Genomic DNA, 72,089 nt, shown 5'->3' on the forward strand with positions numbered 1-72,089 from the left:
AGGCAACCATTGAGGAGCCATTGAGTCCTATGAGAGAATCCTATGATAAGGACCCAAATTTTGTTGATGTTTGGATTATACTGATAGTAGACAACAATTGGAACCCTATTGGTGATTATTCATGCCATGATGGTTATCTTTTCTTCCAAAAGAGATTGTGTATTACACAACCTTTCAAATGATTAATATTGGAGGAAATGCATCAGCCACCATATATGGGTCATTGATGTGTTTCAACTACTCTACAATTAATCTCTAGAGAATTCTTTTGGTCTTATCTTAAACAAGATGTAACAAAATTTGTGGCTAAATTTTTTTTGTCAAAAAATTAAAAGCTACAAAGGTAAGATCCAAGGACTTCTTACTCCTCTACCAATCCCTAATGATACTTGGGATCAAATATATATGGACTTCATTACAGGTTTGCCTGCCACATCGATTCATAATGATATGGTTTGGACTATAGTTAACCGTTTAAGTAATCAAGCATATTTCTTACCTTGTAAGAAAACTTTAACTTCTCCAACAAGCCGCAATTATGTTTATCAAACAAATCTTTGTACATCACGGGTTGCCAAAAGTCATTGTTTCTAATAGGGACTCAAGATTTTGTAGTAACTTTTGGATTACTCTTTTCTTCAACTTAGGCACTCAGGAAGATTTTTCCATAGCTTTCCGTCCGGAAACAAATGGACAAACTAAGGTTACTAATAGTACTAACTTAGATCTACTCATAGCCTATGTTGCCCAACAACCTAATTCATGGGATAAGTACATTCATCCTCTCTTGTTTTCTTACAATAATACTCCTCATGGTCAAGCACCTTTCAAAATTGTGTATGGAAAACCTTTGCCTATTCCAGCAACTAGACTTTTCCACAAAATCGAAGCTGCTGATCACATATTTTAAGCCCTCTAAAAAATATTACCATGCCCTCTTAGATAATTTGGGGAGGCTTGGATTATCTTTGCATCAAGCCAAATCATGTTAATATCATAGGTGATGCCATTATAAATATTAATACGTTTGGTGGATATTAATGTATGTTTGGGGTCTCCAATGTTTGTTTCAGTTGGTTTGTATGGAAGGGTGATTGTTGGGTTACTTACGCCTAGAAAACATGTGTGTGGTTATGGTTTGTATACTTATGGAATATTTGTTTACCAATTTATTGGTGGTTATTTTATAAGTGAAGAGGATTCCAAAGATTAAGGAGAATTCACACATATTTATTACTTGGCACACCATTTTTGTAAACAAGCTTTGTATATACATGTGCCAACTTGTGCACATTTTGATTTATTTAGAAATATTTCGAGAATAGACTTGAACTTTGATATTTTGTAAAGTGTGATATGCTTTAAACCCTACCCATAGATTATGGGCACTCTATTTTGAGCATAAGAGAGTGTAGTGCAAGAAAAGCACCTATGGCCTAATTTGGAATAAAAGATCTCGTAAATACTCATGTGTGGAGAGAGGCCACACAGCAGATTATAGCACAAGTTCATGGCATTAAAGCGCAACAGAGGCAGAGCGTCCTCACCTTGTTACCCTCGCCATAGCTCAAAGCTTGCTCTACTCCATTATCAGTAAAATAACCACAGTAAGAATAAGCAGAGCATCCTCGCTTTGTTCGTGCAAGGCTTAGCCAACCGGAGATCTAAGGCAGGGCATTGTTTTCACATCGCCAGCACACACAAAACGGTACGCTATCTCTTTTGTTCTTTTTAATCTCGTTTCAGATCACAGGGCTCCGCCACAAGTGTAGCACAGGCACTTTCTCTCAGTAGCGTAGAGCTACAACACCCACCTCCATTCAACTACAAACACGAGCAACATGCATCCCAGCTGCGCAAGTGTCCCCAACGCAACACCTTGTAGCAGGTTTGTGCAGGCACTGTAGCGCACACCTCTCCTCGTTTCACCTCAGTAGCAAGACTCAAGGAGGGAAAGCCGACAGCAAACCTCAGCGCCTCTCCAAAGAGACGAGTGCATCACAAGTTGCTATTATTGGAATATTAATTTTTTTTTTTAAAAGTTGGGCGTTAGGAAGCGGGTTTAGTACCCATGGGACCCCCCTTATCCCACAAAGCAGGGGCAAGCTTCAAGGGTGAGACATCAATCAGGGTAGCCAGCAGGGTTCGAACCCATGACCTGGGTTTTGACAACGAAGCACCTTAACAACTGAGCTACAGCCCGATGATATTATTGGAATATTAATGGTTTAATAGCTTTAGGTATATCTTTAACCTTTGTGCGTGTAAAAGCACTAGATAAGCTAGTCAAAATTAGGAGTCTAGATGGCAAGGGAGTCACAGGGCATAGGTCACGTGGGCATCCTATTTGAGGAGAGCTTGGAGGTGGCCTTAGATTCTCTTAAGGGGCATAGTACATCATAGATGATGTCATTCAGTTAGGCACCTCTTCCCCTCATCCCTATATAATGGGAGGTCACAAAGAGCTCCATGTAACCATTTTATAACTCTAGTATTCGCACATGAATAAAAGGAATGACAAGGACAAGGAAAAGGAAAAGGCCAACATGGTCATTGTTGACTCAGACTATGCTTTCTAGCAAAGGGTTGAGTAACATTGTAAATATTTTTAGCCAGTGGGAATTTTGTGTTTGTGTGTGTTTTTCAAGAACTTGAACTTGGTGAGATCTTACCTAGCATAGTGAAGCTAAACCAAGAGGGAGTATTGGAATTAATGGTTTAGCTTTAGGTATATCTTTAACCTTTGTGGTGGGTACTTTTACAAGGTGTAAAAGGACTAGATAAGCTATCAAATTAGGAGTCTAGGTGGCAAGGGAGTCACAGGGCATGGGTTAAGTGGGCATCCTATTTGAGAAGAGCTTAGTGGTGGCCTTAGATGCTCTTAAGGTGCATAGTACATCATAGATGATGTCATTCAGTTAGGCGCCCTCCTCTTCCCCTCATCCCTATATAATGGGAGGTCACAAAGAGCTCCATGTAACCTTTGTATAACTCTTGTATTAGCACTTGAATAAAAAGGTTATGTGCCTAGTATTTTGTGGACTACATCTTATGTATTCTTTGAGGTTGCTTAACATGCTTATGAAGTGCTTGTAGATTTGAGGTCAATCTCCAATAGCTATCTAGCATAAGGCACCGATGCTCATCACCTTGTTTTGCTTTTCGTGTATGTGCAAGCAACGACTGGATGTGCAGTCGAAAGAGGAGGCACAAACTCATGGAAATGGTTTAACAAACTCTTTTTTTTTTAAGAGGAGAATGTAGTGTTCACAACTAGCCTAAGTGTTGTATCCATTTAGCTCTCGTCCATCATTGCCTTCTTTAGGCTTAGGTGCATCATGTGCAACTACAGCACCAAAACTGGTAGCTCTATGTTAACAGTACCAATTTTCTACATAGCTCACAACTCGGCAACCACTCATCCCAAACACCTTGTGTATCATGGCAATAATACCTCAAGTAAGTTTCCATCCACTTGTTCACCCTCACGGTTTGTCCATCGGTTTCGGGGTGATAGGCAGTGCTAGGTGTCAAAACAGTCCCCGTGTTCTCAAACAATGTCCTCCAAAATGAACTCGTAAACTTCACATCTTGGTCACTAACAATTTGTTGTGGCACTACTCCATGCAACTTGAACACATGATCCACAAAATGTTTTGCAACCATAGATGTTGAAAATTTGAGCTTTTGTCAAGTGGTCTACCACCACATATATACTATCCCATCCCCTCCTTTTATTAAGAAGCCCCGTGATGAAATCCATAGATATGTGTGTCCATTTGCCATCAGAAATAGGAAAAGGCTGAAGCAAACCACCGGGCTTATGTGTGGGATCCTTGTTTTATTGACAAGGTAAGCAACATGTCACAAAAGTATACACATCTTTCCACACATTCCTTTCTAATAAGAACTCTTCCACACCTTCTCAAAGGTCTTAAACAGCCCCATGCGTCCCGATAATGAAGAAGAATGCATCTCTTCTAACACCCTCTTCTTGAAGCTTGATGTAGCCATAAGGTATACTTTGCCTTTGTAGTAAATGAGTCCATTATGAAATTCAGAATGTAGCAAATCATCAAGAGACCCTTGCTGTAAGTTTTGGCACATTGGTACCACTTCCTCATCCAATAGGTACTCTTCTTGGATATCCAAAATCTTTATGTACCTCCAAAATTGCCATACATCTACATGCCCATATATGTGACAACCGTCACAACATTCTTTTTCCCTTTCATGTAAGAGATTTCAAAATCATAATTTTGCAATGTAGCCACCCATCTTCTTTTCTTGTCAGAGAGTAGGTTGAGATGATCACTCTTCACAAAGAAATAACTCCCATACAAGTAATGATGCCACTTCTTTATTGCATGAAGTATTGTCAACATCTCTTGATCATAGACATGCATAACCATTTCTTTCTCATCAAGCTTTAGGCTCTCAAATGCAATCACTCCATGTTCTTGGAACAAAACAACCCCAATGGCTCTTCCACATACATCGGCTTGAACCACAAATGGCATTATGAAGTTGGGACGTACAAGTATAGGGGATAATGTGAGTATTTAGTTGAGCTCTTGAAAGCTCTTATCGGCTATAGCATCCCAAAAGAAAGCTTCTTTCTTAATCTTGTCGATAAGTGGAGTGGTAATATAAGCATATCTCTTAATGAACCTCTTATAAAATGATGACAAGTCCAAGAATCCTCTTAATTGAGTGGTATTTGTAGAGGTGGGTCAATTCTTAACACATTCAACTTTATTAGGATCCACCATAATGCCTTCTTTGCTCACTATATGTCCAAGATACTCAACCTTTTGTGCCATAAATGTATATTTTCTCTCCTTTGCATACAAGTTGTTGGCTGTTAAAGTATCCAAAACAGCCCTTACATGCATTAAGTGTTCCTTCTCCCCTTTGCTATATATCAAGATATCATCAAAGAATACAAGTACCCATTTGTAGAGGACAGGTCCAAGCACCTCATTCATTAAGGCTTGAAATGTTACCGATGCATTGCATAACCCAAACGACATAGCCAAATAATGGTAGAGACCCCTCTTCATCCGAAATGCCATGTTGTACTCATCACCTTCCTTGATTCTTAATTGGTGATAGCTCGATCTCAAATCAATCTTGGAGAAGAAACATGCACCTTTCAACTAATCAAACAAGTCACCAATTCATGGAATAGGGAATCTATTCTTGATTATAGATTAATTCAAATCACTATAGTCCACACACATGCAAAAAGTGCCATCCTTCTTCTTGACCAAGAGTATGGGTGGTGATGCAAAAGGTGATTGGCTAGGAGTAACCCATCCCATGTCCTTAAGCTCTTGTACTTGCTTTGCCACTTCATCTTTCTCCACTTTTGATAATCTATAAGGTGGTTTGTTAATAGGCTTGGTATGCAGCTCAAGATTTATTCCATGATCCACCTCTCTTTTTTTGCAGCGGCAAAGCACTTTGGCATTTGGAACACATCTTCATACTCCTTTAACAATTCCTTCATACCTTTATACATAGCCTCACCCTTTTCCTCATTGCTATCTACTTTGCAAAGCTGTAAAACATATATGCATCCCATTTTCTTTAGCTCCCTCTTGAGTTGTGTTGCAATGATCATCTTGATACTTGGCACACGAGTTCCGGTCAATGTAACCTCATAGTTTCCATGCATGAAACTCATATACCCTTGCTGTAAATTCATGTGAAACAACCTAAGATTGCCAACCAATCGTATCCCAAAACAATGTCAATGGGATCCATATCCAATACAAGTAAATTAGCCTTGCAAGTATAATCATTTGTGAGAATCAACCTCACATCTTTGCATACCATTGTGCAATCCATTTTTGCTCCATTAGCCACTTAAACCTCATGCCACAAAGATAAAGTTACGGGCTATAATTTGAGACTGCACATGGATTTGGTGTTGATAAAGCTATGTGTTCTTTTACTATCAATCAAAACATGTGCCACCCTTCCATTAATGCATGCCTTCAACCTTAATGTATTTTCCCCTTTGCAACCAGCATAGGCATCAGTTGAGATATTAAATAGGGTATCCATATTGTCCTTGTCTCATGATAAGCACACATAGGCAATGGTAACCCATCATCACAGTCAACATCTCCCTTATTTGATCCACCCAGGACAAAAGAGAATTCACCATAGTTTTCTACATCTTCAACTTCATTGTTGGCATCTTCAAAATACTCCTCATATTAATCCACATCCTCCTTGATGTCTTCATGGCAGCAAGGTTTGGTGAGAATCATACTTAGCGTCATCTTGTTGGCCTTACAAAGCTTCCAAATCCTTGTTCCATTTGTCACCACACTTGAAGCACAAACCTTTGACCTTCAAATCATTAATATGATCTTCCCCAATAATCTTACTCTTGTTAGATGCTTTTGCATCAACTTGCTTCCCATCAATATTTGGAGGTTGGGGAAAAGAGTTACCAAATCTGAAATTTCCTCTTCCACCTCTTTCATGGATGGTTGGGAATCTAGGAGGACCCATATGATAAGCAACTCCACTTAAATATTTTCACAAAGTTGAAGTGCCAATAGCATGCCTAAACCCATGCCTTGCTCCACTAGCATGTGTATACTTTGTCTCATAGATCTCTGCAACAAGCAACATGGCCTTCTTGATGGTTTTGGGTCTTTGAGCATCCACATCAACCTTGATGTTATTTTTTAGCCCTTTGATAAACTTCCTCAATTTGTACTCCTCACACAAACCTTCCACATGAAGTGGGAACTTCATGAACTTGTACACATAATCCTTAACATTACCCGCTTGAGTGAGATCATCCCATTTCTCCACCATCCTTGATCTATTAAGGGTTGAAACAAAGGTTCTCCTCATCTCATTCTGGAAATATTCCCAAGCCATGATCAAATAGCCATGAGCATTCAAGTGCTGCCACCATGCATGAGCATAACCTTCTAGATGCAAAGTAGCAAACAAAACCTTGGCCCTATGACTACGATGGCTAAGTTCAAAGTAAAGCTCCATCTTATCAATCCATTCTTCAAACTCCTCATTGGTTGAGTCTTCACCCTTGAATTTAGTAAAAGTAAACTTGTCCGTCTCACTCCCTCAAACTCATCTTCATCACACCACCTTGATGATGAACATGCGGTCTATGCTCAATTGGTCTAACATGATTGCCCCCCAAACTCATTGAGAGAAGAGAGAGTAATTAATGATTATCAAAAGGTACCCCAAGTATGGTCTTTTTGACATATATACATGACCACCCCTTTTCACACTATCATAAGTGTTGTCTAGGGGCATGGTCCATTGGCCTTGGGCCCATTATTTATATGAGACCATTTTCACTTTGTTACAAAGAATCTGACTTATTCCCTAAAGAAGAGATTAATAAGGTGTTCAAAGTAGGTTTCGTTTACCCCATTGATAAAGCCCCCAAGAAAAATGGAAAGTTAAGGGTATGTGTGGATTATAGGAAGCTGAATACAGCCGCTATCACACATCCCTTTCCATTACCCTTCATGAATTCTCTTTTGGATGTTGGTCATAAAATGTATTCATTTTTGGATGGGTTCAATGGTTATAATCAAGTGTAGATAGCACATGATGATGACAAAGAAAAGACAACTTTCATTATTGGGGGGTGTTATTGCCTGTAATATTATGAAATTTGAATTAAAGAATACATTGCAATGGTTCAGAAAATCTTTTATGAATTTCTCATAAAATTCATGAGGGTATTCATGTGGATGATTTCAGTGTGTTTGGAAAGCATTCAGAGCATCTTCATCGTTTGACATCGTGTCTAGAGAGGTGAGGAGAAACCTGATTGAGCCTCAATTTACAAAATGTGCTTTTGCAGTTATAGCAGAAATGAAGTGTTGCTCAAACATGTAGTTTCAGAGGAAGGATTAGAAGTGGATCCGATTGTCATAGTCAAGCTCCGTGCACAACAACATCAAAGAATTGGGCAGGCTTCTTGGTCAAATTAAATGGCACACGAGGTTCCTTCATTATCCATTGTACATACTCAGAAAGAAGAATGCTCACAATATATATGGAATGATAAATGTGAGCAGGCATTCTGATATCTCAAAATGATGTTAGCAACAATGCCAATATATATGGAATGATAAATGTGAGCAGGCATTCTGATATCTCAAAATGATGTTAGCAACAATGCCAATAGTGCAACCTCTGAATTGGGAGAGGTTATTTCATGTTTTTGTGGATGCATCGAATGTTGCAATTGGAAGTACATTAATGTAGCAAACCAAAGGAGGATGGTTTCGCTCAACTTATTATGTAAGATGGATGCTATCTGCTATAAAAATTAATTGCTCCACAATAGAGAAAGAAGCATTGTGCATGATTTATTCAGTTAATAAGCTCACACAGTATCCATGTTAATCTCACCAAGCATTAGTTTATTTGGTAGAGCAAGCCTAATATCACCAGTAAGCTGGTAAGATGGATGCTGTTATTATGGGAGTTCAAGTTTACCATATAACACATGCCTGGAAGTGAGCATGTAGTTACAAATTTCCTATCTCGAATAGAGTCTTGAGAACCACTCAATGTACCAGATTAATTTTTGGATAAAAAGCTTTTTGTTCTAGATGTTTCACCAAACATGTGGTATGATGAAGTGCTGATGTTCTTGGAAAATGGAGCGTTTCATGAGGGAATGAGAGGGGAATGACCAGAGATCACCCCGGAAGAGGCTCGCACTCTGTAGCATATTTTTTATAGTTATAGTAGGCTAGCTGTACAAAATGGGGGTGGATCATATTTTAAGATGATGCGTTCAAGAGCATGAGAAAGTTGCAGCGATTATAGAAGCACATCAAGGTGTTACTTTTCCAGAGAAATTATAGGCCGAAAGATATTTTAAGCAGGATTATGGTGGTCCACAGTGTTAAAAAATGCCTCATAGTTTACCAAAGCCTATGACTTCTACAGTGGTTAGGACAACCGAATACTATAAAATAGAATGCCACATAATCCGATATTGCCATTGGAAGCATTTCAAAAATGGGGACTAGCCTTTATAGGACCTTTCAAGCCCCTACTCAAAGAACCGATAATAATTACATTCTGGTGGCTACTAATTACTACACAAAGTGGGTTGAAGCCAAAGATCTTAGAGATAACAAGGCTACATCAATACCAAAAATCTCAGAGATAACAAGGCTACATCAATACCAAAATTCTTGCATGCAATGATAATGACCAAATTTGGCTATCCAATTGAACTAGTCTAGTGATCAAGGTGGACATTTCTTGAATGAGGTCATTAAGTGTCTCATAGAGTATCATATGATAATTCACAAAAAATCCATAGTTCATTATCCACATCTAGCTTAATCCACAAACCAAGTGTTACATAAAATCTTGAAAAAGATAGTCAATCAAAATTGGATAGATTAGGACCAAAAGTTATATTCGGCACTATGGGCATTTTATAAAGTGGCAACATGTCACACTTCTTTTTCATTAGTGTATAATATGGAAGCAGTTGTGCCAATGGAATTCATCATTTCCAGTTTTCGAGTAGCAGTGAGGACTCACAAACTGAATCAATCACACATTACCTAGAGTAGTTACTTTGGCATTGAGAAAGAAGAGACTTCATAGTAACTAGAATGCTAATATAATCTAGAGGTGTCCAAAGCTCTTTGTGGACCAGAATACAGAGTTCAAGATTTTTGATATCAATGATCCAATTTTATTATTCAATTCTAGAATGGGTCCACATCTGGGTAAGCTCAAGATGAGGTGGATTAAACCTTACCAAATATGTGTAAAATTTGCTAAAACAGGCATATTTGAGCTGAAATCATCACTAAATGGTGTGAAACTACTAAAGCCAGCTCAAAGCCAGTTAATGGAATTAGACTAAAACCATATTTGGTAAATTCCAGAATGGGTCCACATCCGGGTAAGCTCAAGCTAAGGTAGATTAAACATTCTAGATATCTATAAACTTAGCTAACGGGAACATTTGAGCTGACATCATTAGCTGTAAAATTAGCTAACGGGCACATTTGAGCTGACATCGTCACTAAATGTTGTTAAACTGCTGAAGCCAGTAATGGGTTTAGATTGAAACCATATTTTGGTAAATTATCAGAACCGGTGTCTATGTACACTATTTTTGGCACACACCTGCATGACACGTGTTTGAAGCCACGTAATGTGCTTGCGTTGGGTAATGTTCAAAGCCGTTGGGTCATTAGTATTACATCATGGGGGTGGCATGCGCTCTATTTCTCTTAGCCCCCATATCACCTTGATTTGTAAACTCCTTGAGTCCATGATTCATGAATCCGTACCTCGATGTTTTGCCCGTTGTCATGACTTTTCTTAGGGACAAGGCCACTTATGTAAACATATTTCTCATTCTCACCAAAGTGCTTTCACAAAGTTCTTAGTTTTCTTGCTGTATACTTTCTCTTACACATAGCTCTCAGAACTTGCAAGCTCTTTTTCTACAACCATGATGGAATTTGCGAAGTTGATAACAATTCTAGATGTAACCACCAGCTTCAATCATACTAAGCTAGATAAGGTAGGGTTTTTGTAGTTTGATTTCCTTCCTTGGAACCCTCCAACCATTAGCTCGAATGTGCAAGAGTAGTTGCACAAAGTGTAGATCAATGAGGTGGTGAAGACTGTCACACAAGGTTTTTTATATTTATCTTTGAAGGGAGCAGTGGATGTTCTATCAAAGAAGATATGGAATATACTTCGGCTCCAAAGGGTCTGGCAAGGAGTAAAAGCTTAATAATCACAAAGAAGCTCAAGTCAAATTGCATTTCAGGTCCTCGTAGAAATGGTCATCCTCAACCACAAGCTCACTTACATGTTGAAGAGGACAATAGGTTTATATTCGTATGCATCTGCTCAAAGCCTAGGGAATGCTCACGTATCTTGTTTAATCAATTGTTGCAGTTGTTGGCAAGCAGAGCTTAAGAGTGTAGGCTCTCACTCAAAGACAAAGATTGGGCAATATTTACACTTTCTTCATTAAGGGATCCCCACCATTGTATAGACCCATGTTACATCTACCTTAGGAGCACACGGAGCACCCTACTTTCAAAATAAAGTGAAGCTCAAAGACAAAGAGATGGGGGAGGGGTCCCATAAGGAAATAGCCAAAGAAAAAACTTCAAAAAAAGAGCTGGATATAGAAGTGAGGCACAGGTAGAGGCACTCAGGGAATTCATAACTAGTACAAGTGACTCTAGAGATTCATGATGTAGTAAGAAGTTCCATTCCTTTAAATTTTCCAAATCAGGTGGCAGGGGTAGATACAGTTTTATTATAGGCTACCTCGATATATCTCTAGTTGTGCAACAAAAGAAAAAATTGCATTTGCATCATTGACAACTCAAAACCATGCTCTGTAGAATGCTTTAAACTTATCCAAAGTTTGAATTGGTAAAAATCTTCGCAATTTAAAACAAGGTGGCAACTGAATAGACCACCGTACAGTAGACTTTAGAGGCACTCAATGAAGATGTAGCATAGTCCAATGCAGATAAGGTAGGCTGTAAGATGAAATTGTGGAATTCAAATAAAAATATACAAGTTTAGAATTAAAATGTTAAAATTTGATGACCCAACATTTATTTGCAATGAATCAACATGAAGCATCTAAAGTTGATCGAGCACAAGACTCTAGATCTTACAAATTTGGATTGATGCAATGGATGTTGCTGACGATCTAGAGATCTATGAGCTCACAACAAGTGATGTAAAAATATGTGAAGCTCAGATCAAGAAGCTTATGGAAGATTTATACGCTGGTGCTTCCAGCAAAATAAGATGTTCCATGTTAGATTGAGCATGAACTAGCAACACAACTGGATAACCCCCGAGGAGTGCTAAAATAAGCTTGAATTTGAAAAATGGAAGATGTCTAAAAGACCTAAGGACGAAGACCCACAAAATATGGTCACTTTGACATGATCAACCAAACGCCACAAATAGGTGAGCAAAACCAACTATCATACTTGGTCTATCTACACTTAGTTATTTCTTGAAGGATCCAGTGTGTGGATGTCCATCTCCACACCTCAATTGGTGGACCCTGCTTTGAGAAGCATATTGGATGGTCGGGCCCATGTTATCATCATCCATTGCATGAATCCATCTTTATAGGCATAATTTATCTCTAGTCGGAGTAATGCTCTCATCAGATGTGGACAGAGATCCAGAGGAGGTATGGGAGAGTTTTGACAGTGAATATTGCCAAACTGGAGTCAAATCCGGAGAAGCTTACAATCAATGAGTCTGATAGCATGGTTGAGAAGATTGGAAAGTTCACCCATGTCAAGTTGCAGCTTGAGGAGTATAGGAGCACAATCAACAATCCTATCCATAAACTTCTTGGTAAATTGCCTGCTTCCTTTGATTCTTTTAAGTATCATATTTACTTTCATGATCCTCTTCCCCCTTTTGAGGAAGTCGTGAGTTATCTCCACGACAAGTGCATGCTTCATGAAAAAGGCAAGTCGGAGTATTCTTTTGTTGCCTCTGACAAGGGCAAAGGTAAAGGTGGAAAAGGAAACAACAACAACAACAACAACAAAAAGGCAAACGCAAGGGTAAACATGATTGAAAGGACTCCAAGGACAAAATCAATGAATGTGATTATTGTGGTAGGATAGGTCATACTAAGGCTCGCTACTTTGCTCATCGAACAACCAAAGCCAAGTATAAATCCTAGGATGCTTCCAAAGAATTTGAAAAGGGCAACACCAAAGACAAGGGCAAGGACAAAGTTTTAGAGGAGGGATCTGCCAAAGTTTCATACATGGTACATATTCATCCATTTCTTCCTAGGATTCACTCCTAGTGATCATAGAGATGACTTCTCTAGAGAGGTCAATGACACACCTAAAGTGGTAGAATGGGTTGGTGTGATAGTGGTGCTTCTACCCACATGAGAGAGATAGAAGAGGGGTATGTGCATGTCCATGCCGATGGTCTTTCCAGAATTCCAAATGGAGAACCCCCTCTAGGATGTGAATATGATCTTCCCAATGCTCCACTCTTCCACATTGATCACGTATTTTGCCAGGACACGACTACTCATCGTAAGGTTTCCAAGGTCGCGGACTATGCAGACTGTGGTGGCCTCCTACACTCTTTAGGGACACAGAGCTCTAAACTTGTTCGCTCTGCAATGAATGCAGTTCACCATAGTCTAATAGAAAGACCGAATGCCCCTAACCCTTGTAATTTTGGAACAACCATTAAAAAAATGAGATTTAGACTTCGTGGGTCCCATTATCCCATCCATCCCACTATTAAGGGAACCCAGGTGCATTTCATCATCGTTGCCATGGACTACTTCCCAAAATGGGCTAAGGCCAAAGCTACATAGAAAGATAATGTGAGATCCGCCACCAAGTTCCTCTATGAGAATGTGTTTACTCGTTTCAGTTACCCACTAGAAATAGTGAGCGATGCGATACACGTTTTATAAACAAAGTGGTGGAGTTCTTGCTCAAAAAGTTCCTTGGAACAAATTGATACCTTACTATCCACAAGTGAACATCCAAGCTAAAGCACAAACAATACATTGTGCATTATTCTCATCAAGATGTTGTGCAATATTATCACCAAGACGTTGTGCACAATTATCACCAAGATGGTAGAGGCGCCAAGGAGTGATTGAAGCATAATATGGGCCGTCGCAAGGCATATAAGGTGACTATCAACAACACACCTTTTTAGCTCACACTCAATCTTGATGTAGGCATGCCAATGGAACACTTGGTCCCAAGCCTCTGAATTGCAGCCAAACATAACCTCAAGGGAAACCCTCCCATGAAGAGGTTAGTTGCCTTAGAGCAACTTAGTAAAGCAAAGATTGTGATTTGATAGTTGAAAAACTACAACGCAAGCAGTGATTCAACAACCAACTCAGAGGAGAGGGCACTTTGCATAGAGTTGGAGCCCCCATAGAGTGATAAAATAGACGTGAAAGGAGTGGAGGAAGGAGCTCTCCACATGTGAGACTGGCACCCCTTCAACTCAGCTTATCGACCAATGCCCCATGACACTACGGGATTTGAGAAAGAGAGCAAGCCTCTAACATGGTACTGTTGTCGGGGATGGTTTGTAAGCTTCCTTTTCTTTTCTCTTTCATTCCATTTCTTTTTTGGAGTCTTTCATAGCCCGAGGGTGAAGAACTCTCGGTTGTGTGTGTTTTTCATGTGTAGAAGATGTGTAGAAACACTTTGTTTCCATTCTTGTTTGATCTAAAAAATACTTGTAGGTTGTTGGTTTCATATACTTTCAGAATATTGTTAAATCATTGTGGAAACTAGTTTAAAGCATTTAGAATGCATAAATGCAACAAAATGAAAAAGATTTTGGTCAATTTTTGCATTGTTAAAGAATTTAGACATAAACTACATAATACAAAGCATTTAGAAAGCATAATGCAACAAAATGAAAAAGATTTTGGTCAATTTTTACATTGTTAGAGCATTTAGACATCAACTACATAATACAACGTAACCATCCAAACTACATAATAATCATAATTATCAAGAGGGGGCTTGATTGTTTTGCTGAGCTTCTTCTCTGGAAGACGTGTGCCTGCCTTGGTTTCCTTCTGTGAAAACTCATTAAGGTCATCCTCCTCATGGCTTTGGAAAAAAAAGTCCTCTTGTGCCTTATACATGGAGTCTATGTCCTATGTGAAAGCTACATGGATGGTATGAATAGTGGTTTAGGTGGGGGCTTATTCAAGGTAGGAATAGAATATAGGATATAGTTGGAGGATGATGTGGGTCATATTGATTATTGAGCATGTTACAAAGCTAGTGGAAAGTAGACTTCCATTCTTGATTAACAAGTGTCTTTATGGCTATCATGGCCATGTGAAGTGAGTTTGCATGGGTGGGGAAGTTGAGATTGAGTGGTGTTGTAAGGTTGAGGAAACGATCTTCCTTGTAGAATTCACAAACAAGTGAAACCAAGTGGCCATGTTAGACACAATCGAATGGGATTCGATGGGGTATAAGAGTGTGGTATCCAAGAATGAGATGGCTTGGTCAAAGAAGAAAAGGGTGGCAAGGTTTAGGTTGCTCCACGGTGTTGATACGGGCTAAAATGGTGTGAAAGGTGGGAGTTGAAATGGGGTCTAATAAAACGATATTAAATGGAAGCAAATAAATGGCCAGGGTTTTGTTGATGAGGGTAAGTAAAGTGTCGACTTTGGAAGCCCATAAGAGAAGCATGTCTAGCTTCCTTTGGCCATGGCCTTCCAACGAGGTATCATTCGAGGTAAGGGTATCATATGAGGCAAGGGTTTCCATTTCATAAATTCTACATGTGCCTGGGTGTGATAAGGACTTGTTTATGGTGGAGGAGATCTTGGGATCTCTTGGTAGGTTGCTTCCTGAGCAACCACTTTTCTCGGGAACTAGTGAGAGCTTTGATTGCGAACAAGGGCACTCATTTGCAAATTGATGAGCCACATAAACCACTTGAGCCTATTTGGCTTTAGCTTGCTTGAGTTTATCTAAGAGTTGGTCTCATTGGGCTACATGTGCCTAGGTGCCACAATCTTGGTGGTCTCGTTGGGCTACATGTGCCTAGGTGCCACAATCTTGGTAGTCTCTAGGGCTTGATATTGAAGTTGGAGGGCATCCATGTTCTGCTTGTGAGTGTGGGCTAGCTTCTTCTGAATGGCTTCGGCCTACCACACATGAGCTCCTTCTGAAGCCTTCTGAAGATCATTGATTTCACATGTGGCTTTCTTGAGCTCAACTTTGAGCTTAGCATTCTTCTCATGGTCAGATTGAAAAGATTATTGGGAATGGTTAGGCTTCTGGCCATCTTCCCTGATGTAAACATCTCAGTTCTTGAGCTCTTATTGTTGTCGGAGGATATGGAGCTTAGAATATTGGCTACAAGCTTGACCCACCTAAATACACCTCTTTGTAGTATGAATTTGTGGGTAAAATCCAGCAAAGTATAGAAAGTTGGATAGAGGGGCAAGAAGGAAATAAGATGGAAGGGAGCGAGAAAATAACACACAAGCTCCTTTTTGAAAAAGAGGAGTCATGCAATTCCTCAACCATCCAAACCACTTCTTGATATTTTATTCATCTTTTAAAAAATATGACATCTTATTGCTTTCCTAAGGTTAATTTGAGGCTTTGTTTCTCCTAGTTGACTAAGCTTCCTACCAACCAAAAAAAAGAAGCAAATGTGTATGACATTTATAAGTTTATGGACCCTCTAAAAATGATGTCACTTACAAAGTCCTAAAAAGATATAGCAATAAAATTTTACAAAGGCATAAATTCCAACAAAGTTTGATAAAATAAATATTTTTGTTGATGTGGTACGACTTTGTTGATGTTATTTTGGTACCAAAATTGGGTGGCATCATTTCTCCCACACTTAGCTTGAGAGGTGTCGCCATGAGCAAAATGTTGAAATATATCTTCCATTATGAACATAAAAGACACTAACACATAACTTTATCTCAACTTCTTCAACTCTAAACTCATCACCACTCTTTAATTCAATCTTCTCAAAATCACAAACTCCTTCTAAAACTTTAAATCTCCTACTACACCATGACTAACCCTTCAAAAAGATAAGGAGAAAACCACTCAAGACTTTCCCCTCAAGAACAACCCAACCCGCATCATGAAAAGAGAAAATCAACTCCTTTTTAAGGCACAAAAGCATGCCCTCCATTTTTTGTTGTCAACGTCTCATTTTTTCTTTTTTTTTAATGGATTCAAGAGAGCATCTCTTGGGTGAGAGGTTCATAGTAGCACTTCAGCTTTCTACCATTAAAGTATCCTTCTATCTCAACCTCATCTAGGCTATCTACCTTTACTGTGCATTGAGGGGCAATTTGTATGACTCAATACGAACCTTGGTCTCTATACTTAAGTTTTTGTTTAGTGTTCTTGTTGACACTATACATAAGTACCATATCTCCTACTTCCCAAGCACTTATCCTTGCTCACACACAAGCACACTAGTATGGATTACAAAAGTGATTAGCAAGAGGGTTGCAAGAGCAAAGCTCAAATTGCCAAATAAGAGGATCCCCTATATTATGATAGAAATTGGTATATATACAAGGTCATGACTATCCACACTCACTTAAAGTGTGTCCACCGTGGGTGCCTACCATGACATACTTTTTGCCTCATTCATAGTCTCATATAAGTACAATGAGGGTTCTCATCTCTTCTCTATATTATCTTAAAGAAGAGTTTCACAAAGCTGCCATGTGGCACGAGTTTGGACATTTGGGAAGAGAAGGAGAGGTTCAAGGAGGTTGGGGTAGAATTTGAATTTTGGAGGTTTAAGAAGAGGTTTCTCTCCTTGCCACGTGGTAGCTTTAGGGAGGGCCCTTGGCGCCCATGAATCCACACCATTTTTTTACTTTAATATTTTAAATGTTTTGTTTAACCATACTAATAAAGTACCTAATGTTTTTTTGTGAAACTACAAGCTGGTCGTGTAAAAACGGTGCATAGAGGGAGAGGGAGAGAGGGCACATGAGAGAAATAGATAGATAGATAGATAGATAGATAGATAGAGAGAGAGAGAGAGAGAGAGAGAGAGAGAGAGAGAGAGAGAGAGAGAGAGAGAGAGAGAGAGAGAGAGAGAGAGAGAATGACAAGGGTTTTGGTTTTTTTTATTTACTATTTTTAATGTACTAATAAAGTAACTAATGTTTTTTTAAATTGTAGGTTGGCCTGCAAAAACGGCAAACAGAGAGGGAGAGAGAGAGGGTGGAAGAGAGCGAGAGAGAGAGAGAGAGAGAGAGAGAGAGAGGTTTTGGTTTTTTTTTGAATTTACTGATTTTTAATGTTTTATTTAACCTTACTAAATATTTTTTTATTGGAAACTGCACGGTTGCAAAAAAAAGGGTGGGGGAGAGAGAGAGAGAGAGAGAGAGAGAGAGAGAGAGAGAGAGAGAGAGAGAGAGAGGGCAGGAGATAGAGTAAGAGAAAGAGTAGGGGGGAGAGAGAGAGAGAGAGGACGACATGGGTTTTGGTTTTTTTTATTTACTATTTTTTAATGTTTTATTCAACCTTACTACCGTTTCTTTTTTTTGGAAGCTGAAGGGTTACAAAAACAGCAAAAAGAAAGAGAGAGAGAGAGAGGGGGGAGAAGAGAGAGAGAGAGAACACGACAAGGCGACACAAGTTTTTAAGTTTTATTTAACCTTAGTAAAGTACATAATGTTTTTTTTAGTGAAATTACGAAAACGGCAGAGAGAGAAGGGGAATTGCAAGGCGGTAACCAGTTTTGGTTTTTCAATTTTAATATTTTATTTAACCTTAGTAAAGTATCTAATGTCTTTTTTTGAAACTGTAGGGTTGCAAAAACAACGGAGAGAGAGAGGGGGCGGGAGAGAGATAGGGGGCAATTTTTACCTTGGTGGGTAGCGTAAGATGCTTGCACAAAAGCAAGCATCAAAACCACGTGGCATGCTTAATAAAGCTAAACGCACTTAATAAAGCCCAAGGTAAACATGACGCTGGCATTTTTTTACTTCCATTATATTTCTTTCTCTTTTTTTTTGCATGGAAGCAACTGGAGCTTTTGTGAGTTTTCTAGTCGGGAGAGAAACCACGCGGAGGACAGAGAGTCCTTATCTTTCAGGTTTTGTTTTTTGCTCATCTCTCTTCGGCCATCACCAAATTTCGTCTGTCGTTGAATTTCGTTGTCAAATATTTGCCCATCGAACTGCTTCATCAGTCTGTCGATGCTGGGAATTCTCAATCGTCGTTCGTTCGCAGCAATGCCATTCGTCAATCTCCATCATCACTTGTGCATCTCACTTACTTATCTCTGCACAAAGTCTTGGGTGGTGGCTAGTCCAACCACAAAGCACCTTGGTGATTCTATATGAACAATCGGACCCCTCTCTTCTCCACTCAAAAGCAAGACCATTACCCTGGAGATGGAGAGTTATGACACTATCGACAACGTCAAGGCAAAGATCCAGGATAAGGAGGGTGTTAGATACCTGTAACGCCGCTCTACAGGTGCTACCACAAGAGGGGACGGCCTCTGGCTCACCACCCAGCCATATAGGAAGAATGAGGATTGCCCCTCATCCCCCAGGCTATATAGTGTGTGGCCTGCCGTCCACACTAGCTTGGCCGCCCATGACTCCGCATGGGCATCCTCTCCCATTGAACCCCGGACATGGCCATCCGGTCTGCCGCCGCCGTCGGTCATCACAGGCGTTATAGCCTACGTGACATTACCCCCCCCTTAAGAAGAGTTTTCATCCTCGAAAACAAACTAGGGAAACCTTTTGGAAATTGCACTATGGCGTTCCCAGGTAGCTACCTCCTCATCCCTATCTATCCATTTAACAAGTACCTCCTAGTACACTTTATGTCGGGTTTGTCTGTCATGATACTGTAGAATCTTTTCAGGTTCATGTGGTATCTTTGGTGGCTCTATCAAGTTTACCAAAATCTCTGGAGAAACTGCGTTCTCTAACCCGTGAACTGATTTCTTCAGTTTACTGACATGGAAGACAGGATGGACTTGAGAACTCTCCGGTAACTCAAGTTTATATGCTACATCCCCAACCTTATTAAGGATTTTAAAAGGACCACAATATCTCGGAGAAAGTTTATTACACTTTCCCGTTTTCATGGTTTCTGACTGCGCAGGAACCTTGAGGAATACAAAGTCACCTTCTGCAAAGGCCACCTTTCTACGTCCTTTATCCGCATAAGTTTAAGCGCGATCCTGAGTGCTATGAATGCTCTCACGTGCGGCTCTGAGCATATCATTCATATCTTCAAGGAAATCCTTGACAGATTGAATCTTCTCCTTTTCTAGGCCTACAGCCACCATCAGAGATCTCGGCTAGAATCCATACATTAACATGAATGGTGTAAATCCAGTCTCGCTGAGTGTTTGGAGTTGTTATAGGCAAACTCCAATAAGGGCAAGTACTCTTCCCAATTAGATTGCTTCTTACTAACATAAGAACGCAACATATCCTCTAGAATTTGGTTAACTCTTTCAGTTTGACCATCATACTCCGGATGATCAGCCGTACTCATACTCAGAGTAGTATCCAACTTTTTGAAGACTTCCCTCCAAAAATGACTGTTGAACTTTCTATCTCTATTCGACACTATATCTGCGGGCAGGCCATATAGCTTGTAGAGATGTTCAATAAAGAGTTTTGCCAACTCTGGCGTTTTTACAGTTTTCTTCATGGCAATAAACTTTGCCATTTTAGTTAACCTATCCACTACCACCCACACCGAGTCATTCCCTTGACTCGTCTTGGGTAAACCGGTAATGAAATCCATGGAAATGCTTTCCCATTTCCCTTGAGGAATCTCCAGCGGATGGAGTAGTCCTCCAACCGTAAGACGTTCATGTTTATTGACTTGGCACTTACTGCATTTCAGCACATAAGTTTGGACGTCCTTAAACAAACTAGGCCAATAAAACTGTCTTTTTACTAGTGCATAGGTCTTCTGAATCCCAGGATGACCATCCAGAAGGAATCCACTCTCCATCTTGTGCTCTGCCTGCGTGGAGATATGTAGATCTTTGTGAAAATCTTGATCGGAAAGACCATAACCCTGGAGGTTGGAGAGCTCTGAAACCATCAACAATGAGAAGGCCAAGATCCAAGACAAGAAAGGGATGGTCGAAGCCTTGTTGATTACAACATCCAAAAGGATCCACGCTCCACCTCGTCCTTTGCCTGTGTGGAGGTCAGTGAGGACTACTACCATTTCTAAGAGCCAAGGTATCTCGTTCGCACTGATAGGGGTTATAGCTCTACATTAATCAGCAAATCGTGAAACAATATCACATGAGACTCATCGCATCATCGACTTCAATATCGCAGGCTGACAAAGGTATTCATATTTTTCTTTCTTTTATATTTGAACAAACTAATGGCCACTTTCAACACTGAAGATGTATCTTCAGTCCACTTTCAATACCGAGAGTGTTATTTGGGAAACAGGGGAAGGGCACATTCCCTTATGTTTATACAATTTTTAGGAAGGACTGTACCAACTCCCCGCCATACTGTATGTATGGTTTTTTTTCACTCGCACAAATAAGCACAAAATTCGTATGATTTGAACAACGACATGTAACTCAAATTCAAATGTACTAACCAACTTGCAATTATCATTTTTGCGAGGTACTTCAAGATCTCCATTGATCATAAGCGTAGCGTGCAGTTTATTGATAGCGGACATGCCTCTAGTACCCTTTGCAAGTATGTTTACAGATTCATGTTCGCTTGATCACTTTACAGATTCATGTTCGCTTGATCACTTTAAGATATTTATAAGTAAAACTACACGGCTATATGTTTGTTAATTTTGAACTTTTACTTCGAGATATTCCAATCAAAACCACAAAAATTTTTGCACAATAGGTAACATGGCAAATCGAAACTTGGGAAACACACGCCTAAAAAGAAGATGTGTTTTAGAAATTAGGATTTCAAGGAAAAGAAAATAATTGCCAATGCCAAATGCTTCCACATGGAGAAATTATATGAGCGATGGTGTTCTAAGTGTGATATTGTTGCTGGCAACATTGCACTATGTTTTAGATGCAGCGTGTGTTCATTTCTGACAAAGCGGCATCGTACTGAAAGTAAAAGCTGCACTACTAATGTTAAGCTGGCAAGTGCACTATTACTGGATGCTGTAAACAAATATGGTGTTAAAGCACACTGGTGTGCTTGTTACAAGTGCAAAAAGAATATGACTAGGCAAGCAAGTATAGTGCCCCTACGTCTAGATTACATTCTTCAGCTCTGCTAACAGGCAACTAGCTACATACCCAACTTCTTAGCATCTTAGATGTGTCAATGAGTGTCACTTCAATGCCATCGCAAGAGGCATTCTGGAGAGAAGATCTATACTAGACAAGCTCCTAATCTGTTGGTCGACTGATTTCGCGATGGGGCTCGAATATCAAAAGACCTAGCCTCTGATCCAGTTGCAAGCATACTTGCATACAATATAGTGAACAATCCAATTATAAAAAAGTATAAGACACTCCGGGTCTCAGTCAACCCCAACTTCTTGACTAACGAGTAGTTGAAGAAGTTGTGGCTAGCTCGATCATCAATAAAAACTATGACTCTACGGCCACCTATGGTGCCATACATGCGCACCATGTCATGCGAACCTACAGTAGGCTGCCACATCGCTGGTGTCACTGAACAAGCGTGATGCTCATCACAATGACACACTGTCACCTCTCTGAACTCTGCGGAACTGAGAGGGAGTCTTTGCACTGTATGTAACTGCCTAGAAGACTTACCATCTTTTTTGGGCTCGTTGCCACTCGTGCTGGCTTTAGGCTTTGGACACTCAGCCTTCGTGTGCCCTACCTCATTGCAATTAGAGCAGCAATTTTCCTTTCGCGCTTTAATATACTGCTCTTCCTTTTGGATTTCGTTGTCTCTTTTCTTCCTGGATGGTCGCGGTTTTTTAGACCAATGACCAGCCTGTCCTTCCTGGTCCGTCCTATCCCCTTGTTTATCACTGCGGAACCCTTTTCTTTTAAGGCCTGACCTTCTCTTTTCACTACCCTCGGCCCTGCTAGAACCACCACGCGCACTACGGTGCTTGATGTCATCAAATATCTGCGCATATTTAATTGCCTCTGCTAAGTCTTTAGGCTGTAAGGGCTCTACGTACTCAAGGTAATTATCTTTGAGGCCTCTCTTAAAGCCTCGCAATGTCTGGAATGCATCGATTCCCTTTAGCTTGAGTACTATCTCCCTATAGTCTAAGATGTACTGAGTTAGGGATTTGTTCTCCATCGAGCACTTGTCCCATAACTCCCAGCTTCTCTCTGCCTCATTAACAGGCAAAAATTCTTTTCGAAACATTGTTTCAAACTCCGTCCAAGTGGTAGGACGAGTTATCAAACTCATCCAGCAGTTGTACGCTTTGCTGGTTAATGAGAGGCTAGCCTCTCTACGGGCTGTATCCGGCTAGGCTGCTGTCGCAGCGCATGCAAATCTAACCACTTCGCTAGAAACATATTGACCGAGTCTTTCTTTCTCTCCTTCTCCTCGCCACCAAAACTAGGCGGCTTTAAGTCTTTTAATAACAACGAAGCTGTCTCTACGAACGGCCCTGCAGGCGCATCGGCCTATACTCCTGCAACCACTGGCGAGGCTACGCTCACCCGTGCCGCAGGAGCTCGGCTACCACGAGGAGTACTAGCCGAGGGGCGGCTGTCAGTGCATCTAACCGTGTGGAGATGCTCTGTAGCATCGTGACTAAATCAGCCTGGACTTTACCCATATTGTTTAGTTTGGCATTAACATATTTAAACAGTCCACTAGAGAGCTCCGTCTCTGTCAGGACATCAGCAGGGTTCAATAGGTCATAATCGTCGTCGTCATAATCCAAGAGGTCCTCCTCGGTCCCCTCGGCGACGTCGGTGTTCATGTCCTCTGGCTCGTCGGCCAGAAAGGGGTCATCTGCCATGCGGCCGCTGCGGGCTCACTGGGTCCTAAGGCGAGGTCAATAGACGAGGAGGGCACTAGCGGATCACGCGTGATCGACGAGCGCACTCCGGACCGGACAACGGTCGGGCGTGTACAGCCTGATAATTCGGTCGGGGCCAAACCCGCGAGACCGAGGACAAGAGACTTGAAAAACCTAGAGAAGTAGAAGGCGGTGGGGACACACTACGCCTAGCAGACATCTTTAATTCTTGCAAAAAACAATGCGAGAACTCAGAAATTACTAAAAAAAAACGCTAATAAAATGAGCAGTGGTGGAGAGAGAATAGTCACCCCCCTTTACGGTCGCCTGTCGATTTGTGTTGCGTTGCGAGCCTCCAAACAGCGCCGCTTCTCCAGGATGCTCCGATCCAAGAGAAAAAAAATGCCTGCAACTCATAAGAAAAATAAATTTTCTCGGGAGGCTGTGCCTGAAACAGTCGGTCATGCCTTGCCGGGATTATTCCTCCCCAGCCGAGAGAGAGAGGATCCGTTTGGATTTAGTTTCATTTTTAATTTTATGAAAAATGAATAAGTAAAATATAAAAAAATAAAAAAATAAAGGATTTTTTTTCTTTTTGGTGGCCGCCTACTGCGCTGGTTGGCTGGCCTGGCTGGCCGTGCTGGTTGCGCTAGCCGCCCGCCGCCTGGCCTCGCTGGCCGTGCTGGTTGCGCTGGCCGCCGTCGCCGCTGCCTGGTTGGCCACGCTGGCTGCCACCCGGCTGGCCGCTGCCTGGCTGGCCGCCGTTGCCCCGCCTGGCTGGCCGCGCACGCCGTCGCCGCCTGGCTGGCCTGGCTGGCCAGGTATGGCCTAGCCGTCGCCGCAGGCTCTTCGCCCCCCTCCTCAAACGACGCTTGCACTGCTCCAGCAGGTCGTGGGACTGGTGTCCGCCCCCCCAAACGACGCTTGCGTTGTTCCAGCAGGTCATGGGGCTAGTGTTCGCCCCCCCCACACACAGTAGAGAGATGTTTCACTAGGCGACTTCTCTCTCTACCAAACGAAGGAGGCAAGCTTCGCAGAAAAAAAAACGAGATGCTTACCTGCAATTCGCTTTGTTGTGTGTGACGGGGGGAGAGAGAGAGAGAGAGAGAGAGAGAGAGTTCTTCCCTTTCAATTCTGGCCGCTTCCCTCCACACACTCCATTGTGGAGATAAGGATGAGAAGATGAATGGTTGAAAACCATTGAGTGGGCTCCGGTCCCCCGGTCACGCGCGGACTCTGACGACCCAATCGAACCGACGCTCTGATACCAGTGTTAGATACCTGTAACGCCGCTCTACGGGCGCTACCACAGGAGGGGACGGCCTCTGGCTCACCACCCAGCCATATAGGAAGAATGAGGATTTCCCCTCATCCCCCAGGCTATATAGTGTGTGGCCTGTCGTCCACACTAGCCTGGCCGCCCATGACTCCGCATGGGCATCCTCTCCCACTGAACCTCGGACATGGCCATCCGGTCTGCCGGGTTGGCCAGGCGTTACAGCCTACGTGAAAGAGGGCATTCCACCTGACCAGTGGCGTCTCATCTTTGTTGGAAAGCAGTTGGCGGATGGCCGCACCCTTGTTGATTATAGCATCCAGAAGGAATCCACTCTCCATCTTGTGCTTTGCCTGCATGGAGATATGTAGATCTTTGCAAAAATCCTGATCGGAAAGACCATAACCCTGGAGGTTGGAGAGCTCTGAAACCATCAACAATGAGAAGGCCAAGATCCAAGACAAGAAAGGGATTCCTCCCGACCAGCGAAAGCTAATTTTTGTTGGTAAGTAAATTGAAGATGGTCGAAGCCTTGTTGATTCCAACATCCAAAAGGATCCACGCTCCACCTCGTCCTTTGCCTGTGTGGAGGTCAGTGAGGACTACTACCATTTCTAAGAGCCAAGGTATCTCGTTCGCACTGATAGGGGTTATAGCTCTACATTAATCAGCAAATCGTGAAACAATATCACATGAGATTCATCGCATCATCGACTTCAATATCGCAGGCTGACAAAGGTATTCATATTTTTCTTTCTTTTATATTTGAACAAACTAATGGCCACTTTCAACACTGAAGATGTATCTTCAGTCCACTTTCAATACCGAGAGTGTTATTTGGGAAACGGGGGAAGGGCACATTCCCTTATGTTTATACAATTTTTAGGAAGGACTGTACCAACTCCTCGCCATACTGTATGTATGGTTTTTTTTCACTCGCACAAATAAGCACAAAATTCGTATGATTTGAACAACGACATGTAACTCAAATTCAAATGTACTAACCAATTTGCAATTATCCTTTTTGCGAGGTACTTCAAGATCTCCATTGATCATAAGCGTAGCGTGGTTTATTGATAGCGAACGTGCCTCTAGTACCCTTTGCAAGTATGTTTACAGATTCATGTTCGCTTGATCACTTTACAGATTCATGTTCGCTTGATCACTTTAAGATATTTATAAGTAAAACTACACGGCTATATGTTTGTTAATTTTGAACTTTTACTTCGAGATATGCCAATCAAAACCACAAAAACTTTTGCACAATAGGTAACATGGCAAATCGAAACTTGGGAAACGCACGCCTAAAAAGAAGATGTGTTTTAGAAATTAGGATTTCAAGGAAAAGAAAATAATTGCCAATGCCAAATGCTTCCACATGGAGATGTTATATGAGCAATGGTGTTCTAAGTGTGATATTATTGTTGGCAACATTGCACTATGTTTTGGATGCAGCGTGTGTTCATTTCTGACAAAGCGGCATCATATTGAAAGTAAAAGCTACACTACTAATGTTAAGCTGGCAAGTGCACTATTACTGGATGCTGTAAACAAATATGGTGTTAAAGCACACTGGTGTGCTTGTTACAAGTGCAAAAAGAATATGACTAGGCAAGCAAATATAGTGCCCCTACGTCTAGATTACATTCTTCAGCTAGCTACATACCCAACTTCTTAGCATCTTAGATGTGTCAATGAGTGTCACTTTAATGCCATCGCAACAAGAGGCATTCTGGAGAGAAGATCTATACTAGACAAGCTCCTAATCTATTGGTCGACTGATTTCGCGATGGGGCTCGAATATCAAAAGACCTAGCCTCTGATCCAGTTGCAAGCATACTTACATACAATATAGTGAACAATCCAATTATAAAAAAGTATAAGACACTCCGGGTCTCAGACAACCCCAACTTCTTGACTAACAAGTAGTTCAAGAAGTTGTGGCTAGCTCCATCATCAATAAAAACTGTGACTCTACGGCCACCTATGGTGCCATACATGCGCACCATGTCATGCGGACCTACAGTAGGCTGCCACATCGCTGGTGTCATTGAACAAGCGTGATGCTCGTCACAATGACACACTGTCACCTCTCTAAACTCTGCGGAACTGAGAGGGAGTCTTTGCACTGTATGCAATTGCCTAGAAGATTTACCATCTTTTTTGGGCTCATTGCCACTCATGCTGGCTTTAGGCTTTGGACACTCAGCCTTCGTGTGTCCTACCTCGTTGCAATTAGAGCAGCAATTTTCCTTTCGCGCTTTAATATACTGCTCTTCCTTTTGGATTTCGTTGTCTCTTTTCTTCCTGGATGGTCGCGGTTTTTTAGACCAATGACCAGCCTGTCCTTCCTCGTTCGTCCTATCCCCTTGTTTATCACTGCGGAACCCTTTTCTTTTAAGGCCTGACCTTCTCTTTTCACTACCCTCGGCCCTGCTAGAACCACCACGCGCACTACGGTGCTTGATGTCATCAAATATCTGCGCATATTTAATTGCCTCTGTTAAGTCTTTAGACTGTAAGGGCTCTACGTACTCAAGGTAATTATCTTTGAGGCCTCTCTTAAAGCCTCGCAATGTCTGGAATGCATCGATTCCCTTTAGCTTGAGTACTATCTCCCTATAGTCTGAGATGTACTGAGTTAGGGATTTGTTCTCCATCGAGCACTTGTCCCATAACTCCCACCTTCTCTCTGCGTCATTAACAGGCAAAAATTCTTTTAGAAACATCGTTTCAAACTCCGTCCAAGTGGTAGGACGAGTTGTCAAACTCATCCACCACTTGTACGCTTTGTCGGTTAATGAGAGGCTAGCCTCTACGGGCTGTATCCGGCTAGGCTGCTGTCGCAGCGTGTGCAAATCTGACCACTTTGCTAGAAACATATTGACCGAGTCTTTGTTTCTCTCCTTCTCCTCACCACCAAAACTAGGCGGCTTTAAGTCTTTTAATAACGACGAAGCTGTCGCTATACGAACGGCCCCGCAGGCGCATCGCCGGCCTATACTCCTGCAAACCACTGGCGAGGCTACGCTCACCCGTGCCGCGCAGGAGCTCGGCTACCACGAGGAGTACTAGCCGAGGCGGCTGTCAGTGCATCTAACCGTGTGGAGATGCTCTGTAGCATCGTGACTAAATCAGCCTGGACTTTACCCATATTGTTTAGTTTGGCATTAAGATATTTAAACAGTCCACTAGAGAGCTCCGTCTCTGTCAGGACATCAGCAGGGTGTCCAATAGGTCATAATCGTCATCGTCATAATCCAAGAGGTCCTCCTCGGTCCCCTCGGGGACATCGGTGTTCATGTCCTCTGGCTCGTCGGCCAGAAAGGGGTCATTTGACAATGCGGCCGCTGCGGGCTCGCTGGGTCCTAAGGCGGGGTCACGAGGAGGGCGCTGGCGGATCACGTGTGATCGACGAGCGCACTCCGGACCGGACAACGGTCAGGCGTGTACGGCTTGACAATTCGGTCGGGGTCAAACCCGCGACCGAGGACAAGAGACTTGAAAAACCTAGAGAAGTAGAAGGCGGTGGGGACACACTACGCCTAGCAGACATCTTTAATTCTTGCAAAAAACAATGCGAGAACTCGAAAATTACTAAAAAAAACGCTAATAAAATGAGCAGTGGTGGAGAGAGAATAGTCACCCCCCTTTACGGTCACCTGTCGATTTGTGTTGCGCTGTGAGCCTCCAAACAGCGCCGCTTCTCCAGGATGCTCCGATCCAAGAGAAAAAAAATGCTTGCAACTCATGAGAAAAATAAATTTTGTCGGGAGGCTGTGCCTGAAACAGTCGGTCATCCCTTGCTGGGATTATCCCTCCCCAGCCGAGAGAGAGGATCCGTTTGGATTTAGTTTCATTTTTAATTTTATTAAAAATGAATAAGTAAAATATATAAAAAAATAAAAAAATAAAGGATTTTTTTTCTTTTTGGCCGCCGCCTGCTGCGCTGGTTGGCTGGCCGCCGCCGCCTGGCTTGGCTCGCGCCGCCGCCTGGCTTGGCTCGCGCCGCCGCCTGGCTGGCCGCGCTGGTTGCGCTGGCCGCCGCCCGCCGCCACCCGGCTGGCCACGCTGGCCGTCGCCTGGCTGGCTTGGTATGGCCTGGCCGCCGCCGCGCAGGCTCTTCGCCCCCCTCCTCAAACGACGCTTGCGCTGCTCCAGCAGGTTGTGGGGCTGGTGTTCGCCCCCCCAAACGACGCTTGCGCTGTTCCAACAGGTCGTGGGACTGGTGTTCACCCCCCCCACACACAGTAGAGAGATGTTTCACTAGGCGACTTCTCTCTCTACCAAACGACGAAGGCAAGCTTCGCAGAAAGAAAACGAGATGCTTTCCTGCAATTCGCTTTGTTGTGTGTGACGGGGAGAGAGAGAGAGAGAGAGAGAGAGAGAGAGAGAGAGAGAGAGAGAGAGAGAGAGAGAGAGAGAGAGAGAGAGAGTTCTTCCCTTTCAATTCTGGCCGCTTCCCTCCACACACTCCATTGTGGAGATAAGGATGAGAAGATGAATGGTTGAAAACCATTGAGTGGGCTCCGGTCCCCCGGTCACGCACTGACCATGATGACCCAATCGAACCGACGCTCTGATACCAGTGTTAGATACCTGTAACGCCGCTACGGGCGCTACCACAGGAGGGGACGGCCTCTGGCTCACCACCCAGCCATATAGGAAGAATGAGGATTGCCCCTCATCCCCCACCAGGCTATATAGTGTGTGGCCTGCCGTCCACACTAGCCTGGCCGCCCATGACTCCACATGGGCGTCCTCTCCCACTGAACCCCGGACATGGCCATCCGGTCTGCCGCCGTCGGTCCAGGCGTTACAGCCTACGTGACAGAGGGCATTCCACCTGACCAGTGGCGTCTCATCTTTGTTGGAAAGCAGTTGGCAGATGGCCGCACCCTCGTTGATTATAGCATCCAGAAGGAATCCACTCTCCATCTTGTGCTCTGCCTGCGTGGAGATATGTAGATCTTTGTGAAAATCTTGATCGGAAAGACCATAACCCTGGAGGTTGGAGAGCTCTGAAACCATCAACAATGAGAAGGCCAAGATCCAAGACAAGAAAGGGATGGTCGAAGCCTTGTTGATTACAACATCCAAAAGGATCCACGCTCCACCTCGTCCTTTGCCTGTGTGGAGGTCAGTGAGGACTACTACCATTTCTAAGAGCCAAGGTATCTCGTTCGCACTGATAGGGGTTATAGCTCTACATTAATCAGCAAATCGTGAAACAATATCACATGAGATTCATCGCATCATCGACTTCAATATCGCAGGCTGACAAAGGTATTCATATTTTTCTTTCTTTTATATTTGAACAAACTAATGGCCACTTTCAACACTGAAGATGTATCTTCAGTCCACTTTCAATACCGAGAGTGTTATTTGGGAAACGGGGGAAGGGCACATTCCCTTATGTTTATACAATTTTTAGGAAGGACTGTACCAACTCCTCGCCATACTGTATGTATGGTTTTTTTTCACTCGCACAAATAAGCACAAAATTCGTATGATTTGAACAACGACATGTAACTCAAATTCAAATGTACTAACCAATTTGCAATTATCCTTTTTGCGAGGTACTTCAAGATCTCCATTGATCATAAGCGTAGCGTGGTTTATTGATAGCGATGTTCGCTTGATCTCTTTAAGATATTTATAAGTAAAACTACACGGCTATATGTTTGTTAATTTTGAACTTTTACTTCGAGATATGCCAATCAAAACCACAAAAATTTTTGCACAATAGGTAACATGGCAAATCGAAACTTGCGAAACACACGCCTAAAAAGAAGATGTGTTTTAGAAATTAGGATTTCAAGGAAAAGAAAATAATTGCCAATGCCAAATGCTTCCACATGGAGATGTTATATGAGCAATGGTGTTCTAAGTGTGATATTATTGTTGGCAACATTGCACTATGTTTTGGATGCAGCGTGTGTTCATTTCTGACAAAGCGTGAAAGTAAAAGCTGCACTACTAATGTTAAGCTGGCAAGTGCACTATTACTGGATGTTGTAAACAAATATGGTGTTAAAGCACACTGGTGTGCTTGTTACAAGCGCAAAAAGAATATGACTAGGCAAGCAAGTATAGTGCCCTTACGTCTAGATTACATTCTTCAGCTGCTGTGCAGGCAACTAGCTACATACCCAACTTCTTAGCATCTTAGATGTGTCAATGAGTGTCACTTCAATGCCATCGCAAGAGGCATTCTGGAGAGAAGATCTATACTAGACAAGCTCCTAATCTGTTGGTCGACTGATTTCGCGATGGGGCTCGATTATCAAAAGACCTAGCCTCTGATCCAGTTGCAAGCATACTTGCATACAATATAGTGAGCAATCCAATTATAAAAAAGTATAAGACACTCCTAGAATGTCCTCATACAAGGCTAGGCCTGTGTGACTTTCGCCAGACATTGTAGCCAACATCATCAAGAACCATATATAAGATGACCCATTTCAGCTAATGGCAAAAGTGGAGACAAATAGTGAACTATCACTGTTGCAAAATTTAGCAGAGCCTCCAAAACGAAGATCGTTCTGTACATCCGACAAACACGAGTTCACTTCGATACAATTGTGTGATGCACTTGTACAAGCGTATAAGGTTACCCAAGTATTCTAGTTTTATTTAATGTTTTTTTTTTCTTTTGGAAACTGTAGGCTGCCAGAAAGAGGTGGGACGCTTCTTTAATTTGATTTTTTAAAATTTGATTTTTTAAAATTATGCGTGCTTTTGCAGGCACGGACGGAAGGGCTCCTTGTCTACAAAGGTAGCTAGCCGCCCGCCCGTCGCATCGTATGGAAGCATCTCGGATGCAGGCAATGGATGGCGCTGCCTTCCCTGCTTTTGTAACCTCGACAGCACCCCCATCGCTGCCGTCTCCTCCTCGCAGCTCGGCCTCTGGGAGACCAATTCTGCAGATCGCAGGGCTCAGCTCTTCTCCTTTGTGTGTGTGGCAAAGGAAAAGGAGAAGAAGGACTACGATGGCATCAGCTGTTTCCATCTCCACACCCACTGTGCCTTCTTGGGATGATTTGGCAGGAAAGCTGGGCGAGCACAGGGAAGCGCCCCTTAGGCTCCCACACGCCAAGACCAGAACCTTCGAGAATAGTGGTGAGGAGCCCGCCCTCACTTTCTACAGGGACAACTCGTCCTGGTGCCCCTACTGCGAGCGCGTTTGGCTTCAGCTGGAGGAAAAGCGCATCCCCTACCATGTCGAGAAGATCAACATGAACTGCTATGGTGCTAAACCTGAATGGTACCTCCGCATGATACCCTCTGGCCTCCTTCCGGCTATTAATCTCAGAGGAAAGGTCATCCCGGAGTCCCTTGACATTATGATGGTTCTGGAGGATGCCTTCCCCCACCAGAAACCTCTGCTCCCGCCAAAAACCTCCCCGGACAAGGCAGCGGCTGTGAATTCTCTGCTGAAGCTGGAGCGGCGCCTTGTCGGAGCATGGTTGGGATGCCTACGAGGAGGAATGTGGGGCTCCATGGATGGTTTTGACAGGACTCTGAACAGCGTTGATGCCTCTCTCAAGCAATTTGGAGGACCTTATTTCCTAGGAGAAGAGGTATTTCACCACCATTCTCTTTCATTCTCACAGCCCTTATCACCCTACACTGGTATGCATTGGTATGAAAGATTTTGAAGCATATTGTTTCACATTTGAAGTTGTGAGTGCCAAGGTGTCTAGACAATGCTCATTTGTAATGTTGTACTAGATCTTAAAAATTATTGACATCACTAAGGATGCAGCTGATTGTGGTGGTTGCTGGAAAATGTAGTCATGAGAAAACCTCACCTACTGTACGTGCCGACCATGTCATCAAACATGACGTAGCAAATAGGCTGTGCTATGCATGATGAAGTTGATGATTGGACATGCAAGCTATGTGCCTGCATGTCGTAAATTCTCTTTGCTAGTGTCTTTGTCGAAATTTTCAAGCTTGAATATTTTGAACGGACATGCTGAACCCTTTGTTGGAGACACTCCCTCTTGGTTCTCCATTTCAGCATTTCAGGCTTCACATAACATTTCAAGTGTTGCTGTGGATTGCAGTTTTCTCTAGTGGATGCTGTCTATGCACCATTTCTAGAGAGAATAGCTGCAAGCGTGCCTTACTGGCTAGGGCCACAAGTACGAGGGGCAGGTAGGTGGCCTGCCTTAGATGCATGGTTCGATGCAATGGACAGCAGGTCTTCATATCAAGCCATGAAGTCAGATGATTTTACAATCACCCACACATTGGAGCCTCAGATTGGCAAGTGCAGGGAGCTCCCTGCAGGTGCAGCTTATAGGGCAAAAATAAATGGCAAAGATGGCTCCTGGGACTTGCCATTGAAGCCAGAAGTGACTGCTTGGGGCATTGATGATGGCAGTGGTACAGGCTTTGCAAAGCAAGAGGCTGCCAGGTCACTTATCAGCAACCATGAGGCCATTGTTGGGTTTGCTTCAAGAGCTTTTAAGGACCCAGGAACTTCTACAACAGCTGCTGTCGATGTAGGGTTCAGATATGTTTCCCATGCTTTGCTGGTGGGAGTGGAGAATGCAGGAACTATGCCTGCAAACCTTTCTATGGAGGCTGCAGTGGCTGCAGCCTATCTCAGAGACAGAGTTGGCGTTCCTCGAGATCTTACTTACCCTGCTGCCAGACAACTGCGTGCCCATTTGCACTGGTTGGTTAAATTGTTGGGCTCTGATTTATGATTAATGTTATAGAAATATATTTGTGTAAATTTCGCATCTTATTTGTAGATTACAATACTTCTTAAGTTGACTTGGGTTGCATTGTGTGTTCTGGGATAATGTTGTTTCAATAAACGCCTCAGAAGTCACGTTCCATTGGAGCCACCAGAGAGTGGTTTCAGAGTAGGTCTTGGACAATTATATTGCAGTCATGAACTATTTCTTCTTGTTTTGGTGAGGGTTCGGCTTGCAGATTTGATCTGGAGTGTGTGTTTAACCTTCAAGTGGGGAAGGGCAGCTTGCAGCATCCTTTATTCCATTTGTTTGCATGTTATCATCAGTTCTTGTGCCACTTACCTTACTGGTGTATGGTTCACCTGTGCTTCAGTTGACACACATATATGGATTGCAAAAAGCATATTTCAAAGCAAACCTCCAACAGGTCAGAGAAACCTGGAGGTTGTGGAGAGTTTGTGAACGTGTTCTCAGCAGTAGCACCATTCATCCAATCTCTTATTAACCTCAACTTGCCTGTTGAGTGGAGCATTTGCAGCCATGGTTCTAACTAGGGTCCAAGCTCAACCATGGTAGACATGAGTCGAGCAGTCCCGTTATTCTCCAATGTACAGCGGGGGCAGTCCATTGCTTTCTTCCACAATGTTCCAGATCATTTAGTGCAAGCATTAGCATGGGTCTTGGTGCTTATTAAGATACCATCGATGAAACAAAGGAGATTGCTAGCACAATCTCTAGCAAAGTCAAAAATAGAGTGGCCTCGAAACTGAAGGAAAAGCAGCAACAGGACAAGTTCGAGGTCTTCCAAACACGTGGTATCTTCATTAAAATAGCTTTGTGGAGATTTTCACCAAGGTGGCCAATGCCACACCAACGATCAAATGCGAGGTAAGCTCCCTCTCCACCATCGATTGCAAAAATAACAACTAGGCAGAGATCACCTTCAAGACCAAAGAAGATAGGATTGTAAGACCAAAGAAGATAGGATTGTTATCTTTAGATAGTCCTGAACTCTCAAAGGCATGCGTCTATGGCTAATAGAACACTTGGCACGAGCATGGCTCAAGCAAAAGGGAGTAGAGCTAGAGAAGCTGCGGGCAGCACACAGCAAAGAAATGGGCAATTCTCCAAAATGGCAAGGCCGTCATTCAGTAGTTTCACTTCTAAATTGATAGTCTCACCTTCTCCGAATGTGGGTGCTTGATTGATATTATGATAGGTTTTCTTTTCTATTTCTTTTCCCATAGGTTATTAATATATGGTCTTCCGGAGGACATTAATATCATCATCATTTGAGAGAGAGAGAGAGAGAGAGAGAGAGAGAGAGAGAGAGGTAGAATGCAACACGAGGGTACATACGACCAACAGTAGGACTTGAACTCGGGTGGATCATGGTCTTTATAAGGGCCCTCGCACTAGAGGTGGGTGTGTGGAGAGAGGGAGAGAGACGGGGTGGGGGTGGGGGTGGGAGTGTGTATGTGTGTTTGAGAGAGAAAGATATGTTAACATGTGCAAAAGACCACAAGGGTCTATGAGACCAAAATTGTTTTCCCCATCTCTCTCTCTCTCTCTCTCTCTCTCTATCTCTCTCTATCTATATGTTATTTCTCTCTCTTTGGACCAAGGAGATCTTGGAGAGACACAGCCAACTTCCAACACCTAGCAGATCTACAAAGCCTTCTGCAGGCTGGATATCCTTGATGGCTCCTATTTGGGGGGTTAGCTCATAGCTCTAGCCTTTATTTTCTTTTGTACCATGATGAGATTACATGGATACATTTGTATCACTTTTGGTCTTTTGAAGACATTTAATATAACTTTCTTTCTTTAATTAGTTAATTAAAAACTAGTTACAGATAAAATTAGAAATAAAAACTAGTTATTTAATAAATTTTTTTAATAAGGATAAAATCAAGAATTAATTATATTTAAATCAAAGGATAATTAAAATATGAATCAAACATACATGCATACATATATGTATGTATGTATGTATGTATGTATGTATATATATATATAGAGAGAGAGTACAAAAACATGTGCACACTCATAGAGAGGGAGAAGAGATTTAGAGAGAGCAAAGAGTTTGTGTGTGTGTGTGAGAGAGAGAGAGAGAGAGAGAGAGAGAGAGAGAGAGATGGGATTTGGAGAGAGTTTGAGATGGGAATGGAGAGAGAGGGATTTTATGTTGTGTATCTATGGGGAGAGAGAGAGAGAGAGAGAGAGAGAGAAATTAGGACAATGGTGATCTTGAATGTTGGTCATGGCATTAGGACATGATTTATTTTCAAATTTTAGCCATTTGGACCAATTTTTGATAAGCGGACTTGTTTTGGCCAAGTTGAATGTGCAGTGGACAAGTTTTGTGTGGTGTGGACATGCACATCTTTTCCCCTTCTTCCCTCTTCACGTTTTTGAAGCCACCATAGTCCATTAAGCTTATCTTCTATGGCTTAAATCTCATGTGAAAGATACTATATGCTTCATAAGCTAGTGTTAGACACTCTTTGTTGTTCAAAAGGGGAAAAACAAGCTACGCAGTTGCTTCTTAGCGTTTCTTGAAAGGGGATTAAGCTTTCTTTGTCATATGTCTTCCTAGTTGATTGCTTCTTACAATGATTAGCATCATAAAGCTTGATTCTTGCAAGAAATGTGCTACGTAGCTTGTAGCGGCTTCGAGGAGCTCGGCCAGTCTCCAAGGTCGTCCAATGGAGCGTGGGTGGGGAGTGAGCCGGGGTTCAAGGGAGAGGGCGCCCGAGCATAGTCCAGACATGTGTGGGCAGGCATGCGAGTACATATGTCCGGCGGTGAGGATCCCTATCCTCATTCCCTCTATGGTTGGGTGGTGAACGACAAGTTGCTATTATAACGTGACATTGGTAACAGAGCTTGGATTCTCGTCTTCGCCATGCGAACAGGGGTGGGGCCACAAAGGTTATCAACCTTATCAATAATTTTTTTTAAAGGTGTGGTGGAGAAAAATCACCTTATCTACAGAGCAGCACGACTATGTGGAGGAGAAGGAGGTCGCCATAGCCACGAAATGGGAAGCAAACTCACAGTCACATGGGAAGCTCTCCTTCTCTAAGTGCTAAAAGCAAGCAAGCGTAGAGGCATGACTGTGTGGGGAGAAGGAAATAGCAACTGCCATACTCTCTCAGCCACCCATTTCTCTCTCTCCAAAGCCCATTAGCTCAGCGCAAAAGCAGCAACAGCTTAGAGAGACCCAGGAAGAAGCAGCGGCCATTTGCGTGTGTAGGGAGGTCGCCATAGCTACAGGAAGAGCAACTTACGATTCTTCTTGTGCAGCGGCACACAGAGGAGGAAACAGGCGACTAGCTCTCTCTCTCTCTCTCTCTCTCTCTCTTAGCCTCGACTACTACAGCAATCGCAAGGGAGGAAGTCTCTCTCTCTCTCTCTCCCATTCTTGGTCGGAGCACAAGCAAAAAGGGCCAAGAGGAGGATCCCTTGTGTGGCCCCACATGCTTAAGACACGAGCCAAGCAACCACAGCTCCAATATAGAGCAACACAAGCAAATAGGGGGGGTAAGCAGCCCCTCACGCTCTCTTCTAACCATGGTGCAACAGCTAGCAAGGAGGCAGGGGCACCCTTACCTTCTCTCTATCTCAAGTGCATGGACACCAGCTTAGAGAGGTGCAAGAAGAAAAGCAGCATGAGGAGTGATGGAGTAGCTGATTAACACGATTGGAGGGCATAGCTAGAGGTCCATCGCATCTCCCATTTCGAACTAGGGCGCATCAATTGACAAGGAGGGAGGGACATCCGTTACTACATTTTTTCAGAGATCCATCCCACTCCCAGTCCCTACACAGCAGGGAATTACTCTCCAGAGAGTAATTCCCTACACAGCAGGGAATTACTCTCCAGAGAGTAGAGACACTCAGAGCCCGCAAGAGACAAAGGACACCTGGCTTTCGGACACCACGCCTATACCAGATAGAGATGACAGAGATCTGAGCTCAGTTTCACAGAGAGGGTGCGGAGCGACTGGCTCGCTTCAGAGCAGACCCAGGCATGTTTTTCAGGGAGCTGTGGATACCCCCTTCATTGGTGTATACCATTTTATACCCCCAGTAGGGTACATGATGGAGCTAGCTAGGTTGCATATCATGATTGTATACTCCATGCATATAGCTTTGCATTCTCCTAGTAGTAGAGCTCCATCCCCTCCCCCCACTCATTGTACTTATTGCACACCCAGATTCAGCTTTTTTTTTAGTTCAGTACTTTTTCATTTTGTTGGGATGACAGAGGATACCCCACACACAGGTACACTGATTTGTCTCATAGGTTGAGTTCGGTCTTTTGGAAGACGTTAATAAAATCTTTCTTTCTCTCTCTCTCTCTCTCTCTCTCTCTCTCTCTCTCTCTCTCTCTCTCTCGTTTTCAACGCAAAGCAAGGAGGGGAGAAGCACACTTTAGCTCCCTTGCTCTCTCGCTCTCTCTCGTTTTCAGAGTACAACAGTTAGAGGGGGGAGCAGCTTTAACTCGGCCTGTAGCCAAGGAGGAGGGAGAAAGCATAGATTTCTCTCTCTCTCTCTCTCTCTCTCTCTCTCTCTCTCTCTCTCTCTCTCTCTCTCTCTCTCTTCATGTGCAGCCGGAGGAAGAAGCACATGAGTTCTCTTTCTCTCTCCCTCGACATCGTAGCAACCATGCTGTAGCGTGCCAGTTGTCCTTCGAGTAGCCTCATCGCAGTGCACAGGAGATTGCCGTCGATGCCACAGTGCATCGACCGTTGTCGACACATTCACGAGACCGCATCTGTAGCAGTCGACACACTTTCCGGGACTTGAGTAGCTAGTTTTAAATTTTTCCCTGTGATTTATTTATTTATCGCATTTTGTTATTTATCTGTAAAATAAAAATAAAAATATCAAACTTGAAAAATTCGATTCTAGTATGGTTAGGGGGGGTAGTTCACCACTGTCAGGTGGATTAGGGGGGTGCCCAGCCTGTCCTAGGCCGAGTTTCACCATATTCGTTAGGTAGTGAGACCGCTCGCTAGATTGAGATGACGCGATCTCTTTAGGTCTGTGAATGTTCCATTAATGTAGCTCCTGATGTTTCCCTTTCTGTAGATGATCCCATAGGTCCGTCTACAGCGAGACGGGGACATCATGGAGTTAGTGGACGAGCAGTCCTTGCAAGCTGACGACACTAATGAGAATTACTCTGCGGATGATCTTCTCGATGAGGATGACTATGGAGATGATACTCTATCCATGGATGTGGAGTTAGAGGCTGAGATGGATATATGGAGAGAGTCCATAGCCTGTTTGTTTGCAAGAACCAACGTATTAGAGAGAAATTAGATCGAGATTTTGTTCGTGCTAAGGAGTATTCGTGTCTAGTCCTGCAGGGAATGTTGCTACACTGAGATTTGCACAGAGGAGGGTGCATTTTCCTCCTACGAAGGACGTAGTGCCTCGAGTAGGATCATGACTGGAGTGCCTGCTGCTGTTGTGAAGCAGTCCGCAGCAACTGTTAATCTCCTCAAGGACCTTAAGCCACTGAGCTTTGGAGGAGAGGAGAAAGAACGAAACAAGGACTCGATAAACATCTTTCTACATAAATGGTCGGATATCCACAACCTCAGGAAGGTACCAAAGAATGTGAGGCCCGTAGTAGCCAGCTTGTCGTCGTTCGCGTTGAGACAAGTAAGGCGTACCAATTGTGGATGAGTTTGGCCAAGAGCTCCAGACTTTCAAATACCTGGGTATAGTTTGAAACGATGTTTCAGGAAGAGTATTTGCCTGTGAATGAGTTGCAGAGATCCTAGCTTGATTGGGATAAATGCTCAATGCAGGGCATCTCTCTCACACAGTACATCTTCGACTACCACGAGATTGTGTTGAAATTAAAGGGAATAGATGAGTTCCAAACTTTACACGGATTCATGAGAAGCTTACACCCAAACTATGAGGTTTTTGTAGTGCCTAAGCAGTCGGTGAAGCTATAAATATGCGTAGATTTATGACAACATTTCACGTCACTCTAAATCCGGGCTTGGCAATACAACGAAGGATAAAGAGGGCTCCAGCTTTAAGAGGAAATTTTTCAGGGGGGCGACAAGGGGAAAGGGGACCAGAGTGAGCAGCAGAGAGGGCAGAGTGGGCGCTGGGTGAAGAAACTGCATCGTTTTCGAGAGAAAAACCAATCTAAATCCACTAAGAAGAAATAGTATAAGAAAGCTAGAAAGAAAAATCCATGCTTGAACTGCTTCGAAGCTAGACATAGCAAGGTAACATGTCTAAGCTGGAAGCTGGAGATAGTTCTAGCGATACCTACATACTATCCAATGGTTACCTCTTAGTTCTGCAGAGTTCAGAGAGGTGATTGTAGGACACACATATAGTATCCACGCTTGCTGTGTTACCCAGGCGATGTGGGAGCCATTAGTGGGACCACATAATTTGGTCTACTTGTATGGTAGGCTATAGAGTCACTATCATGATTGATGATCACAACTTTCTTAACTATGCGTTAGTTAAGAAGTTGCGATTGCTAGAGATCAAGAGCAATCATAAGTACATTGTATCATTTGCTAGAGGTCAAGAGCGATCATAAGTACATTGTATCATTTACTAATGGTCATAATAAAAGGTGGTTTGGGGGTACCTTTAGCTATGCACGGCTATAAGGCCTATTTGAATTTTGAGGTCATGCACTTGGTCAGAGCTAATATTTATCTAAGTAAGAAGTGGTTGTATAACCTCGATCCTACCCTGAGTCGTAGCGACTAGGACAATAGCCTAGAGTTTATGCATGAGGGGAGAGTGGTGAGGCTATAGGGTGAGCAGGAGGTTCTAGCTACACCCATGATTTTGTCCCTAGAGTTGTGCTATGCCATCGATGTCAACGATATATAACATGTATATATTTGTACTCTCTTGTATCAATTTATTTTCGTAGATGAAATAAATGTAATTGATAAAGTTTCGTAGTTGAAACTAATTTAAGTTCTGATAACTTAAATGGTCTTAGTCGAGACCAATGCTTTCTAAAACTTGTTTTTTCTTCTTATAAACAAAACATAAATATCAAGGTTAAAATCGAGATGATAAAACAAAAGTATGCACTTGGTTTGAGTGATTTATTGTGAGAGTTTAGGGATGTGTTTTTCGATCATCTTCAAGATGGTGTTCCACCATCTAGGGAGCTTGACCATGGCATTGATGTGCTACTAGAGTCAAAACCTATAAGCAAACCTGCTTGTAGGTTAAGCCACTCCAAGGTAACGGAGGTGGAACAGAAGTTAGCTAAGTATATGAAGGAAGGGTTTATATACCCGAGTTCTTTATCATGGGCATCACCCATTCTTTTCGTTAAAAAGAAAGATGGATCTATGTGGATGTGCATAGACTACCGTGCTCTTAATCAAATTATGATTACCCAATGCCACACATTGACGAGCTGTTTGACCAACTTAATGGTGTGAAATAGTTTTCTAAGATTGATCTTAGATCGGGGTATCACCAAGTTAAGATAAGGGAACATGATATTCCCAAGACCGTATGTAGCACTCATTTTGACTTAACGAATGCTCCAACGATATTTATGACGCTGTCATGGTGGACAAGGTTTTATGTCTATATTTAAAAAAATTCATAGTAGTTTTTCTTGACAACATACTTATATATAGTAAGTCAAAAGAAGAACACTTACATCACTTGTGCTCAATTTTCAAACTCCTTAAGAAAAATAAGCTATTTAGGAAGAAATCCAAATGTAAATTTTTTGCTAAAGGAGATCCACTATTTAGGCCATATTATCTCCGTGGATGGATCCTGATAAGGTGGATACCATTTGTCAGATGGACTGAACCTAGAATTCTCGAGGAACTGCAGATTTTTTTAGGTATGTCGGGGTTCTACTGACAGTATGTAAAGGACTACGCGAAGATCATAGTCGCCTTAACTGATAAGTTGAGGACAAAGGATAAAACTATTTGTTGGGGGGATCCTCAACGAAGAAGTTTTGAGAAGCTCAAGGTGACTATCACGGGCCAGTATTGAGCATTGTGGACCTTAATGAGCCGTTTGTTTTGGAGACATACAATATTGAGCTTTATGGACCCTAATGAGCCATTTGTTTTGGAGACATACGCTAGTGGGGAGGCCATTGGGGCAGTTTTATTGCAAAGGGGATGCCCTAATGCATTTGAAAGCAAGAAGCTTGATCATACTTGTTGAGATATCGAGCTCAACTAGTGCTACGACGGACATTGATGACCCGCCTGGGTGATAGCTTCCGCATCTACACCACTGGCGTGGTTGGTGAGATTATGGGTGATATGCGGCTAGTGGGATGACAAGCTGTGTGAACCATTTTGGATTACTAGAGACTGGCATAGTTAAAGCGCCAGCTCATTTAGTCAGGTTTACATTATGAATCGACCCTTGTATGTTATAGTAGTTGAGTACTAACCCATATAGTGTGTACTCTTATCTTTATGTTATGTTGGTTGAGTAGAGAAGAAGAAGATAGAAGAAAATTCAGCTATCCATCTCTCTTGTGTCTTGCTCTCTCTTGTGTGTGTCTTTGCTTGCTAGGGTTTGAAGCTCTCCCTCTCCTCCACATTCTCTTTATGGTATCAGAGCCTGGTTCGTGTGAGAGCTAAGGAGGCAAGTAAGAGGCAAGAATAAGCAAGGAAGGAAGCGGTACTACACGGGTAAGAGCACTCTCATCTCTTCCCCTTCTTGGTTTAGGTACAACACTCCCTCATCAGTAGCTCTGGGAGCTACACATCTCCGATTAAGGAGCTGCCTTTCGGGAGTGGAGCTACAGGGCAGGTATAGTGTTCTATTGGACCTATTGGACAACGATTTTCAGCTAGATTCGCGTTTCGGGCGCGTTACGGGCCTTGTTTCACTGCAGGGTATTTTTGATAGTTTTTTTGGAAGTTATGGTAGAGAACTGTTTCTGCTCGAAATCTGGTTAATGTAGTGCAGCAATGCATTTTGGAAGTGCAGATAGGGTTTATACATGTATTGTTGATACTGGGTGTATGTATATGTACTTTGGTTACATTTGGTGACACACAGGCTGTGTTGAAGTACCGCTGCTCTGCAGTAGCTATAGGAGATACTGCTGTATTACAGGTTGCATATAGAAGTACTCTGTTTGTAGGTTATTTGATTGCTGCAAGAAAACATGTCTGCGAACTTAATCAAATTGCTAGTGAGAAGCTGGATAAGAATAACTTCCATGCCTGGAAGTTCAGAATGACCAATTTCCTAATGGGTAAAGGATTTTGGGATTATGTAGAAGGTGACAATGAGGAGCCTCCAGAGTTATCTGAGGAGAATGCCACTCCTATAGGTATAAAGGCATTCAAGGATTGGAATCAGGGTGCAAGAAAAGTCATGTATTGGCGTTTAATTAGTGTCATAGACACTATGATAGGACACATACATGATGAAACACTCCAGCAGTTGCATGGCAGAATCTGGTTTAGATGTTCTAGACTAACACAAAGAAAAGCATGTCCATCAATGAATATGCCTTAAAGATCAAGGGCATTGTTATTCCCTTGGGTTTATCAATGTATTAGTGGAGGATGATGATTTGGTGAGTGTCTATAATATGAATGGGCTTGGAAAAGAGTATAAGCCATTCAAGACCTCCATTGCAGTTAGGGAGAATATTTTTAACTTTCGGGACTTGATATCTATGCTGATCATAGAAGAAAAGGCTTTAGGTGAGTATTCTTCTTCACAAAGCAAGAACACATTGGAATAGGCCTTCTACTCTAATTCAGATAGAGGCAGAGGCAGAGGCAGAGGCAGAGGTAGAGGCAGAGGCCTTCTACTCTAATTCAAGTAGAGGCAGAGGTAGAGGTGGTGGTCGAGGCCAAGGTGGTGGCCGACAAGGAAATTAGAATTCTGGACAACAACAGTCCAATGATTCATAGCAGCAATCATACACAAGTGGAAGAGGCTAGTCTAGAGGTAGGGGGAGCCAATGAGGTCGAGGTGGTTTGACAAAGAAATCAAAACGCAAATAGCATAGAGTGCTATTACTATGGCAAACCAGGACACATGGCAAAGGACTGCTACAAAAAGCAGAATGACATTAAAAGTGGGAAGTTGCAACAAGGCAACTATGCATATCTAACAAACATGGAGGTGATGACATAAGTGAGTAACTGTTTGTGATGTAACACATGCTTAGTTCCATAATAGGAGATGTGTCAAGATCTCAAGATATATGGTATGTGGATTTTGGCACCTCTAACCACATGACTAGTCATGGTGAGTGGTTTAGAGATATGCAGAAAATGAAAAAACCAGGTTATGTAGAAACAGGTGATGATACTATGCATCCCATTGGGCATGTTGGTAAAGTGCCATTGTCTATGTAGGATGGCAAAATGAAGTACTTGGCTGATGTACTTCATGTTTCGAATATTACAAAGAACTTGGTTTCTATTGGACAAATGGTTGAGCAGGGTCTGCAAGTGAGGTTTAATCCTCAAGGATGTTTTGTGGAAGACTTCAAAAATAAGTGTCGCTTGGTTGCAAAGGGTAACAGAAATGGCAGGATGTTTACTTTGGATGTGAACATGCTTGAGATAAAGACAGCCATGTTTGCGCATGGAACAGGTGTCATTGCAGATATTGATATATGGCACAAGCGCATTGGTCATGTGAATGTATAACGACTGAAGTCTATGCAGGCCCAAAATATTGTTGCAGGTTTGCCAAAGTTTAAGGTTGACGGTATGCATAAGGTATGTGAAGCATGCCAACTTGGTAAGTAGGCCAAACATGCTTTCCCACATGAAAAGCATGTCAGTGCAAGGCCATTGGATGTCATACATTCAGATGTATGGGGACCGACCAAGACTGCAACAATTGCAGGTTGCAGCAGGTACTATGTTACATTCATTGATGACCACACTAGAAAAGTGTGAGGTGTTTGCTCACTCTCAGAGATTTAAAGCCTTGGTCGAGAAGGAAAAAGGCATGCAAATAAAATGCCTAAGATCAGATAGTGGGAGAGAATATTTCTCCAATGAGTTTAGTGATTTTCTGAGAAAGCAACGAAACAAGAGGCAATTTACGTGTAGGTGCACTCCGCAACAGAATAGTGTGGAGAAAGGAAAAACAGGCACATTGCAGAAGTGGCATGTACCTTGATGGGGCTGAAAAGAATATGCCACATTACTTTTGGGCAAAAGCAGTAGCAACTACTGTGTACATTATGAACATGACACTCACTATAGCTATTCATGGTATGACTCCTGAACAGAAGTTTACAGGCATAAGACCGGATGTGTCTCACTTGAAAGTGTTTGGGTGTATTGCATATGTACATGTTCCTGATGAAGTGAGAACAAAGTTGGATCCAAAGGTAGAGAAATGCATCTTCATTGGTTATGCTATGGAGCAAAAAGGTTATAGATGCTATAACCCTACCACTCGTGAGATGCGAGTAAGCAGAGATGTTGTCTTCGATGAGATGAGTAGCTGGTATGCATCAGAAGTGAAGGCAATAGAAGATGCAAATGTAAGAGATGCTGATGTTGCACCACATATAGAGTAGCAATGACACGTGCTGAGTGGACCTAGGGAGTTCTCGAGCAGTGGATCCAATGCTAGCCCATTGTCAAGAAAGTTGAGGAATGATGTAGGTACACATGTATCGCGGAAAGGGAAGGAAAAGGTAGGTCAACCTTTTGTGCCTGATCTGTCATCAGCAGGTCACTCATATGTGGATGGTGACTCTAGTGGCTTTGAGCAGAGCCTTGATGAGAAGCTTGGCATTCCGTTTGTGGTTACTCCTAGTGTAAGGAGAACCAGGGCTGTTTTGAGAGGATACCTGGCAGTGATCCAGGTGTACGCAGGTCTACAAGGGTTAGATACCCTATTGACAGGTTGAGATATGATGGATATACAACCCATCATTATGCTTACATGGTAAAAGAAATACAGGAGGTTGAGTCCACTTGCTTTGAACGGGCAATTGGAAATAAGAAATGGGAAGATGCCATGGATGAAGAGTTGGTAGCATTGGATGCAAATGCAACATGGGAGTTAGTGCCTTTGCCTAAGGAAAAGAAGGTAATTGGATGTAAGTGCGTGTATAAAGTCAAGCATAATGCTGATGGTTCAGTGAAGGTACATGGCAAGATTGGTTGTCAAGGGCTATGCGCAGACTTATGGCATAGACTATGAGGAGACATTAAGCCCGGTTGCAAGAATGGCAACCGTGAGAGCTGTCATTACTATGGCTGCAGCAACGAAGGGTTGGTCTTTACATCAAATGGATGTAAAGAATGCTTTCTTGCAAGAAGAAGTGTACATGATGCAGCCACCAGGTTATGAGAGTGATGCACATCTAGATTTTGTGTGCAGGTTATGTAAAGCCTTGTATGGCTTGAAGCAGGCACCCACAGCATGGTCAAACAAGATCGGGGAGTATCTTGTTACCATTGGATTTCAAATATCCAATGTAGTTTTTTCACTATATGTGAAAAAGATAGATAGAGGGATCATGCTATTAGTCATCTATGTGGATGACTGGATTATCACTGGTGATAGTGATGCAGACATACATGATGTCAGGATGCTTTTGAAGTAGAAGTTTGAGATGAAGGATTTGGGTGAGCTGTGGTATTTCTTAGGCATAGAGGTGGTGAGATCACCTCATTGCATTTTGCTATTGTAGAGGCAGTATGGCTTGGACGTGTTGTCCAAGTATGGTATGACAAGCTGTAAGTCTATTTTAGTGCCATTGGAGCAGAACACAAAGCTTTCCGCAGATACAGGTGAGCTTTTGGAGGATCTCAGTACATACAGGCGCATAGTGGGTAGTTTGATCTACATGACCATTACAAGAAAGCTAGACTTGAGCTATGTTGTTGGACTTGTGAGTCAATTTATGTAGGCCCCTAGGAAGCCACACTTGGATGTGGCTATGTTGGAAGGTTGGCGATTTTGAGCTTGTGATCTATGGCTAGAAGGTGCCTTGGATTATCCCATAAGTGGAAGCATGGGAAGTTGAAGAGCCATATATAGGCTAGAGTGACACTTTGTCATAGTCATCTCCTCCGGCCGGTGTTTTGGGAGGCAGCTCACCGGGAGATGGGAGCCCAGTGGAGGGATGCTGCAGTGCCCATTGGGGGTGTTTGTGGTGCTTGATGGTGATGCGTCCCCTACGTGCGTTAGTCTTTCTCTGTGCATTCTGACATGGTATCAGAGCCATGGCATGTGTGGTCCTGGGCGGCTCAGGCGTGTGGTCCTGGTGGGCGACCCCCTCGCGCCTCGGTGGATTGCGGAGCTCGAATCGAGGGAGGGTGTTGGCAGGTTGGCGATTTTGAGCTTGTGATCTATGGCTAGAAGTTGCCTTGGATTATCCCATAAGTGGAAGCATGGGAAGTTGAAGAGCCATATATAGGCTAGAGTGGCACCTTGTCATAGTCATCTCCTCCAGCCGGTGTTTTGGGAGGCAACTCAACGGGAGATGGGTCAAAAGGCGTATCCCTGGATAGGATCTCGGTCAGAAGCTGTCGACCCTCAATGATGTCATGGACATTGGGCATCCCATCACAGGTCAGACGGAATACGACCCAATCCGTGTCCAGGAGGACCCGCTTACCATGGTTCTCTATGTCAGCCGAAGGAATGGCAGTGCTTCCTTTCATGTAAAGCGGCCATCAAGGCGATTCCAGCCAGCAAGAGACCCCCCAGAACCCACTGGTCATGATACCAAGGACCGAGGTCGGGTGCCAGTGGTGGCCCCGAGGGTGGTGTCTGTGGAAGTACTACGGGGTTCTTCTGCGATCCATGGGTGTTCGGCCCTCGGATATATGAATGTGAAAGTCTCCCATTTCATTCAATGAGATCTGCGAAAAGTTAGAGATTTTCGTATATGGAAGCGGTCCCAAAGTCATCTTTTACAAGTCCCGCCACGTCTAGAGGTGGCGGACACCGTCGTGTCGAAAGGTCGGAGACTGAAAGACGAAGGAAGGAGCTTCCATTTCAATCATGAAAGGAAGTCAATAAAAAAGAATTGGACTTTCCCCGGCCCATCGTCACTTGTCCTAGAATCCGGTAGGAGGTGACGAGTGGCAGGGTGTTTCCCTGCCTACGAAGATCGCCGCTTCAAACCCATTTTCTCGAGCTTGTAGGTGGCTCTCAAGCATACCCGGCATGTTTCGAGTTTCAGGGTCTCTGAAGTACCAGAAATGGGTAGATCAAGAAGACGACTAAGTGCGTGCAATTTGAGGCTGCGTGAAGCGAAAGACGATGGGCTCTCTGGTCTGAGCCCATCTGCCGTGGAAGACGGGCTTATCTTTCCTGTGGAACTTGGCTCTTTCCTGCAAACCCTTTCAGTACCTCTTTCTATTCTTTGTTAGGCCTAGACGGCAGGATTAACCATCTACTTCTTTTAGGCGGGTCGATGGTGGATAAAGTGGGAAAAAGCACGCACGTGAAGTAATGTCACTTGATAGTCCTCTGTATCAATTCTTCGAAACCTCTATTGACAAAGGGAACCAAGACGATAGCACTCGTAGAGCCTATTGTCAATCTAGGTGGATATAAGGGGAAGAAATCGGAGAAGATGCTTTCTCCGCGCGTCCTCGCAGCCTTTTCCGCTAGTCTCATTTGCTCGGCCAATTCCCTGCCCTTCCCTTCCCTTCCCTCAATTAAGAAAGGAGGGACGCTTTCATTTCAATCATTTTTGGCAGAACCGGAAAGCAGAGAAATGGCTAGGGCGATCTTTGAAAAGTGTAATTCGGTGATATAGAATGGCTAGGGCGAGCTTTGAAAAGTGTAATTCGGCGAGCATTGCTACGGGCGAGCAGTGTTGCTTGCAGGGAGGGTCTCGGGGAGCCGCGTCCCCTTCAGTTTGGAACTTCTTTGTGATTTCCTTCAATATATGCAAATTCAGGATTTGTTTCCTGGCATTTGACCTGAAAAACAACCCTTGGAATTCATGCGGAACAAAGAATTCATGCCCCCAACCATTTGCCAGTCTCGCTTTAACAACTAGGTTTAGTTCGCTGAAATGATGTCTCGAACGACTGTCGCCCGAGGGAGTTGGCTCGCTCCCCGCGCTCACGATAAAGAGAATCGGATAGGCTTCAGGAAGGCCAAAGGGGCGGCACGAAATAACATCAGGATTCCGAAAGTATACACTTAAGATAGATCTGGAACAAGACCCGAATCCCACCATAGGTGGCAAACCCCATTACTCATGTAATAAGACAAAGCTAAGAAAGTAAAATTTACTAAGTCGGGACAAACCAATAAGAGTAGTTTACAATAAAGAAAGCGTATTAGTAATGATTCTCGAAAGTGAGGCTAAGATGACCAACCTTCAGGGAAGAGATACCAACGAACAACACAGTGGCTAGGAAAGCCCCGCGAATTCTATGGAAAATAGGGAGGGTCGAAGTAAGGTATGGCTTATGAATGGTAATATGAAGTGGTAACGGTCAATCAATTTACATTCTGTTAGCTTTGATTCGAGAGGCGAGAATGCCTTAGCATCCATTAGAGGGACTTGCATTGGCTTTGCCAACACGAGGGCTATTCTTGATATTTATAATAGTTTGTTAGGGGCTCATAGCGTCAAAAGTTCAAGTCCTTCCATTTCACCGCTTCTTCTTGGGCACTACCAGTTGGTGGTCCTAGACGAAGTGATGGTGATCATCCATCAGTTTTGCTCTGCTTTTCGGCATGAAGATTTGTTCCTGTGATTGAACACTCCAGTTACTTACGTTTTCCCTTCACTCGGTCTAGAAGACTACATGTTTAGATAGGCAAAGATACTCTCTTTGTTGTAGGCATCGAGGCTCGTAGCTCCGGAACCAACCCTTCTCAAATCGTACTGGACATTCATTTAAGAATGAATTTGACAAAAGATAAGTAATTTACACTCTATTCTTTCTGGTACATAGTACGACATGGAAAACTTTGTATAAAGAGCACTCGATCCTTTATTTCAAGTTCCCGGTCTTGGGTTAGGTTCCCTAATAAACGATTCATCTTGTTCTTCACTCTAGCTCTTAACCAACCCGTAAGCCCTCCAAGATCGAATATCTACCAGAGACACACCCGAACCAACCGCCGAAGGGCAGAGGAGCAGGCATGCCGCCTTCCCACCTTTTTCCTCCCAATGCGGGCGGGAGGCCCCGGATAATTTAGTAGTAGATGAAGTGCTTCGATAGAATTTCCAGTAGATCGGTGAGAGCGGGGACACCCAGACCGACATGGATGGTGTTGATGTAGGAGTTTAGACAGATATCCTATCACACCAGCAGGTGCAACTACTCAATTTATTGAATTCCCACTACGGGCCTGGACTCTTATTCCATGACTTCACATTGCTATTATACTTGATATTGACACCAGCGATTGTAATGTATGGCTGTAGCCATGGCTGTAGCCGGGTATTAAATTACCTCCGCGAGGTGCAAATGCTAGCCATTGACAATATAGTCTCGGCCACTACTCGCAGTGGCGACAAAAGCGACTTTGACTCTCAGGAGCCTAGCGTGCTCTTAGAAGTTGACCTTAATGACCTACAAGTCATTTTGAGGGATCACCCTTCTCATTCTAGGGTGACTCTCTGTACAGTGGAATCGAGGTGGTACTTCATGGATGACGTCCGAGTACTTCATGGATGACGTCCGGGTACTGAAGTGTCATGGTGCTCGATGGTGATGCGTCTCCTACGTGTGTTAGTCTTCCGTTGTGCATTCTGACATGGTATCAGAGCCATGGCATGTGTGGTCCTGGGCGGCTCAGGCGTGTGGTCCTGGTTGGGTGATCCCCCTCGCGCCTCGGTGGCTTGTGGAGCTCGAATCGAGGGAGGGTGTTGGAAGGTTGGCAATTTTGAGCTTGTGATCTATGGCTAGAAGTTGCCTTGGATTATCCCATAAGTGGAAGCATGGGAAGTTGAAGAGCCATATATAGGCAAGAGTGGCACCTTGGCATAGTCATCTCCTCTGGTCGGTGTTTTGGGAGGCAGCTCACCGGGAGATGGGAGCCTGGTGGAGGGATGCTGCAGTGCCCGTTTGGGGGCGTTTGTGGTGCTCGATGGTGATGCATCTCCTACATGCGTTAGTCTTCCACTGTGCATTCTGACAGGCTAGACGGATCCTCAGGTACATAAAGTCCACAGTTGATTATGGACTTTTCTATGAGGCTGGTACAGAGATACAATTGCATGGGTACACAGATGCTGATTGGGCTAGTAGTATTGTAGACAGGAGATCTACCAGTGGTTTTATGTTCTCATTTGGGAGTGCTGCCATGAGTTGGAGCAGTAAGAAGAAGCCAATAGTTGCCTTGTACATCATGCTAGAACGAAGCACATTGAGGTGAATTATCACTTTGTGAGGGAGAAGGTTCTAGCAGGATTTGTAGATCTGGTATATGTCAGCACAGAGGATCAGGTAGTTGACATCTTCACGAAGGCATTGGGCATAGAGAAGCTCCACAGGTTTAGGAGCTTACTTTTGGAGTGCAATGTGTGGAGTTGAGCTTGAGGAGGAGTGTTGAGATATCGAGCTCAACTAGTGCTACGAGATGGACATTGATGACCCGTTTGGGTGATAGCTTCCACACCTAGACCACTGGCATGGTTGGTGAGATTATGGGTGATATGCGGCCAGTGGGATGACAGGCTCTAATGCAGCCATTTTGGATTACTAGAGACTAGCATAGTTATAGCGTCAGCTTATTTAGTCGGGTTCACATTATGGACCGACCCTTGTATGTTGTAGTAGTTGAGTACTAACCCATATAGTGTGTACTCTTATCTTTATGTTATGTTGATTGAGTAGAGAAGAAGAAGATAGAAGAAAATTCAGCTATCCATCTCTCTTGTGTCTTGCTCTCTCTTGTGTGCATGTGTTTACTTGCTAGGGTTTGAAGCTCTCCCTCTCCCCCACATTCTCTTTGGTTCCCAACGTAACTACTCGGCTTAAGAGTGAGAGTTACTTGCTATTATTCATGCTCTAAAAAGTGGCAACATTATTTGTATGACACTACGTTTGAGGTCCGGACGGATTATGAAAGTCTCAAATGGATTTCAATTTAGGCTGAGTTAAAGGGTAGAAAACCTCATCGGTGGGCGGAGATCCTATAGGAGTTTAATCTCACACTCTGTTACTAGAGAGGTAGATTTAGCGTAGTAGGGGATGCGCTGAGCTGCATGTTGATGGTGAAAAAATTGAGTTTCACCACCTTCAAGAGTGAACTCTTGGAGCCACTACATGGTTTATATGATCATGGTGCACTGTACACGGTCACACTTATAGACAACAACCACCTTCCTGGTCCGGAGATATTAGTTGAGGCTTTTGCGGGAAGAGGAGCGAGTGCTAGTCCGAAACTCTTGGGTTATGTACCGAGATGGAGAGCTCAGGGGTGGACCCTTAACAACCATTTGAATCTAGTTCACTAGGGGGTGATAAAGTTCATTGAGGGAAGGCCCAAATTCTTATAAAAAGCCACGATAGTCTGAGTGCTGGTCATCCCGGGATACATAAGACCTATACACTAGTCAAAAGATAATTTTATTAGTATAGTTTGTTTAAGGACGTCTAGAAATTCGTGTTGAAATGCAAGAAGTGTCATGTCAATAAGCATGAGCGTCTCAAGGGTGGAGGTTTGCTTCATCCATTAGATTATCCCAAAGGGAAATGGGAAATTATCTCCATGTATTTCATCTCACTGGCCTCATAGAACGAATCAAGGGAATGATTCATCTTGGGTAGTGATGGACAGATTGACCAAGATGGTCAAGTGTATACCTATTAAAAAGACATTGACAGCACCCAAGTTAGCTAGGTTGTTCATCAAACATCTCTATAAACTATATAACCTGCTCCGCAGATATAGTCTCTGATAGAGATAGGAAGTTTGATAGTCACTTTAGAGGAAAGTCTTCAAAAAGTTGGACACTACTCTGAGGATGAGTATGGTTGATCATGCGTAGTCTGATGGTCAGATAGAAAGAGTCAACCAAGTGTTAGAAGACATGCTTCGTGCATGTCAGTAAAAAGCAATCCAATGGGGAGGAGTACCTGCCACATTTGGAGTTTTCTTACAATAGTTCAAAACATTCCATGACTGGATTTAGCCCATTCATGTTGATGTATGGCTTCCAACCGAGAACTCCTATAGCCATAAGGCTAGAGAAGAAAAAGTTGTAGTTGGTCAAGGAGTTCCTTGAGGACATGCAAGATATGTTGCAGGTAGCAAAAGATAGCATATGTAGCGCACAAGATCGTGCAAAGATGTATGCAGACAAGAGTCACAGAGGAGTAGCCTTTGAAGAAGGTGACTTTGTATATTTGAAAGTCCCTGCAAAGTTGGATACTTTAAAGACGAGAAAGTGTGAAAAACTTTCACCTAGATACTGTGGTCCCTTTAAAATCCTAAAGGTGTTGCTGGAGAGCTCTTGTTTTTCATGTCAGTAGACTGCAAAAAACCATAAACCATAAGGAGAATGTAGTTTCTCCAAGTGTTTTGGTGGAGTTGATAGAACCACCATCTATTCCACATGATCTCGAGAGGATTCTCGGATTTAGAGATCGGAACATGAGGCACACTGTGTATCGAGAGGCACTTGTTAAGTGGAAAAATCACGAGGATGAGGCATCCTCATGGGAGCACTTGAGTACACTAACCAAGAACTTTTCAGAGTTCATTTTTGCGGATGAAAACTCTTCCTAAGGGGGGAGTAATGTTACGTAGCTCATAGTAGCTACGAGGAGCTTGATCGGTCTCCAAGACCGTCCACTGGAGCATGGGCGGTGAGTGAGCCGAGGTTCAGGAGAGAGGGTGCCCGGGCGTAGTCCCGTGCGGTCGGACATGTGTGGGCAGGTAGGCCACTAATTATGTATGACAGTGAGGATCATTATCCTCATTCCCTCTATAGCTAGGTGATCCAGAGCTCTCCTCCTGTGTCGTCGTTTGAGATGAGTTGCCCGCTACCGTAGTATGACAAAATGGCTCCTTCTTGATTCCATGGTTCAAGAATTGGGGATTTTCATCAAGAAGCCCTAATTATATACCATTAATCCTTCTTGCAAGCGAATTGAATTGCCTTATTGCCATTGAGCACTCTAATTGATACAAATTTGCAAGGGTAAGCTCTCATAAGAGCAAGAGCCATTGAGTAACCCAAAGCAATAATTTACCCATTTGGATGTAATACATGATATTCATGGCTATTCCCATGCCATTTGAATAGCATATGATGAATTTATATGCTATAATCATACTCATAAATGCCATAACCACATGCATACGAGGTTGTATGTGTTTGATATGATTCAAATGGATGCTCAAGCTTACTTGTTGGCTATTGGATGTGTTTGCTTGATTGATGGGAGCTATTTTACATGATGGAGACATGAATCAATGCTTTGGAATGACATATGATATGCTTATGTGAATGCTCAATACACATGTACATGGAGGTGTTGAATGCCCATGCTTATGTAAGGGGGACATACGTGTGTTTTTGATTGATGTCTTTAGAGCTATATGGTGTTGGGAAAGAGAATGGACATTATGATATAGGCATTAGTTCATGCACTCAATTGTAAGTGAACCCTACCTCTACTCTTCTATTACAAGCTATTTCTGTTGTAGAATCTAGTTTGTGGTAGAGGAGTACCTTCGTATATAGGCAGAGAGGCCAAGGGGAGAGTTTTCTTGAATCTTCCTTGCTGTGAGTGTCGTTGGTAAAGTAGTAAGGAAGAGGATTAGGTACATGGTGGGAAAGACATGGCCAAAACCCTTGCCCTCGGATATCAAACTTCGTTAAGGGGGTTGAAAGAGCTTGGCCGAGAGGTCGGCAAACTTCAACGCGCTTCAAGTGTTGACAATTTGTATATTTTGATATGGCAAAGCTTTGGCAAGTGGGCATAGCATTGCAATCAAAATTTATTTGTGTCTACATTGAGATTTCATTGCAACAAAAACAAAGGAGACGATGCCAATTTTTTTTGCAAAAAGCACATATGCATGACACTTGGGGTTAATCTTGGATGCTCAAGGAAACAAATTATTGTGGTGCATGCTTTTGAATGGTGCCAAGGCTTTTTCAATGCAAGGAAAAGGAGTGGATAGCAAGTCGACAAGTTAAGCATTGTCCTTTGCATTAGGGGAGGGGTAGTGTAGCCTGTAATATTTTTGGTGCCACCATGCTGTCGGGGAACACCGATCTTTTCTACACTATTTGCACTCCTTGACATCTTCTTACAAGTCCCTTTTCCCTTACTATGGCTATTTGAAGCTATGAGATTGGTTGAGAAGAGAATAGGTTGTGAAGAAAATTTAAGATTTGAACATGTGGGTGTGTAGTACATGCTATTAGCTTCTTGAGAAATTTACACCGATCTTTTCTACACTATTTGCACTCCTTGACATCTTCTTACAAGTCTCTTTTCCCTTACTATGGCTATTTGAAGCTATGAGATTGGTTGAGAAGAGAATAGGTTGTGAAGAAAATTTAAGATTTGAACATGTGGGTGTGTAGTACATGCTATTAGCTTCTTGACAAATCAAAGAGCTCTTAATCCCAGCACCATTGACTTGGTCAAACAATAATAGTCAAAATAGTGCTTGCGTTAAGCATTTCATCAAGACAAAGATTCTTAAAATTGGATTTTGTTTGATCAAGATTTGGTCACCTTTGGGTTGTGGTTGACTTTAAAAAAAAACATCAAAACAAAAAATAGTACACATTGATCAAGGCAATTACATAGGAGGTTAAAGAATAACCTCTCTATAGAGCCCAAGAACACTTAATTTGGAGTTTGGGAACTTTTTCAAAAGTCATTTGACATTTAAGATAATACTGAAGGCCAAACCCACCAAAGGAAACTACAAGGAAGCTCTTGAGCACAAAGCTGGCACATCGCGGATGCAAGGCAAGATGCCCAAGGAGCTATGCAAGAAGAAATAAATGGCAATGTCAATGAAGGGATGCATCAAGAGACAAATGTTCCATAAATGCCTAAGGATGGAGGGGACATGAACATGAACACCATGATGTACTTCATGCAAAGCATGCTTGATATGATAGACCAAAGATTTCAGTTCATGGTGGATAAGTTTGATTCTATGAGCAAAGAGTTTCATGATGGACTCACAAGCATGAGGCAAGATAAGGATAAAGGCAAAGAAGCTTACGGTGGACCTATGTTGCATCCATATGCACCTAGCACCTAGCACCTTTTAACCAATGGGGCCATAAGCTTATGGACCTTTTTGGAAGCTTCATATGCAAATGCATTACATAATTCTCAAGCTAGTATGCACCATGGTGATAGAAGTCATGGTAATATTCTTGGAAAGAAGAACTTGCCTCCTTCATTGATGCATAAGGTGGAACAAGTATGCCTTGAATGCCTATGCATGGTCCTATGAATGGAGTCTCTTCAATGCAAGGGAGAAATTTGGACAAAGGAAAAGGCATAGTTTTATAAGAACCAAGGGTGAATGGAAATTGGAATCCTTCTCACATGAGTGGTTCTCACTTCCATGAGATGGGTCATCATTCTAATGGGATGAAATCTAGTCATGATAGACTACATCACTTCAATGAGTTTTGGGGGCAACCATGTTAGACCATTCGAGCATAGACCACATTATCATCATCAAGGTGGTGATAAAAATGAGTTTAAGGGAGTGAACTAAAAGATAACATTTACTAATTTTAAAGGTGAAGGCTCAACCAATGAGGAGTTTGAAGAATGGATTGATAAAATGAAGCTTTACTTTGAGCTTAGTCCTCCTAGTGTGATAGGGCCAAGGTGCTGTTTGCTACTTTGTATCTAGAAGGTTATGCCCATGCGTGGTGGCGGCACTAGAATGCTCATGTCTATTTGATCACTACTTAGGGGTATTTCAAGAATGAGATGAGGAGAACCTTTGTTTCGGCCCTTAATAGATCAAGGATGGTGGAGAAATAGGATGATCTCACTCAAAATGGGAGATGTTAAGGACTATATGCACAAGTTCATGAAGTTATCACTTCATGTGGAAGGCTTGAGTGAGGAGTACACATTGAGGAAGTTCATCATGGAACTACAAATTAACATTAAGGTTAATGTGGATGCTCAAAGACTTGGAACCATCATTGAGGCCATGCTTCTTTACAAAGATTTATGAGGCAAAGTATACTCATGCTTCTTTACAAAGATTTATGAGGCAAAGTATACTCATGGAAGCAGAGCAAGGCATGGGTTTAGGGTTGATTTTGGAACTTCAACTTTGGGCAAGACTTCAAATAGTGTTGCTTCTCACATGGGTCCTCCTAGACTCCCAACAATTTATAGAAGAGGTGGAAGAGAAAATTTTCAATTTCGCAACTCTTTTGACATCCAAATGTTGATGGGAAGCAAGTTGATGTAAGAACATCTAACAAGAGCAAGGTTATTGGTGAAGACTACATTAATGATTGAAGGACAAGGGCTTGTGCTTCAAGTGTGGTGAAAAATGGAACAAGAATCATTGGAAGGTTTGTAAGGCAAAGAAGATTCCCCTATGTATGATTCTCACCGAATCTTGCCATGAAAACATTAAGGAGAATGTGGATGGAATGTTTTGAAGATGCCAACAATGAAGTTTAAGATTTGGAGAATGATAGAGAATTTCCTTTTGATCTGGGTGGGTCAAAGAAGAGTGAAGTTGGCTATAATGATGGGTTACCATTGCCTATGTGTGTTCATCGTGACAAGGACAAGATGGCTACCTTATGCAATATCTCAGGTGAAAATACATTAAGGTTGAAGGCATGTATAAATGGAAGGGTGGCACATGTTTTGATTGATAGTGGGAGCACACATAGCTTTATCAACACAAAATCCATATGCAGTCTCAAATTATAGCCCATAGATTTACCTTTGTGGGGCATGAAGTTCAAGTGGCTAATGGGGAAAAGGTGGATTGCACATTGGTATGTAAAGATGTGAGTTTGATACTCACAAATGATTATGCTTGCAAGGTTGATTTACTTGTCTTGGATATGGGTCCCATTGACATTGTTTTGGAATGTGATTGGCTGGTAATTATTTCACATGAATTTACAGCAAGGGTATATAAGCTTCATGCATGGAAATTATGAGGTTACATTGACCAGAACTCATGTACCAGGTAGTATCAAGATAATCAATGCAAACACAACTTAAGAAGGAGCTTAATAAAATGGGATGCATATATGTTTTACAACTTTGCAAGGAAGAAAGAAATGAGGAAAAGGGTGAAGTTATGCATAAAGGTATGAAGGAATTGTTAGAGGAGTATGAAGATGTGTTTCAAATGCCAAAGTTCTTGCGCCAAAATGGGAGATGGATCATGGGGTAGAGATTGAGCCGCACACAAAGCGTGTTAACAAACCACCCTATAGATTGTCAAAAGTGAAGAAGGATGAAGTGGTGAAGCAAGTGCAAGACCTTATGTACATGGGATAGGTTACTCCTAGCCAATCACCTTTTGCATCACCCATACTCTTGGTCAAGAAGAAGGGGACACTTTTCGCATGTATGTGGACTATAGGGATTTGAATAAATCTACAATTAAGAATAGACTTCCTATTATAAGAATTGATGACTTGCTTGATGCGTTGAAGGGTGCATGTTTCTTCTCCAAGATTGATTTGAGATCGGGTTATCACCAATTAAGAATCAAGGAAGGTGACAAGTACAAGATGGCATTTCGGACCGAGAGAGGTCTCTACCACTATTTGGTTATGCCGTTTGGGTTGTGCAATGCACCGGCAAAATTTCAAGCCCTAATGAAAAAGGTTCTTGGATCCTTTCTCTAAAAATGGGTGCTTGTATTCTTCGATGATATCTTGATATATAGCAAGGGGGAGAAAGAGCACTTATTAATGCATATAAGGGCTATTTTGGATGCCTTAAGAGCCAACAACTTGTATGCAAGGGAGAACAAGTGTATATTTATGGCACAAAAGGTTGAGTATCTTGTACACACAGTAATCAAGGAAGGAATTATGATGGATCCCAAGAAGGTAGACTATGTTAAGAATTGGCCCACGTCTACAAATACCACTGGGGGGACTCTTGGGCTTGTCGCTTCCTTTTATAGGAGGTTCATTAAGCAATGTGCTCATGTTACCGCTCCTCTTACCAACAAGCTTAAGAAAGAGGCTTTCTTTTGGCATGCCATAGCCGATAGAAGCTTCCAAGAGCTTAAGGGAATGCTCACATTAGTCCCCATAATTGTATGCCTGGACTTCATGAAGCCATTTATCGTTCAAGCTGATGCATGTGGAAGAGACATTGGGGCTATTTTGTTTCAAGATCATGAAGTGATTACATTCAAGAGTTGAAAGCTTGATGAGAAAGAGATGGTTATGCATGTCTATGATCAAGAGATGTAAGCAATACTTCATGTGCAATAAAGAAGTGGCATCATTACTTGTGTGAGAGTCACTTCTTTGTGAAGAGTGATCATAGGTTACTTCAATATTTTTTGTCTCAACCTACATTATCTCCTAAGCAAAGAAGATGGGTGGCTACATTACAAACTATGATTTTGATATCTCTTACATGAAAGGGAAAGAGAATGTTATGGTGGATGCATTGCCATGCATATGGGCATGCACATGTATGGAAATTTTGGAGGTACATAAAGATTGGGTATTGGATATCCAAGAAGAGTACCTATTGATGAGGAAGTGGTGCCAATGTGCAAAAAATTACAGAAAGGGTCCCATGAAGATTTATTACATTTTTGTTAACCCATTCCTAGGGTTAACAAGAGCTACTATCATACGGCCTTAGTGACCCATGCAAAAACACAGTCGTATAGATTTCCCAAATCATGGACAAATATGATGGAACAACTGATCTTGTTCAATTCATATAAATGTTTGAACAAAGATGCGAAGCCTTTGGAAATCCAAACTGCCCCACCAAGGTACATGCGTTGAACCTATGCTTAGTGGGAACACATTGATGCCTATGATCAAGACGAACTTCAGGACTTTGAGAACGGCCTTTATCCATGACTTCTCAAGTTAAGGTTATCGGTGGAGTGCAGAAAGAGAACTCTATTCAATTGAGTGTAAACCAAATGAAATCATCAGAGACTTTATCTTTTGAATAAAACTCTTGGACTCATGATGTGAGACATGGGAAAAATTAAATGATTCTTAATTGAAGACATGTTTCATGATGGGCTTAAAGAATAACAACTTATACAACTTGATTATTGTATATCCAATCTAGAAACATTTGAGCAATGTTGTAAAGAAGCAATATGTTTAGATGATAACATGATGAAAGATGATCACGATATGAGATGTTCCTCATCTAAATCAAGTGAAGCAATGGCCAAAGAAAAATTGATCTCGGAATTATCATTCCCTGAATTCTATGCAACCTTGCTTAAAAACTTACAACCGACATCTCTAGGAGAGGATGAGCTCCTCCAAGACCAAACATCCTTAATGTCTCTCCAAGTGATGGGCGAAATGCCTTGTGTCCAATGCAATCACTATGACCATCCCAATGCCCATTATGCGTACAAAGCGCCTATTTTTTTGTAATGCATATATTATAAAACCTTTGGTCATAACACATCCCAATGTCCCAATTCATCTATAGTTAACTCAAAACCTCCATCTCCCATGTACCAAATAGAAATAGTCCAAAGGGTAGAAACTGCTCAGGAATCAATTAAGCAAACACTTTAGTGTTTCTATTGTCGTAGACCACACAAGGTCACAAATTGCACAGTTTGGAATACTTCCATGCCCACAAGCACTAATACCCTGCAACCCCTATGTGAACGATGTAGCATCGATCACATATTCCAAGATTTCTTAAGGGGAGTTGCTTCCCTACAACCTGTCTCACAAAATACAACTCTTAACATCGCAAGTGTGTAAAACGGGCAATTGTCCATGGTACCCTTGAATGTGCTTACACGCTTACAAGCCAAGGCACACGAGAAACAATAAAAAAGAATGCAAAACAAAACACTTCGAAATGGGTAGAAGAACATGCTTTAAAGCAAAAACCAAAAGAGAAAGCAAAACCTTGTAAACCTAAGAAAAACAAGGGGCAACAAACTATCGACACCAAGGCTGAATTAAAGAGCAGGGAAAAGGAGCCTGTTGAGGACATAAACCCAAACGAGCCAAAAGCTTCACATGATACGGAAGCATCCACCTCATAGGCTACCACTCAAACCACAAAACTCATGGTGGGTAAGACATTGAACAAAAAAGCAAAAAAAGAAAGTTTTTTCTCGTCACATGGACAAACATAATGAAATCCTAACGATCCAAATAAAGCCAGAAGATGAAACAAGTTCTAGTACATCGCTAAGTGAGGATGAAACAAGTTCTAACTCGTTACTCAGTGTACCAAATAGACCAATCAAGAAACTAGAATCCAAAAATGAAAGACATTATCACATGACAGATGCAGAATGCAAAAAGCAAGCTCAGGAGAGTATGCTTAGCATTGTTGAGTGTCATACAGGATCACCGATTGTGATTGAATCTCATAACACCAATCCTAAAAAAATCAATCAAAATACAAGAACCAAAGGAGTACCGCTTCCCCTTTATGAGATGCGGTTGAAAAAGCACGTAAGGAATTCAATGAATCCCTTACAAAAATTAAAGAAATCTCTCATTTGGAGGAGTGCTCTTCTCTCCTGGTGGTGAAACCAGCATAGCATCAACACTTGCATCTTTAAAGACTAAACATGAGTTATACTACGACGTTAAGAGCTACATAGAATAGGACTTTGAGGATTCACAAGTCTCCAAAGAAACCTCAGTTATAATTGTCATAGGACCAAGTGTGCCATTGTACACATTGGGTAGTACTCTTGAAAAAGCTAAGAGTCAAAAAGAGGATGAAAGTGAATGGGAATATGAGACCAAAATGGAATCTGAAGCTAAAACAAAAACTCAAACATCCGTGGTTCCACTTGAAGTCTATCATGGTATGCTTAGATTTCCCTACAGGCAATGATGTTAAGCACAAATGCGCGTTGATTAGCCCTCGAGCTAGCCATAACATCATGACAATAAACACTTCGGTGTCATTGGGACAACCTAAAATCATCCCTAAAGACGATGGTCTTGCAAGAGATGCCAATGGACAAAACATTGAAGTTCTAGGTTACTTTAGCTATGCTACTCAAACAATCGATGGGGATGTGGAATTCAGATTCCATGTTACCCCATATCCCCTTGAGTGTGATATCATCCTTGGTAGAACTTGGATACGTGACTCGTTGTATTTAATTGATGAATCCATGCAAACAATCACCTTGAACACTCCTACAGGCATTGTGCAATTGCTATTTACAGGAGGAAGAGACCTTGGAGGAGCTAGAACTTCCAATATACCTTACTGAGAATATTCCAAGAATTATGGTTAGATTGAAAATTTCCAATCAAATCACCACAATCCAATCACAACTTTATCCAACACGAGAGCATAATGTCATGACCCTCGAGTTATGGGATTTGTTAGGTCAACCAACACTTACGGCTCATCCTGAAAGAATTACATTTACACAAGATTTGAACATGCCATGTTTGGGGTACTTTGAATATACAATGTATATTGAAGCTAACTCTCTTACTTGCAAGTTTTTTTGTGGTTGAGTATGTGTTGGAAGCACATTTGATCTTGGGGAATAAATGGACTATTTCTACCCAAGCACTATTGTGCTTTGCGAGTGATAGGGTAATCATGATGGTCAATGACACAAAGTTGACAATACCATACTGCACGGAAGAGGATCCAACCCTAATGGATTTCTATGATGCTAAATGCAAAAAGTTACAAGCCTCTTCCACAGAAGTCCCTCTATACAATGAATTGCCAGCTGCATCAATGACCGACTCCAATAAAGTATCTACCCCTTCAGCTCCATCCTCACCAACAAAGTCTAATACCACAACCTTGCAATCAACAGCTATTCTTGAAAAAGTTCCCCAAGCGCAAGCATCTACCTCTAAAAAGGAACTCAAAGAAAAAGCCCCGGATCCCATGTCTCTTCAACCACCACCCTCACAACAGGAGATGCCTGCATACTTAAAACCCTCATCTTTGAAAGCCACTCCACAAGAGACTCTAGTCTCATCGCGTCAATGACTTCCATGAGTCTCACAACTGCAATCTCAGTGCCAACCGTCGATGTGAAGCAGTGCCCCACTCGGTCCGCTTCATTCAAAAAGAAAACTCCACCACGACAACCAAAATCAAGGTATCTTAATGGTATTAAAATGTGGGGGAGAAGAAGCTACTTGTAGCCCAAGGCTACTACGAAGGCACTAATCCAATTTGGGTGCCTCGATCATCAAAGCCTCTTCCTTAACGCAGCACTCATCAGCTTCTAAGGAAAAATAAAAGTACTCCACAACATTGTCCACAAAAGCCTATGTGAGTTCCTTAACTCTAGCAACAAATCAATAAGTGTGGGTACCAAAAAGATTACTGCAAGCACAAGGGTACTACCAAGGTAATACCAAAGCTTGGATTCCTAAGCACATTAAAAAGTCCCCTAAGCTTGCACAAAGAAAGAAACCTCAGCACTAAAGGCATCAACACCAATTTATAATGTTCATCAAAGATGGGTGCCTGTGAACGTGCATCAACAAACAAAGATATTATGATGGTAGTACCTTCATATGGTTGCCAAAATAGAACAAAGTGAAGAAAGCCTCACCACTAACTTCAACCCCAACAACTTCACCTAAGATTTGACAAGAATGGAGGCCTAAGCAACACCAAGCAAACCACTCAATCCCTCTTGTGCATTTAACACCTACACACAAGAGCTTGTGTGTTCAATCAACCCTAATGGTAACCAACCAGAAGCTGTACCTCCCGCTTCGACAACACTTGAACCATAAATTCAAGAATCAATTCCTACGTTTGTAATAACAGAGACTTATGAGCACATCAAAGAAAAACTCACAATGCTCTTTTCACCCCTCTGGATGTGAAGCATAAGTGCAGATGCTACGCAACAGACATAACTGCCTATTCTCTCAAAAAGGAGAGTAGCCACAAGAACCTATTGTTCGCAAGGTAGTATCCAACTTTTAAAAAAAAAACAAACAAACACAAGGGAGTCACATATATTGCCTACCTAAAAATGGTAGAATATCACAAGCAACTCCCAACGATCTTTAATAGCCATTAGATTTTTGTTAAGCTTATACATTAGGCGAAATATGGACTCTCATTTTTGCCCCCTTAAGGATTTCCACACCTCCTCTCTCTAGAAAAATAGGCTCATGTGGTGAAATTTTTACAAATTAACTCATAAGTGAGCGGAGTTTGGAAATTTGGAATCTACTCTTCGATAGCTTTCCAATGATATATAGCATGATGGGCAATTTTGCATATTAAGGAAGTCCCCAAATTGGAGATGAAACGTGCCACGTTTCATCTCCAATTTGGGGACTTCCTTAATATGCAAAATTGCCCATCATGCTATATATCATTGGAAAGCTATCGAAGAGTAGATTCCAAATTTCTAAACTCCGCTCACTTATGAGTTGATTTGTAAAAATTTCACCACATGAGCCTATTTTTCTAGAGAGAGGAGGTGTGGAAATCCTTAAGGGGGCAAAAATGAGAGTCCATATTTTGCCTAATGGCTTACTATTCTTTTGGCTAAGTTAATGTAGCAGTTGCTCCATGAGTATATATCCATACTCATGCACTGAAGGACATTTGCACCACAAGGCCTTACCACCATAATCGACAACTTTTAGGTACATCTTTGATGGGAGAGCCATGGTGGCTTGGTCAATGGTACAACCCATCACCTGGAACTTTCCTTCAAATTGCAAACCTCTCCAAATGAAGCTGGAGTCTTCACAACACAATGATATATAATCCTTTGTGAAGATATCTATCTAAGCCTTGCAAATTGACGTAATTCTTTCAAGCCTCGTGCCAACAAGTAGCTACTTCAACAAGAGCTGCTTAATAAGAGTCTATATGACTCAATTCTTGTACTTCATGTATATCTACTTCATAAGAGTACTTAAATATACATAAATGCATAAAAAGCACATGGGAACAAGCATGTAGGAATAGGTCCTACTCAACAACATTTGGCAAGAATCCTGCCACAAGAAGGGACTTCATTGAAGGCCAATTTATTCAAATGAAGAATGTCACTTGAATGAATCAGATGAGGAAATGAGAATCACAATCTCGTTCTGATGATTTTGTCTACGTTTCTTCGGATCCTTCCTTCTCTTCTCAACCACTATTAATATTTCTTAGTTTCCCAACTAATACAAAATCCCATGTGACTCTGCTTATGATTGCAAAAAAACAAAGTGAGCAAAAAATATTTTAAAAAACTCACAAAAATATAAAAATACAATTATTCGCAAATACCCCAACCCCCCCACCCCATTAGGAATTTCCACTAACCTCTAACTTTTTCATTTACTAACTAGACTTTCTTATTCCTTTGCAGAGGAATAAGGACCATTGAATGTCAGTCAATTTCAAAAGCCATCAGCTTGCCAATTCTCCCCACACAAAGGTCTTCAATGTGATCACGAGGATGCGATCGGCATTAGGAAAAGGAGGGAATGTTAACCCATTTCTAGGGTTAACAAGAGCTACTACCATTATCTTACATCAAGGAGTCAAGGTAGATACACCAAAAGGTCATACATTCAAGATATGAAGCAATGGTGTCCAAATCTACAAACTTGGATAGGTGCCCGTAACGGTCCTATGTAATACTTATAGTGATTCTAGCTTGAAGAGCGTGTGGTAGTAAGTTAGGATGAAGTCTCAAGTTATGTACTTCATGGATATTCTATGAGAGCAGTCATTGTAATAGCATTAGGCCTCTTATGAGCATAAAAAAACCCGGCTGGCCGTAGTTTAAGTGAGTGTGAACACTTATGGCCATGTATATAAGTGAATATCTCTCATAATACAAAGAACTCTCCCATTGTGCAATAAAGTATTGCTCTTGCTAATGTCTCTCTCTAATGCATGTTAGTGAGTGTGTGTGGGTGAGAGGAGGGACGAGTACATGTAGTGCAACACAGCTGTGTGACAACGCTCGCGGGAGATGCGGTGGAATTTCTTCTCAAGGAGTTGTAGAACTTGGAGACCTCGAGGGTTATGAGCTCGACCATTGGAAAGATCCTCATGACAGTGGCGGTTCACTAGGTAATCTCTTGTTGGATTTGTTTCAAGAAGGGTTAGGGTGAGCCAGAACAATTTTGAGCTTCGTAATAATTGACTTATTTACTACAAATACAAAGTCTATTTTATGCTTACATCGGCTACAAGAAGAGGGTGTTAGAAGAGATGCATTCTTCTCCATTGTCGAGGCACATGGAACTATTCAAGACCTTTAAGAAGGTGTGGAAGATTTCTTATTGGAAAGGAATGTGGAAAGATGTGTATGCTTTTGTGACAAGTTACTTACCTTGTCAACAAAACAAGGGTCCCACACATAAGCTTGGTGGTTTGCTTCAACCTTTGCCCATTCTTGATGCCAAATGGACGCATATTTATATGGATTCATCATAGGGCTCCCTCACACAAGGAGGGGATGGGATAACATATATGTAGTGGTCGCTTGATAAAAGTAGTATATTTTATCCTTTCCAAGCTCAAACTTTTACCATTTATGGTTGCAAAAAAAATTGTGGATCATGTGTTCAAGTTACATGGAGCGCCACACATATTGTTAGTGATCGATAAAGTTTATGTACATTTTGGAGGACATTGTTTGAGATCATGGGAATTGTTTTAACACCTAGTACTGCCTATTACTCCGAAACCGATGGATAAACTGAGAGGGTGAACAAGTGGGCAGAGACTTACTTGAGGCATTATTGCCATGATATGCAAGGTGTTTAGGATGTGAGTGGTTTCCGCTTGTTGCCAAGTTTTCTCATAATAGTAAGCATCATGAGAGTATTGGCATGTCACCTTTTGAAGCACTCTATGGGTATAAAGTGAATATGCCAATGATGGTTCACAAGCAAGAAGGGGTGAATTCTAATGCAAAAGAGGAGATGGAAAAGTTAGATGCACTCTTGCAACAATACAAAGGTAACATAAAGCAAGCTCAAGAAAGGATGAGACACTATGCTAATGCTCATAAGAGACCATTGGAGTTCATGAAGGGTGATTGGGTGTTCTTGAGAATTCCCAAGACAAGATATGGTTCTCTCAAGGGCAACACGAATACCAAGTTAGCTCGTCACTACTATGGGCCATACAAGGTGGTAAGACATGTTAGTGAAGTTGCTTACCAATTGGAACTTCCATTAAGCTCAAAAATTCATGATGTGTTCCATGTATTGCATCATCTAAAATCTTACCTTGGGCTAGATGTATTTATGAAAGAAGAGCTTCCTCTAGTGAATGAGGAAGGCATGATTGAGCATGTGCCAGAAGGAATTTTTGATACAAGAGAAAGAGTTCTTTGTAGCCATACATTAGTGGAGTATTTGGTCAAATGCCAAGGACTACTAAGGAAGAGGCTTCTTGGCAACCCACCTCTACATTGAAAGGGTTTGAAGGGTTGTTGAATGCATTTTGAAAGTCCAACGACGAGAGTCAAGAAGAGTGAATTAGCTTGCTAAAAATTCTTGTAAATTCACTATGGCGAGCCGTATACCCTTGGGTTTTGGATGTAGTGTTTGGAAGCTACACAAGGCTCTTATGCCATTATGGGGTAGATGTTATGGCTTGTTTTGGAGGTTTTCCAGGCAGTTTTACAACTATATTCATGTAATTTTAGCTTTCCATACTTGGTGTGAGCATGGGATGAAGCTCCCATGACACACACATATGCTTTTGAGTTACTAGATCGAACACTGAAGGATATAATGTCAAGCAAACACATTTTGGGAGGAAAGGTTATGCTTTTGGGGGGAGACTTTAGACAAATCTTATCGATAATTCCAAAAGGAACCCGTGAAGATATAGTTCATGCATCTTTATGTCACTCCAAACTTTGGAGAACAATAACAATATTGAAACTACATCTCCTATTAAGAGATGTAATCGTGGTGTTTCGTGTATGTGGGAAAGCACCCTAGATGTGCAAGATAGGAATGCCATATGTAATATTAAATGGTGTGTGAGTGTTGACCAAAAGAGTGGAAAAGGAGTTGCCACATGGATGATGACATGTAAAGCGAGATAAGGCCAAAAAGCCTATACCATTGTATGGTTCATTTTGTGAATGCAAATAGAGCAATAGAATTGAGTGTTGAGTGTGCAATCTCTCTCTCTCTCTCTCTCTCTCTCTCTCTCTTATGGAGTTCTTAGTGTGTTATGATCCACCTTAATTATGTTGCTTAATCTATGTCTATCACCATGATCAATCCCATTTTAGGATTGTTTAACATGGTATCAGAGCTTGGGTGGGCTCTTGGTCATGGTGAATATCTATGTATAGTTTTTCTTGGTTATGAGTTCATCGTTTAAGCATTATTTTCAGTTTATACTGTGAAAAAATTAAGTACACTCATATTATCATTTGGATTCGTATTTGTGAGGATTTGAGAGAGATTTGGAGCTGCCATTCTCAAGTTTCAGAGGAGATTTGCAACAAGGAGGTTGCATAGAAGCTGCCCAAGAGAGTTGCAAATGGGAGTTTTGTAACACGAAAAGCTTGCTCATCATCATGGAAGTTGAAAATGGAGATTTCAGCAAGTATGAAGGTTATGCAGTCTTTGATGTCAACAAGGACGCTTCCAAGGAGACAATGGTGTCTCTAGATATGGTATGGTTGTTGCAAGTTCCATTTCAATTTATTGGTTGCAAATGTTGTTTTGGTGCTCATCTTGGTTGGGCACATGGAGAGTGTTTCAATGGGAGCTCAAGGTAGTTGAGCATATATTTGGGCGCTTTCATGTGGAAGAGAGCACATTTTGGTGCACAAGGTAGTTGAGCATATATGCTCAAGGTAGTTGAGCATATATTTGGGTGCTTTCATGTGGAAGAGAGCACATTTTGGTGCACAAATGGATATGAATTGGAAGCTTGTATAACAATCTTGGAAAAACAGAGTGGAGACTCTCTAATCAACATCATTAGTGAAGGCCATAGTGGCCTTAAGAGCCTTGGATTAGGCCAAGAATAAACTGTAAAGTCTCAAGGAAGGGTATAGTTTGGAAATTTCATCAGAGAGAAAGTCTTTGAAAGCTCAATGATGGAGCTTCATCAAGAGGGTGCAACCAAGAATCTTGATATTAAATCCTTATACGAGGCTGTCCATCGTCTCAAATTCTAAGCCACTATGTGATGGAGGGTGACCAAATGTACCTAGTGTACTTAGCCGCCCTAATGACATGGGGCCGAGACATGAATACAATGGCAAAACAACTACCTATGCAATTCTACCATTGTGCAGGACCTCATCGAGTGGCTGCATGTCCTAGCAAGAAAGGGATGGCAAGTACCTCTATAGGTTCTCCCGCATTAACCCCTTTATGCGTAGGGTGTGGAATTGACCATATGTATAAAGATAGTCCCATTGAGACCTGGAGTCATAGGGAAGCTTATGAAGCTAATCCCAGCACCAACATAACCTACTTAGTCTAAGAGATGGCTTCATCCACACGGTCCCTCTTAAGGCTGTAACCCCATTATGAAACAGACAAAGGGCCGTAACTCATGCTACAACAGAGGCCCGCAACTCATGTGAGACCAGGGAAAAGCAAAGGTCTTATCCTCAAAGAATGCCCCTAAACAAGCATGAGCGACTAGGCGCTCAAGAAAGAAAACCACAAAGATCGGCAAGGGAGATAGCCCAAGTAGTGATTAAAAGTGGTTTGGAAGATGGCACGACAACACATGCATCAACCTCATTGTTAGAAGAGAAAAATCTGCTACGCTCAGCTGCCCGAGAGACTGGGAACCGATTGAAGTTAACCAGCTCCAAAAAAAGCTTGTTGAATATCCTAACCCCATAGAGGAGAAAGAAAGACTCTTGGCTGCCCAAGAATTGGTCAGGGATTGCCAGGCACAAACAGAAGACAAGCCTCCTACTGCCTACCTTGAGCCATGTCCGTTGGTCTCCAATGTGAGACTCACTGAAGAAGCTTAGGTATATTCAAGAGAGCTCCCAGACCAGTCACTCCCATAGAAGCCAACAGATGCAGTAGCACCCACTGTAGCAGCTACCCCCCATCAAGAAAATTGGGTAGCCGAATATCTTAAATATCTGGGGGATGAACGTCTTAAAAAAGAACAGACACAGAATTCCGTGTCCACATACAATATACACGTAAGATCTTAAGATTAAGCCAAAGAAACCTTCCTCATGGAACAACCTTTGCTTCTAGAGACATTGCTGATTTCTCTTCCTTCCTTTCTTCTCAGATCCAAATCCCTATCGACACCTTGCTTCAAGGTAATCCGAGCTTATGGAAGGATCTGAAGGACTGGATGGAGGGATGCCTAGGAGAAGACATGCAAGAATCCATGGAGCTGGATAGATCTAAATGAGTCTGAGAAAGACAAACTTGTTATACCCCATGAAACCACTAGTACCCCCAATGTTTAGGTAAACAAGCTTGGACAATATTTTGAAGGTGATGAACTGAATGCGGCTTTGACGATAACCTTCGATGGCCTCCAGGTCACTCTTGGATGGGGAAGCAAGAGTGAGCATTGTTACAAAACAAAGTTGGGAAAAATGGGGAGCACCCACCATGGATGACACCACATTGCTAGTCAAACTCGCTGACGGAGCCACAACTAGACCCATTGGTCTACTGAAGCATTTAAAAATTAAGATACTTGGAACTACTTACCACCACACCTTTGTGGTGATGAACTTTGGACGTCAGCCCGTTTCCTATGTGACTGCATCCTTGGGTGATCATTCATGAGGGAATCTAAAATGATCTACATCAAATGTGCCATACGACACTAGATGATGAAAATGATAGTGAGGAATGTGCACCTCTTCCAGAGCCAAAAGACTCTGAGAATTGGATGCATATCCTTGCCACCCTCGACATACTTCCTCGACACACCGGCACAAGGTTTGCTATCGAAGATGGGCATGAGATCACATCTCTATACATGCGTAGAACTACGTACTTGCCTAATGCCACCACCCAAGAACTTGAACAGGCCATTAAAGTGGAACCATCAAGGGAAACATGCTCCCATAGGACTTGAACGATATGTCTTCCTAGATGATTTAGACACCCATTGGCTAATCTTGCAATATGACTCGGCACAAAGGTCCCACAATGTACAACCAATGACCTCATATGATGGTCCAACCAAGGTAAAAGAAAACCTAGTAGGCCCGAGTGAAGACCCCCAGCCAGTATACATTGGAGAAGACCTCCCTATAAAGGAAGAGATCGAGCTCATCGCTCTACTTACAGAATTCCAAGATTGTTTTGCCTGGAATTACACGGATATGAAAGGTGTACCTCTTGAAGAAGTCAAGCACACCATCTTGATGGTTGATGGAGCAAGGCCAGTCAAACAAAGGCCTTATCCTATGAACCCAAAATATTCCAAGATGGTCCAAGAAGAGATTGACAGACTCATTGACGTCGGACTCATGTATGAAATATAGCATACAGAATGGGTATCACCCATTGTGATAGTGCCCAAAAAGAACATGAAGGTAAGAGTGTGCATAGACCTCAAAAAGGTCAATACCGCCACCATAAGGGATCATTACTCCTTACCCTTCACTGAATATGTGCTAAAACGAGTAGCAAGAAAGGAAGCCTACAACTTGCTTGATGGATTTTCTAGCTAAAACTAGGTGTTGATCGACCCCAAGGATCAGCATAAAACAGCCTTTGCCATCAAATGGGGAACTTATGCATACCGTGTCATGCCCTTCGGGCTGACCAATGCCCTTGTTGGCACCTTCCAACATCTAATGTGCATGGCCTATAAGGAATATCTTTGGAAATTTCTTGAGGTCTTTATGGATGACCTTTTTGTCAACTTCTTGTGGAAGTCACACATTGATTGTTTGCGTAAGGTGTTAGAAAGATGCAGGCTATATCGCATATCATTGAACCCACTCAAATGTAAATTTTGGGCTAGACATGGAGTAATCCTGGGACACATTGTCTCTAGGAAGGGAATCTCCACAGATGATAGCAAAGTGCGGTTCATCCTTGAGTTGCCCCCACCCACCAACTTTAACTGGGTCGTCCTGTGTTTCATGGGATACGTTGGCTACTATATCGGAGATTCATTTTTATGTTTGTGATATAGCTCAACCTCTTTATGGACTCTTGATCACTTTTGAGTGGACGGAGGAATGCCAATAGGCTTACACGACCCTCAAGAAAGCCTTGGCTAGTGCTCCTATTCTCAGATTCCCCAACTGGGACATTATATCTTTCATGTCCACATCGATGCCTTTGCTTTTGCTCTTGGAACACAAGATGGATTTCCCTATTAACTTTGCCAGCCGCCAACTCAATGAGGCTGAGAGAACTTATACCACAACCGAAAGAGAAGGGCTGGCGATGGTCTACACCATTAGGAAGTTTTTTTTCCCAAGAAAACAATC

At 42.4% G+C, this 72,089-nt stretch overlaps 2 protein-coding genes and 1 pseudogene across 2 annotated transcripts; 2 read left to right on the top strand and 1 right to left on the bottom strand.

Annotated features, from left to right (window-relative positions):
* Positions 1 to 6,555: 6,555 nt before the first annotated feature.
* On the bottom strand, positions 6,556 to 7,029 carry LOC147623545 (uncharacterized). Its single transcript, XM_086820052.1, has one exon. It carries the CDS (start codon positions 7,027 to 7,029, stop codon positions 6,556 to 6,558), a length of 474 nt encoding a protein of 157 aa, XP_086676178.1.
* Positions 7,030 to 18,544: 11,515 nt separating this feature from the next.
* On the top strand, positions 18,545 to 25,406 carry LOC147623546 (polyubiquitin 11-like; annotated as a pseudogene).
* A 6,157-nt stretch (positions 25,407 to 31,563) lies between these two features.
* LOC147623547 (uncharacterized) lies at positions 31,564 to 33,641 on the top strand. Its single transcript, XM_086820084.1, has 2 exons — positions 31,564 to 32,390; positions 32,880 to 33,641. Exons 1-2 carry the CDS (start codon positions 31,614 to 31,616, stop codon positions 33,525 to 33,527), a joined length of 1,425 nt encoding a protein of 474 aa, XP_086676210.1. The 5' UTR covers positions 31,564 to 31,613; the 3' UTR covers positions 33,528 to 33,641.
* Positions 33,642 to 72,089: the final 38,448 nt, after the last annotated feature.

The sequence above is a fragment of the Cibotium barometz genome, chromosome 26 (assembly GCF_041138505.1).
Source record: "Cibotium barometz isolate CiBa-2024 chromosome 26, ASM4113850v1, whole genome shotgun sequence".
In the NCBI taxonomy this organism is placed as follows: domain Eukaryota; kingdom Viridiplantae; phylum Streptophyta; class Polypodiopsida; order Cyatheales; family Cibotiaceae; genus Cibotium; species Cibotium barometz.

Bases quoted from the DNA above. Each gene is read 5' to 3' on its own strand.
- LOC147623547 (XM_086820084.1), top strand. From the start codon at position 31,614: ATGGAAGCATCTCGGATGCAGGCAATGGATGGCGCTGCCTTCCCTGCT. The intron at 32,391-32,879 runs GTATTTCACCAC...TGTGGATTGCAG, and splicing joins CTTATTTCCTAGGAGAAGAG to TTTTCTCTAGTGGATGCTGT.
- LOC147623545 (XM_086820052.1), bottom strand. From the start codon at position 7,029: ATGGAGCTTTACTTTGAACTTAGCCATCGTAGTCATAGGGCCAAGGTT.